At 39.2% G+C, this 72,089-nt stretch overlaps 3 protein-coding genes across 5 annotated transcripts in view; 2 read left to right on the forward strand and 1 right to left on the reverse strand.

Annotated features, from left to right (window-relative positions):
• The first annotated feature begins 638 nt into the window (after positions 1–638).
• Positions 639–24,819, forward strand: thrap3a (thyroid hormone receptor associated protein 3a). 3 transcript variants are annotated; one of them, XM_084727069.1, is made up of 11 exons: positions 639–866; positions 10,658–10,802; positions 15,856–16,749; positions 17,827–18,501; positions 19,637–19,809; positions 20,067–20,178; positions 20,487–20,571; positions 21,917–22,092; positions 22,224–22,404; positions 23,504–23,650; positions 23,771–24,819. In XM_084727069.1, exons 2-11 carry the CDS (start codon positions 10,681–10,683, stop codon positions 24,008–24,010), a joined length of 2,805 nt encoding a protein of 934 aa, XP_084583195.1. In that variant the 5' UTR covers positions 639–866; positions 10,658–10,680; the 3' UTR covers positions 24,011–24,819. The 3 variants fall into 3 exon arrangements, with proteins under 3 accessions (XP_084583195.1, XP_084583196.1, XP_084583197.1); XM_084727070.1 differs by lacking the exon at positions 639–866 and adding an exon at positions 10,377–10,558; XM_084727071.1 differs by lacking the exons at positions 639–866; positions 10,658–10,802 and adding an exon at positions 13,270–13,382.
• Positions 24,820–28,455: 3,636 nt separating this feature from the next.
• On the forward strand, positions 28,456–46,358 carry mnmip1 (manchette microtubule inner protein 1). The gene is made up of 17 exons (XM_084727072.1): positions 28,456–28,648; positions 29,988–30,145; positions 30,251–30,308; positions 31,701–31,810; positions 32,305–32,395; positions 32,511–32,572; positions 33,137–33,176; positions 34,894–34,988; positions 35,397–35,498; positions 35,852–35,903; positions 39,473–39,523; positions 40,298–40,415; positions 42,107–42,266; positions 43,107–43,187; positions 43,327–43,523; positions 45,525–45,588; positions 45,725–46,358. The coding sequence occupies exons 1-17, from the start codon at positions 28,645–28,647 to the stop codon at positions 45,755–45,757; spliced, it is 1,476 nt and encodes a 491-aa protein (XP_084583198.1). The 5' UTR covers positions 28,456–28,644; the 3' UTR covers positions 45,758–46,358.
• Positions 46,359–53,939: 7,581 nt separating this feature from the next.
• eva1ba (eva-1 homolog Ba (C. elegans)) overlaps positions 53,940–72,089 on the reverse strand; it is a 19,649-nt gene continuing 1,499 nt past the window's right edge. The window contains exons 2-4 of the mRNA XM_084727073.1: positions 57,670–57,799; positions 55,656–55,758; positions 53,940–54,810 (exon numbers count right to left, since the gene is read on the reverse strand). Of these exons, the coding sequence (XP_084583199.1) occupies positions 54,386–54,810; positions 55,656–55,722 (492 nt within the window). The 5' untranslated portion in view covers positions 55,723–55,758; positions 57,670–57,799 and the 3' untranslated portion in view covers positions 53,940–54,385. The remainder of the gene's footprint in view (positions 54,811–55,655; positions 55,759–57,669; positions 57,800–72,089) is intronic.

The raw sequence follows: 72,089 nt of genomic DNA on the forward strand, positions 1-72,089 counted from the left end.
CAATCTGTTGATCATGTTCTCCACCAATCGATTAGTTGTTTGGTCCATAAAATATGAGAAAATGTTGCTCGGCGTCTCCAAAAGCCCAAGACGACATCCTCAAATGTCTTGTTTCGTCCACAACCCAGAGACATTCAGTTACTTGACAGAGGTTATTACTCAATTAGGTATTACTCAAAAATCATCTTTGCAGCTCTACTCAATTTAGAGTCAATTCTTTCCCTTAAGTATCAAAATAGTATTGACTATCCACATTTTTAAGGTATTATATTGAGGTTTTCAAGTATTTTATAATATTTAAGTTAATAATTCCAGTATAATATTCCAGTATATATATATACAGTAAATATAGTAGTTACTAAGTTGGTACTGAGCCAAAAGAAACAAGGAAATTCGTTCCTGTCCCAATAATTTCACAATAACTGTCTAACCGATGCTACCTAACACCACTGTGCAGACAGACACAGTAGCTGCTCCCTGTAGGATCCCGGTTACTACAGAGAGTTTAACTCTGGGATTATTATGACACAATGATGTCATGATGGGGCGGAGGATTTATCAACCTTTTGTGCTCTTAATACTGAGCTTAACGAGCTCTGCTCCCGTTCACTGCTCATGCAACCAAGAGGCGTTTGACTGACGGGCGGCGGTGAAGGCGGAAGGAAATCTGAACCTCTGAGCCGCACGGAGCGGTCACACCCCCTTTCTCTGAACACCGCAGACTCCAGCAAACACACACACACAGACACGCACTTGACAGACGGACATACAGGAGACCAGAGAGAAACTGTCTTTAACTGGTTTCTGCAAAATCACACCGCGCTGCCTGAATGTGACGCGACGACACTGAGAGACAACGCCGACCGGTGAGTGGTTCATTTGGTTATTTCTGTCGGTTCTTGGCGATAATTTGATCGAGTGGAAATAAATTTATAAAAAAAAATAATGTATTTTCAATGGCAGTAGCACGTAGACACAAGGTTCACGGTCGCTTAAAGGGACGCTGAGCAGCAAAATGATAATCCATGCAAAAAAAAAAAAAAAAAAGTCACCATGAAATATTGTTTGCTTCTAAGTCCAGCTTCTAAATTACATTTCTGGGCACAAATACCGACTGGAAAAAGTAAGAAAAAAGATGGCCAGTAAATTGCTTGACCATAAGGGGTATTTTATCCTCCAATGCTCTGAATGATCTCCTGATGGGATATCAAAAGTGTCTTGCAGATAGATTTATTATTATTTTCCGTGTGTGTCATTATGCGTAATGATGCGCATGTGGACGCACGGTCGTTCCCATCCAGGACGTGACCCACTGCCTCTGATATGCCTTCAAACTGTAGCCGTTCACTGATGTCATTATAACGAGTGTAGTGAAAATGATCATAGTAACGTGGGGTAAGAGTTACTTTGCTTTGCCGGAAGCACTTATGAGTTATGCTGTTAACTGACTACACACATTATTCAGTCTAGTTTAAGTACAGATACCTGTGTACAAAAGGCGGTGGTAAAAGTACAAGTACTGATTCAACTTATTTACACAAGTAAATAATTTACTCAGAGTATAAAAGTAAACAGTAACCATCTAAAGGACATTTCTTCTGCTTGTTTCTGTGCAAAGCAAACTGAGCCCTGGCTTTTCTCCACATTCAAGTCTCCCTCTCTTGTCTGTTTGGTCTTTTACGTCATCTCTGTCTTGTTTTGGACCGCGACTATCGATTATTTTCATTGTCAATTGATCTGTCGATTATTTTCTCGATCGGCTGATAAGTTGTTTGGTCAATAAGATGCCAGAAAATATGGATCAGTGTTTCTCAAATTCCAAGATGACGTCCTCAAATGTCTTGTTTTGTCCACCAGCCAATGAAATTCATTTTACTATAAGTAATCCAGAAAATATTCACATTTAAGAGGTTGTAATTGGAGAATTTTAACATTTTTGTCTAAAAAATGAGTCAAACATAATATGTACAGATGGATACACCAAGGAATCGTCTATGTGTTATTGTCCTACCCATTTAGGCTGACATCAGTGTTGATGTTGGGAAGGTGGCACAATGATTAAAAGAAAAAAACAAAAACAAACACGAATTCCACTCAAATGCATTAAAACTAAAGACTGTTTTGAAGATTTACGGAGTAGAAAGTACCTGTAGTGTGTTTTAAAATGTAGGTTAAAGTTTACAGAAAAATGAACACTCAAGTAAAGTACAGATGTCTAAAAAAACTCTACTTCAGCACATTAATGGTTCAGTTATTTCCACAGTGCATCCTCGGACCACCAGAGGACTTGAGGTGGACCTCAGTGCAGCGAGTTGTTTAATTTTACCAGTTATGTGACTGCTGTTTTTAGTGGTTAGCTCGATGACAAAATGACTGCTTTGATTGCAGGTTTTGTCCCTCCACCTCCCGTAAACAACTACAATCTTGAACCAAACTCTAACGAGTCACATACAGCAACAAGAATCAAGAATTGTCTCTTAGACACAAGTTTCCTGTAAATGCTTATCTAAATGAGGTTTTGTGGTCCAGCGTGAATCTATTTCTGGGGTATAGTGATGCAAAGAAAAAAAAAAGTTTGAGAACATTATCATGCAGTTTCCTGTTAAGCTACTACAGGATCCTTGTTGAGGTCAATCCTCTTTAACAAATACCAGCCACCCTTAAATACACAATAAAAAGGTGTGCCCACGTTTGAGTATGCTGGCACACAAGGTAATAGCACTACTACACAGTTAGTTTTATTTTCACTTTAGTGGCTGCTGTTTTCTTTGTGAGGATATACTAGTCATATAATCAATTTGCTCTGTGTGGCTTTAAGTTGTTGCCAGCAATGCCAGTGGTGGTGCTCACATTTGTGCCGTTTCTCTAGAAGAAAACATTTGTATGTCTGCAAGCAACTTGAACTCCCCAATAAATGAAGTGAACTTGCGTTTCAGCAGAAAGGAAAGTATTCTGGTTCTGCAACATACCACCCATAATCAACCAGATAAACAACTGGGTCTGCATCTTCATGCAGAGACTTTAAGGCGCAGGAAAGCACTAACAACTGCACGCATTTTGGAAACATACAGTAGAACTCATCATTCGCCAGACTGTTCCCAGCCGACCAAAATAGAGAGGACCTCCAGCTGATGAGTTCCCTCCTGTATGCAGCAGAGTTCCTCAGATGTGGTGATGACAGACAGCTGAGAAGCATGTCGTTGTGAGGATGCCTCAGTGGCACTCTGATGCATGCCAATTTTCCAGCCAAAAGTAGCCTCATATACACCTTAGAAATGGTACGCTGCCAGATGCTGCTTTTACAAGCTGTTGATTGTTGTTGGAAGAACTTTTTCAAATAGAATTCGATGATAAAAAGCAGCAGAAATCTTTCCCGAAACATGCAGAGATGTTAGAGTGATGCCTCTCTCTTGAAAGATTATGAATTAAAAGTCATGATGCATTTATAGTGAAACAGTTCCAATCCATGGTTTATATTAAAATTGATATAATATTTGACTTAAAGTAGAACAACTACTACACCTCTGTACTAAAAGCACACAGGGAACTATAACAGCCCAGTTAGCATGGATTTGTATCTCCATTACAACAAGGCTACCTGCTTGAGTCAAGCGGCTGTATGGTGGGTAAACACTTAATTTCTTATAAATTCTTCATAGTAAAAGTCTCCCATATTTTGTCATTTAAAACGCTTTTATTATGAAGGTGCTAAAATCAGGAAATGTTGTGTTTTCATCAGCAGTCACTTAACATAACTATTAGCAGCTGAAATCGATCATTAAACACTAAAATAAAGTGGATACCTGAAAGAACAAACAGCGTCGCAGGTGAGAAACTAAACTTGAAACCACAGAGATTCAGTTAGAAGCTACAAAAGTACTGACAGCTCAACACAGTGACTTTTAAAACGCATCTTTCCCTCTGCTCTTTTGCACAGAGATGAGTAGAGACTTGCAACAGCAAATCAGCACAACACAGTTTGATTCAGAGCAAAAGTGTCAATGGAAAAGCCCCACCACATTTCTCTACTAGAAAAGCACTATAGAGGGCACTTTATCATATTGTCTGGGACATTGGGCCACTCTAGAAGATATTTTATTGTGTTTTATCTACCATATGGGCACCCAAGAGGGCATTTTTTCAAACATGAGGGCACCAGGGGGGCCATATTTCAAACTAAAATAACATATTTGATAACGCAATTGCTACCGTAGCTAACAATACTATTTGATAGCGTTACAGGATACAATAGGAAGGATGTAAATTAATTCTGAAATATCAGCTTACATCTTGGATACATTAATGTAACGCTAAGCCTGGAAAGTAACACGCTGATGTAATCAAGCTTGCAATCTAGGCTAACGTTTGCGTTAACTTGCTGTCTCCTCACCCAACCTCAGGAATGTTCTGGTTCAGTTACTAACATTATGGAAAACATTTCCCTGTAATGGTTCATACAGATTACATCCAAGACAAAAGTTAGAAGCACTTAAGCAGTGTGTTCTATTTGGCACGATCTCAATTTGGATTTTGACTATGCATTGTCTTTTCAGTTGCTGATCGATCAGATAGTGATGAAATGATGACAATCTGTCAGATTCCCTATCGTTAAATGACTTACAGCCTGAGACACAGCAATACGAGATTTGAGCTTCCTGTGACATCAGAGGACAGGACCACACTGTGTGCAAGTTGTGTCTCACTAAACTAATTGTGGATCATTACAGAATCATAATGTTTAAAAAAGAAACAAGTAGTCACACAGTGAGAAAAAATAAATCATATATAGAAATGAAAACTTTTGGTGTATCATGATGCTGCGCTAATTTTTTTAATAAGTCATCTGAACTAAAATTGTACCGTGAGGTGATCCCCTACTTTAACTACTTAAGTTAGCAGAAAATTAGCTGCAACTGAGAACATGTTGTCATTAAACAAGTACAATGCCAAGCTGAATGCTGTTCTCATCCATCATGGAGGGTGATTACCAAAGGATAATGTTGCAGGAACCTTTGCATGAGGTTATGTTTGTCTTTCTCGCCGTTATAGTAGGTCCCTGAAGGCAAACAAAAAGTCAGCTAATACTCATTCAGACATAACACACATGAATTGAGCTATTCAGAAGTTTGTTTTTTTCTAAATTTAATAACCAACCAAGGAAGCTGGAAGGTTTATCTCGTCTTACACAGCACTGCCAGCGGCTTTGCTATCCGTCAACTACCTCAGCAGCATATGGAGTGTCTTGAGGGGACACTAAGAGGGACTGCAACATTTCAATAACAGAAGATTGTGCCAATGACAGTTGCTGTGGCTTTTCTGAAATAGTGAGCGGGGTGTCCCGGGGGCACATATAGATAGCAAATGTGATTCCAGCTGCCACTGTGGCATCCCAGTCTTAATGATAGGGCAGTTGATTGAGTGGAGTGTTTCTTCTCATATACGCTTTGAGCTGTGTATCAAGTTGCTGCGCCATTGTTGATCAGAGCTACTTTTGCCGTTACATGAAATAAACAGGTGACGAGGATTATACAGCTGTCGCTCTCAACTCCAAGGGGGACTCTTAATCATGTTTGCTCTGCGTGGTCATGAACTCCTCTCCATGTGAGAACCATTATCAGTTTCTGCTTCACTATGTAAATCGCGTCTGTGCATCATACTCTGTTTGGTCTGGTTTATTTCAGCTCGTTCCTGCAATTGTTTTCTACTGAGAATATATCAACAAGACCTGCTTTTCTAGTTCCACATGTTGTTCCTGTTAATGCTGTCACTATGATATAGTGTTGTTTCTTTAAAAGCAAAATAACATCAAGATCATTTATTAAGAAGCAGTCAACAAAGTTCAAGGTGATATTTTTGTTAAAGAAGTTTATCTTTGGTTAATTATGATTATATTTACCATTATTCTCTATTTTATGATTATTTTATTCATCCCAGAATAGTAAAAATAATTTCACAAGCACTAGACAATCAATAACAGAAGATAAAACTCTGATACTGAAACCAGGAGGACTGAAGTTTAAAATTTAAACCAGGAAACATGTTTTCTTGGCACTGTGCTGCCATTTGTGACGTCACGTGTAGGATTTGGCTCAGAGCTGACAAGTGAAATGTATTAATAGACACATAATTTCAATGGTTGATAAGCACATGGATTAGGCTGGCAGTTGTTGAAGTGTTCATTTCAGTGTTCAGTTGTGGATATGAAGAGAAAGCAGACATTTGGGAAAAGATGTAATCAACTAAAAGCCCTCAGAAGTGTAGTAAGACAAGTGTGTGTGCATTTTGTGTGTCAGTAACTGCATTTGGTGCGCAACTCTGGTAGTGAGTGATTAAAGACCAGGCTTACCAAAGCCTTTCAGAGAGGCTGAAATCTCAGTGATTAGGCTGCTGAGTCGACCACACAGTGTGGCGCAGGGACAGCTGCAGCTGGTTATCAATCGAGTGTTCAGAGAGAGACGATTGAAACCTCTAAATTCTACCAAGTAGTTTTAACATGCCATACAGGACGGAACAGGACTGTTTATCAGGTCATAAAATAGTCTCAGTTTATTACTGATGCCTGTATATCACCTACATCAGTTAACGGGACCATCTGTGAAATGATTGGCTGTTTCTACAGAGATGTTTTTCATGTCTGCCACTGCATCAGAGTCTGTTTACATTTCATCAGATAAAGTTACAGTGAGTAGAACATTAGCCAGTTAAAAAGAAGCAGGAAGAGATTTTTATTTAACTATATTTTGTGGTTGTCATGGTGGAGACGCTACTGTTTTGTCCACAAGAGCCTCCAAAATAAACAAAATATGAATGTTTCCTGTTTAATGTATTCAAGTTCAAGTTCATATCAGTTAAAATTTCTATTTATATCAAGAAAACCTAAGAACAAATAAACACAAGTACATGAATATACTGTACAGAGTTCAGTAAACTTAACAAATTGAATTAAAACTCTCCTGAGTCCCTTCTTTTTTATAGTTTGAATAAAACGTATATGATGAAAATTTGCTGTGTGTATCTTGAATGAAAATAAATACTGTGAACCATGATGAAGGTTCGTATTGAATTCAGTCCCCACACACTTATCTGCAGTGTCTTTGAGCCAGTGCTGGAACAAAGTAGCGCCAACAGAAGCAGCTGCAGCTTCAGTTCTTAGTGTGAAATGAAGAACTCACTGAGAAAATGCAAAAGAAAATCAAACTGTGATGTTTGTCAGTGTGACTGAAGAGTTGTTGGTTCAACTTTTAAGCTTACTGAACATGTTTTCTGAAGTGCAGCTAAATTAAAAGTTTATTTTACCTGAAATGTTTGCGTTTTGGATCATTACAGAATTATCAGTCAACTTATCAGTCAATTTATCTTTTACAGTGTACGTGGGATCCATGTTCTTATACATTTATAATATCAATACATGGTTACATTTTGCAAAAGTAAGGTTCTTTTGTGTTAATGAAGCAGTCATAATGTAATAGTCACTCTGTCTGGGAACCTTAACTCTCTATACTGTAGCTGTTTTGTATACAGTTTCTGCTGAAGGTTTCATGGAAACTATTTTCAGCCATATGAAAATGTCTGAAACACAGATGTGCCGGTTTTCAATGTTTTATAAGAAACTGAGAATAATAATGATCTATAAGAATTAAACTTTTCCTCAAGAATTTCCTGCAAGCCTCATTTATTAGGTATATAAAGCAAAATTAAGACGGGTGTTCCAATTTATTTATGTTACTGTTTAGCTACCACATGCTGGAAAAGGGGCACATCTGAATGCCATTCTGAAAATGTGCAGAGTAAGCTAAATTGACGGTCTGTTGAGGCTGGACCTGCAGGAAATTATTCTCTTAAAGCCAAAAACAACAAGCTGCCAGAAATGAGCGGAGTGGGAAGTTCAGAGAGCACAAGGAGGAGGCGGGGGAAGATGGATACATTTCAATACCCTCCGAAATAGTAGGGATGATACACGCTGGGACCACCATGTGATAGCGTGCACTGCTTTTGAAATCCCTGTCATGTGTAGTCTGCAATTTCCTCCTTCCAAAGTCCCTGAAGATGACTCTCATAATGAAAGATCAATTATTAGATCCCTGGCATTTACTGTACTCCCAGGATCATATGTCGCAGATAATGCCTTGCGGATCTTGGACAGAACAACATGCTTCTGCTGTAGACTTGCATTTATAATTTGGGGAGTGTACAAGTGAATCAGAGGACCAGTGGAAAAAAAACATCCTTTGAAGTTAAAAGTGTACTGAAGGCTGAGTGCACTGAGCATGCAGTCCCAAGTGAGCATCTCTCAGGTAGCACATTCATAGCAGATCATTAACCACAAGCAAATGTGATGCGGGGAAGCAGCTACAGAGAAAACAAACTATTTTCTCATCAATCTGGTGTGGTGATGGCGACTTTTAGCATTAAACCTTGGATTAGTCAGGTGTGAGTTTTAAGGGTAACCAGTGCTTTTAATCACTATCATTGAGCAAGGCATATAAAAACAACCGCACAAAGACTAAGTTGTTGTAAAAATACGTTTAGCAACTTTGGCTTGCTTCAGCAGCTGAGACCTGCTATATTTGACTGGCACATAGTATATAATGGTTACTCGTTACTTCCTCAAAATGATCATTTCTGCAATATGTTGAAGCCACATCTGTTCACATCTCTAACTTTCTTGTAACTTTTTCAGTAGTTGTAGGTGGAGATCACACATTTTACACACTATATGCAACATATGCATAGTCTGCGTACAATCAGTGTTTCCCCAAAACAGCCTGGTGTTATGTGCCACAAAAACCTCTAAACAGACAAGGCGCAGGGAACGACCTAGTGACGCGTTTGGCTTTGGTCTGCAGATGGGCTGCAATTTGCATTTGCAATCAACTTTTTCTTTGCTCGGTATATTCAAGAAATAAGCTGAGTTTAATCATTAAAAATATGCTGCATAACCTATGACCTTTGCAAAACATTAGCATATCGTAAACACAGTGTGCACTGGTCACTGCAACAGCACTGCAGATGCAAATCATTTATTTCCAAATTAATGGGAAGTTCAACGTTCATATCTTTTTTCCACTTGCCTGATCAGGCATGTAGAAAACTGCTTGCCTGATGTCACGTTTTCATGCCATTGTACAAACAGTTTTATTAATCAGTGGTCATCGAATAACAACAGGTGAGGTCTTAAAAGCTCTTGTTTTGTCATCCAAAACCCAAACATATTGAGTTTAATATGATAATAAACAAAGAAAAGCAGGACATCTCTATATTTGGGAGGCTGGAAGCAACAATTTCTGCCATTTTTCACATGAAGGATTACTTAATTTATTTAATAATATTATTATTAATAATTAATTAATTAATAATTCTTTGTGGCAAGGAGTTGGTAGATTTACTAGCCTGACATGGTATTTTACTTGCCCCAGGTATGTTGGCCATTCTTATTGTTGAGCCCTGGAACAGATGGACTTTGATTTGATTTAAGACATTAATGGAAGGTGTATGTCATCTGACATTAACGCACATCTTGTTTGGATTGCCAACTTGCACAGAGAGTGTAGTCTCATAATGCATACTGTGAACCTTTGCACTTTCTCTGCAGAATACTTTGCATATTCCTGTGCACAAGAACACCATGGTAAATACCTGGTGTGTCAGGTCAACTTTATTGTCACATACACAGTACAATTTACAGTGAGATTCAGTGATGGGAGCAGCACTATATGGTCTTGGGGTTCAGGGATACTGACAGGAGAATTGACCTAATATAGGCCTACATGTTTATGATTGTAGGGAACCTGGAACCACACAAGCACAGGGAGAACATGCAAACTTTACACACAAAAGGTCCTGCCAGAAATCAAACCCTTCTTGTTTTGAAGCTTTTGACAGCCTTGGAGCATGTGTAAATCTTACTTGGCAGCGAACCGGAATCTGATTTGTTATTATGCGTGGATAAGTAGTGAGACTTATCTTACATGTATGGGTTAATCATTTAATGAAATGCAATGGTAGACTGAAACTGACTCAGAGGAAATATAGTACTGAGCATGCTGGCTTTCATTTTTGCACCTCATTTGAAAACTGAAAACTCATGAAGACAGTGACGAGGGAACAAACATTTGTGTCACCAGTTTTTATATTACTTTAGCTGCTTTGCTCTTTATCTTCTTCAGTGGAGGAAATAGTGGCAATATGCTTTATCTTACTGTTGACTGTATTTATGTGCTTGTATTTTACAGTGGGCTCAACAGTTAGGTAGTCAGATGACTGATGTAAGACTGCCCTCTATGCAAATGATGAGTGACTAAATAAAACTGGTTCTGTTTGGATGCACTACACTTCCACAGATTGCCGTCTTCCTTTTTCACAGCTGTTCTGTTTCTTCACTCAGCTTCTGTATTAAGGCGGCTTTTGTAGCGCATCTCAGATGGCTTATCTCTGTTGGATATTGTATTTCGTGGATTTTTTTTACTCTTGGCTCTCTCTGAATTTATTTTCTTCGCATGATAATTACTAATTCAGCTGTCAAATAATATCCATTTTATGTAGCCAATGCCCCGACCAGGTGACTGAATACCCAGTTTATCTTTCTACATGTGTTTTGTGTGCCTTCTTATATTTTCCTTATAAGTCCTAACCTGGCTGTATGACTCTTGTGTGACAGTTTGAAGTGGGCTGGCTGCAGTGATGTCCAGATCCACAAAATCCGTCTCGAGGTCTCGGAGCCGCTCCAGGTCCCGGTCAAGATCCCGCTCCTCCTCTCGCTCCAGAAGTAGCTCAAGATCCCGGTCAAGGAAACGCCGCTACGGGTAGAGTCCATTTTTTATAAACAATTGCCCTTTCTGAACAATCTGTTGGCTGTATTGTGTGTTTGTGGTCAAGATCAGCTGCATTTTACTTGATCAGACCTAATAAAAACAAGGTTTTAACTCTGATTCTTGAAAGGCATTATGCAGTACGTATGAATGAAGAATGCCTTGACCCAGCCTAATGCTATGAGTGACTGCAACCAAACAAAGTCAGCTGTCATGAAGAAAAGCAAAACTAGCAGCGAGTGCAGCAGGTGAAGTGCTGCCTCATTGCACAGACCTCAGTATTGATCATTCTATTTTTCCTGCTTGTGTTCCATTCAAATTCTACCTACTGAAACTGGTAAGATTTGACCTTCGGAGGTCATTTGTGTGTGACAGTGGGGTGTCAACAAGCAGTTCCCTTCTAATCTGCATTTCCTTTTAGCTACATATCTGTTAATTTTCATCTGTGAGACCTCGTCTTGTCTTCGACTTTATGACTTTGGTTCTCATAAGAACTGTCAGAGCTGGTGAAGCGTTTTAATGGATTTGGGTCTGACCCAAAACTCTGGACTCAGCTTCTGTATCCAGAGGAAATTGATGTTTGAGAAAGAGTTCAGCTGGCGGTTAGTGAACTTACTTAAGTTAGAGTGAATATTATTGCAGTTTACATTGCATGGAAAAGCATTTCCATAGTGTCCGACCTCAGCGGCACATTAAAATATTTTATCAAGGGCAGCTTTTATTTTTGTTTGCTTTGCTTACATAAAAAATGCCATGGTTGTGGGGTTATCTGCTGGCTACGGTGAGCATTTGGAAGAAAAACAACTCTTCACTCTGATGCCTCTGCTGTTTCTGGCAGAATGACTGTGGCACGGCAATAAAATGGCAGGGCGGCTGTTTCCTGGCAGTGTCGCAGCACGTATTAAAATTAGCATAAAGAAGAGACATGGAAGGAATCTAATGGTTCGCTCCTCCTGAACCCACCTTGCACATGTGCAGATAGGTTTGCGGTCACACTGGAACTGGACAAGCATGAATGCACACATTTGCATAAGTTGCATATAAACACAGACTTACCAAAGTTTTTATAGCTAACTAAAACTAAACTAAAAGGTATAACTTGGTGTGAAAAAACATTAGTTAACTGAAATAAAAATAAAATTAGACAATGTTGTGTACTTCCCAAACCACAATAAAAAAATATATCAATATATATGTCTATGGATTTAGTTTTTGTCAATTTTGTCAGATTTCTCAACAAAACAAGCATGAGGAGACACTGGTGCACAAGTTTACTGAGCCTTGGATGTCTGTCACCTGCACAAAATGTTGTGTTTCTATTGTACTACAGAGTTCAACATTACTGATTTTTCCCAGTTGCCTGGTTGGGTAAGTAAGTCAGTAAACTATTTGACCAAAATCAATTTTTACTTGTCCCTGTGCAAATTGTTTTATTTATTAGCAATTATCAAATATTAAAGACTGAAGTTAGTTGTCATCAAGGGCAATCTAGTCCAAGGTGATGGTCTTAAATGTTTTATTTTGTAAGTCCATAACCAAAGATATTCAGTTTAATATGATAATAAATGGAGAAATGGAGAAATTTCTGTATCTGAGAGGCTGAAAACAGTATTTTCTGACATTTCTGCACAGAAGATTACTTGAACGATTAATCAGTAATCAAAGTTAATTTCTTACTGCTTGCCTGGTTGGTCAAGTTAGTTGCTTTGCGTACTACTGAGCCCTGTTATACACATTCTGAACTTCTTAAATCTTGCCCTGCATGAATACTGCCCACACTGTAATAAAACAAAATTAAAACAAATACAGAGACTAATGAAAACTAGCTTAAAACTAAGCATATTTAAACAATTAAGGCTAAACTAAAACAGGCAATCCTCTTCTTGAAACTAACTGAAACTAAACTGAGCTAGAAATAGAAATTAAAAAGGAAATAAAAATAAAAACTAATGAAAAATACAAAACTATAATAACAGACTCTCAGACAAACTCCCAAGTAAGTGGTACACACACACACACACACACACACACACACAGAAATAATTTATTTACCTACATCTCCTGGGTAAAACAACATCCCCAAAGTGCCGACAGATCTGACAACTTTAAACAGAAACTGTTTTGAAGTGTGTTACTGTCACCATCTCTTGCTTTTAACACTGCTGAAAACGGGCCACACATGTAGACGTGTCTCAGCAAAACTCTCACTCAGGACATTTTTCAGTGACTTATCAGAGGTTTAAGAGGACGAGCTGTAGTATATTTTGCTGAATCTATCATTTAGAGGTCGATATCAGCAGTATTTTGCAGTCAGAACAGTAAATAGCTTCTAATTGATCCTTTTATAAAGCCTCAGTAAACTGGCTGAGCAGCTCATGTAGTTGGCAAGCACAGAGTCAAAAGATTCCAGTAGTTTTTTTTTCTCCCCCCCCCTATACGCTCCATGTGACTCTCTGCTCCACCAGAGCTGGCCAGAAGAGATGTAGTATTTGTAGCTCTCACTGTGAGTGTGCAGTGCTGCTCAGTGCGCTGCCTTCTTTAATCACGCTGAATTCCAATGAAAAAACAGGATAGGTGAGTCCTGTGCTTCTGCTTTTGCTGAGTTATATGGCTTTGGAATGTGTTTGCATGTAATGTGGTACTGCTTTGTTCATTCAGAATTTTGTTCTGCAGTATATGAGTATGTAGGCTATATATGCATTTGTAAATTTGTTAATATACCCTTAATTTTCTGCAGGGATTTATATTATATTAATGAATCAATTATTCCAATAGGAAAACATGCTAAGAAATTATTTTTCATTTATATACAGTTGTTGAAAAGTTGCTAAAGATCTAGCTGCAGAAAAATACTTGTAGAGCAGAACTAGTTTGATGTCTACGCTAGATTTGCTGCGTTCATAATGTCAAACATGTCAGTGGAAAGTGGTGGATGTTGTGTTGACATGCGGTTCGGCTTAAGAAGAACATGTTGGGCTCATTAAATCACCGACGTGAAGAGGAGAACATTATGTATTGTGGCTATAAGCTTCAGACTGTGTTTAAGGTTCAGGCTGGAGAACAGCGAAAAGCTTTGCATCAGAAGTGTAGCAGAGCCCCCGTGTGGATGGGCCTGACCCTGCAGCGTGGCTCGGCACCACACTGTGAAAAGTCTGCCTGTCTCCATGCAGTGCTTCTCTGTGGCTTCCTGTATATATACCAGCATATGTTTTGGCAATTTCACATGGATGCTGGATGTAACAGCACATTTATCATGTCCTTTGTGGTATTGTGACATGTATGTCTTTTCCATATGTTAGGCCAGTGCTTAGCCTGACTTGGCGCTTATGTTCTGAAATGGAGCAGACTGATTTAAGTGGAAGGATCTGCTATGTATTATTTTTGATGTGCGTTAACTTAAAGCATCTGGTTTGAAGACGTCCTCACTGTGGTGTCGCTGTCCCAAAGATTTATCAGTGAAACAGTTTGTGTTCCTAACTGTAGTCCTGGTGTTGTCATTGTCTGTTTCATTCACAGTAGCATGCTCTTTTGTCCTTCATTCTACGAACAGCAACACCAAAGCTTTTAAATCCTGACCAGGTTGTAATTGCATCTGTGTTATTTCAATGGGCTTGATGACAGCACATACAGCAAGTGTGTATGTGTGTGTATTAGAGCCTGACCGATACATATCGGTTGGCCAATATTATTGGCCTATCACAGCTATATCTGTCTATATCAGTATCAGCATATATGTTGTCGAGTCTAATACAAATTTATTTGTTAGCTTTAGAGACAGCATTTTGTCTATTTCTTTTACTTTTTAGAATTTCAGGGTTGATACTTTATATTTTTTTTGCTCTATTTGTGTTTTTTATTTATTTATTTAGTTAAAGTTTACTGTTTCAGTGCCCCGATATCATTTTGGACAATAAAGTTTATTGTTAAACTGTAAAATATCCTGCCCCCATTAAATATTTTTGTCACTAGTGTTAACTACTTTTGAGGGATCTTTGCATTTGTGATTATGTATATATTCTGCATTCTTTATTTAAAAAAATATTGGCCGATAAATCAATATCAGAATGTTTTCACTCCTTAATGTCGATATTGGCCCAAAAATCTAGTATCGGTCAGGTCTGAGTGTGTATGTGTGTATTAGGGCCTGACCAATATTGGAATTTGGAATTGATACCAATACCAATACACTTGGGAGGAAAAAAAATTCCAATATCGACATAGCCAACAATATTTTTTATACGGAGTACAATATATACATAATCACACATTTTTTGAATTGATACTTCAGAAGTGTTTAACATTTATGACAAAGAGTTGTAATGTAATGTAATGAGTATTTTACAGTTTGACAATAAATGTTACTGTGCAAAATGACATCATAGCACTGCTAAACGTTTACTGGTGCTTTTAATAATTATAAATAATTGCAAATAAAAAAACAAATAGAGCAAAATGTATGTGTATATTAAATTAATAAAAGTGATCAATTATGCACAAACTGCTGCCTATAAAGATAACAAATAAAAACAATCTGCAGTGTGTTTTGTTAAAAAAAAAAAAGGTTTCCTGTAGGTGCATATCTGATATAGCAATATATAGGAGACTGGCCCATATCAATCCGATGATATCACTCACCTGACACACAGGTCAGACTCTTGTCTCTTGTACTGTTGCATGAATTATTAAATTGTAAAAAAAAAAATCCTGTCTCCAGTCACAAGTCTTTACCATTTTTGGAGGAAAGACTTTTGTCACTATCTGGATTTCTTTTACTTTCCAATATCAGTACTGGGCCCAAAAACCTAGTACTGGTCAGGCCCCAATATATATGTATGCATGCGTCTGTCTGTTCAGAAAATGTTACATTTTGTTGAGCTTCATACTCTCTCTGTTTTAAGTTTAGAAGCTGTGGTTTGGAGTTGGATTGGATTACTTTTTCTTGGGTCAGAAACCCAAACAACTAAATTTTTGGCATGAATATCTATTAATCTTTGGAAATTAGATAATAACCATGTGCTGTTTTTTTCCCTCTTGCCTTCCCTCACAGCTCTAGGTCTCGGTCACGGTCAAGATCTCATTCTCCACCTCATAACCGGGAGAAGAAATATCAGAGGGGATACCAGAACAATCGTGAGTTCCGGGGTTACCACCGCGGCTTCCGGAGGCCATACAACTTCAGGGGCCGAGGGCGAGGGTTCTTCCCACGTGGGCGCTACCAGCGAGGTGGTGGCGGGGGTGGCGGCTATAACAACAACAACTTCCGCCCCAACTGGAAGAACTACAAGCAGCACCCTCAAAAACAGCAACAGCAGCAGCAACACCAGCAGCAGAACTATTCAAGAGGACGATCGCACAACCTCCAGAAATACTCAGGAAGCCCACCTCGCGGTCACTCCCACCACTCTGACCGATCCTCCTCGCCAGTATCCAGACACTCGCACCATTCTTCCTCTTCCTCACACTCCTCCTCTCCCAAATGCAGGCAACCCTTGTTGCCGACTAACCAGAACTCTAAAGATGTGAAAGAAGGGCTGTCGACCTCCAAGGAGGTCCAAAAGGAAGGAGGGGGAGATGGGGAGCCAGTGGAGCTTGGCAGGGTATTGGCAGGAGGTGCCAAAGAAGGAGCAGGCACTGGGAAAACCGAGGGGAACTGGCAGAGCCTGACTGACTGCAACAGCAGTCCAAAGAGAACAAGTCCTCTGGCGAGCTCTGCTGTCGCTGTTGGTCAGAACAGCCAAACTACTAACCAGTCTAGTCCCTCCTCTAAAACTACCAATGACATCAGCAATGGCACCCCCTCCTGGCAGAAAGTGTGTAGTTCATCCTCATCAAAAAAGTCCTCACATGAAGGTCTAAATCCAATGCTTTCCAGCTTTGACTTCTTCTCCAACGAGGAATACCTGGATGGAGATAAAACAGCAATCTCCATCGCCTTTGGAAAGTAAGACTGATTCTACTTTTTTTTCTCAAATCAAGTCTGACATTGTTTTTCTCAAACTATGCAAGCTTTATAGACACACAGGTAAATGTTATGATTTACTGCTTAAATTCTTTCACATGCCTTTTTTAAACCACATGGTCACTTTATGTTGGCATATGACTGACTTTAAGGCATTCAAGTGTGGTTTTAATAACAGACTAAAATAAAATACAGGTATTTAGGGGGATTCAGAATATTTGCATTATTTTTCATTTCATTTTAAGCTAGATAACACACTCAACAATAATATAAACACAGCACTGTTGAATTTGCTCCTATTTTTTGTGAGTGGAAAGAAAAAATATCACACTTCTCAAAAAACTTGCCCAGATAATCCATTCCTGACAGGTGTGGCATATAGTGAGGCTGATCAAACAACACGATTATTGCACAGATCTGCCACCCTAAAATGTGCAGCTTTGGAACATAAAATGGCAAACTTAAACTCCCAGCAATGCATCATCCCACAGTGTTGAAGGATGTCTATACGTGAGTTACACTACTCAAACTAAACAAGCTTTCCAGATGGTGAAAGCTCTGATGTGCATCAACATCAACTGAAAAAAGAACAAACTTTTGCCACTAAACTGAAGTTTCAGACGCATGTAACCTTACACATAATAACAGCAACGATCATCATCATCATAATCATCATCATGAAAAAAGAGTGCTGGTATCAGTATAGTATTGGTGTCAACAGTTTCAAATAAATTTAAATATCAGAACCAGACTGGAACTGAAACAGAGAGGCTTGGTGTGTGTACTTGATATCCCACACATGTCAGGTGGGTGGATTATCTTGGCAAAGGAGAAGTTATCCCTGACATGGATTTTAACAATTCTGGGTACAAAATTCAAGAGAAATAAACCTTTTAAGTACACAGAGGAAGTCTTAGATGTTTTACTTAAACTAGGCTAATGAAATTGGCAGCAAAAACAAAAGCATTGCAATTGGATCGCTATAAGTTTTTAAGATCTGTAAGTATCTGTAAGCATGCCCAGTTAGATGCAGCTCTTTGTCTCTTTGTCATTGTTTAGGTTTTTGGAGGAGCAAAATAAAAAAGCAAAATCTTGGGAAAATGGCAAGAACACAGAAGCCAATGATGTGGATATGGAACAAGGGAAAGTAAATGGCAAAACATCCGTGACCATCTCTGATTCAGTGTCAAGAAAGTACAAAGAAGACACTGATGGTGAAATGTCTCTGAACTGCCTTTTGAAAGCTTCTCCATTTCTGCCTGCTGACGGGGAGGAAGACGAGGAGATGATAACCAGGCCTCATTCAAAGTCACTCCACAAAGACTGGCACAATGGGGACGAGTCCTCTAAACCAAAGAGCAAGGTCACTCACTCAGCCAGGGAACTGTTTGAAGAATGCTTTGAGAAATGGCAGAATGTGGCCAACAGTGACCTTGACACCATGGCAGAGGACATATATCTCAGTCGAAAGCAGGATAATGTGGCGGCCTTTGCTGCTGCCCTCGCCAAGAGGGAGTTAGCAGGGAAATTTGAGGAAAGGCCCCTAGACATAGGTGGTAAAGCCAGGAAGATGACAAAATCTCCCTCCACACCATCTCCTTCACTACCATCAAAGAGGAACTCTGACAGAGAGATGTTTATGATCAGGTGTGAGGACTCACCTTTCATGTCCTCAAGAAAACAGGAACCAAAATTAAATGTCACAATGGATTTCCTTGGAGATAGCCTCATATGGTGAGCATCACTTAATAGTTTCTGGTCCCATTCCGGGTCTTTTCTCAGTGATCCAGATAGGGCTGTCCCGAATGCCACATTTTGGGCTTTGAAGCTTACACGTAGATACATCAGTGAACATTTGAAGTTGTGGCCACACATTTGTCTGTTCAACTGAGGTCTGAACTGAAGAGTGATGTTCACTTGTTCACTGGGGGATGTCAGACGCCCAAATATTTCCACGTTTTAACAGCGAAATTTAAAAGTGTTTGCTTTTATCACTGGAAAATATGATGGCCAGGTTCAGCCAGGCGGGTCAAGTGACAAAGCACCATTCTGAGTAAGTTATGAATAACTTACAGAAACACTGCGTGCAATACTCCACCTTGCACCTTCTTTTCTCCTGTCTCTGCCTGCTCTCATACAACATACACACATGCTGACTACAGCGTCAGTGCTGCAGGTGTTTTGCCGGTCTGTGTCCAGCTCGCGCTGCAGGTCCCGTCTCTCTGTCAGAGAGGCTCTGGTCTGGGAGACGACGGAGGCGGCAGGGTAGAAACTCAGGCTGCTGAGCCTGATCTGCCTTTCTCTATCAGAGATGCAGAGAGGGAGCACAAAGTATGGAGACCTGCGTGAGCTTGACACAGGCCAACAAACAAATGACCGCATGAGCAACAGCAAGGCGACCAGCTGTGAAAATATATGGATGAATAATCAAATACTAGTTTTGCGGTTCAGAAACTCTTGCAACGAACAAAGCTTTGAAGCATTCGGTACAGCCCAAGAGTTTTATCTCTGCATCCAGCTGTAGACTTTGCAACAGAAGCAGCACTTTTGTTGATTATCCATTGATTTCTTTACAAAATTTGATACAACCTCAATTCCAAAAAAGCAACTGAGCTTTTCAAGGATGCCCCTTTAATACCTACAAATTAACCTGTTTACCTGAGGAATTCAAGTGAATACAAATCAAAAAGCATTTGCAAATCATTGCATTCTGTTTTTATTTACGTTTTACACGACGCCCCAACTTTTTTGGAACTGTGGTTTGTAGTTTTATCTGATCAATGAGCAGCATATTTTTTTGTTTTTAGCCTATTTTGTATAAACAAGACAAACAACAGACTAAGGAACATGTTTTTTTTATCACTTTCAGCCCTTCTAATATTTTAGCTGAGGAGCGGCAGTTGTCTCAGGATCTTGTTCAATCCTCAAAAAAGGATCAGAAGTTTCGCTCCATCTTCCAACATGTTCAAAATGCTCAGTTACAAAGGAGTCCCTCTGAGCTGTTTGCTCAACACATTGTCACCATCGTTCACCACATTAAAGGTAAGTCCTCTTCTCTTGCTGACCTAGGAGTAGTCTAAGAGTAGCTTTGTTTTTTTTTTTAAATGGACAAATCATTTTTTGTTTCTGTGCAAAAGCAGTGTTCTGTTCTTGAGGTGACGGTAAAACAAAACCTTCCTCATGTTTCACTTAATAATATGGTACATGGGAATGGTTGGATGGAACGGTTGGACGGAAAAGTGACAGACACTAGAGGCACTAACAACTTGAACAGCTGTTTTTACTGTCTCCCTGTACAGCTCAGCACTTTCCGTCCTCTGGTATGACTCTAAACGAGCGATTCACCATGTACCAAAGACGAGCTGCAGAGAAGGAAATGATGAAGCCACGAAAAAGCCCAGAGATACACAGGTAGAGTCGCCTATTGAGTGACCCTCTCACCTTCAGTGTGCTGTGGCTTCACCTCCTCTTTTAACAGCTTTCAGGTATTTCTCTCACCTTTCCTACCTGAAAATCAACAGACTATCTTGGCTTATTTGTTCTCATGCTCGGTGGAGGTCAGTTTTATTTTCCCACCAGTTTTTCTTTTCTTTTTTCTGTTTTGTGTCGTCTTTGCCGTTCAATGTCGCGCGCAGTTCGTTTGTTTTGGCACCTGTACTGTGGTTCCTGTACCATGTGCATTTTAATTATTTTGTCTTAACTGTGTTTCTTTCTCACAGGAGAATTGATGTTTCACCCAGAGCTTTTAAGAAACACTCTATACTTTTTGAGGCGATGAAAAACTCAGAGGATGGCACTTACAAGGTGACTGAACATTTTGCAGTATGAAGTATGTTGGAAAAACAAACAACAGCAGACGAGTGAGCAAGCCAGATGCCTTTAGACTGCACTCTCTTAAAGCCTGTGGCTTTCCTTGAAGGGAGATGCAAAGTCTGAGAAATGCAAATGCAAAATAAGGCACTTTGACTTTGTTGTTTGTTATGTATCGCCTTCACACATGGTTAGACTGTGGGCACAAGCCTGACCAAGGCTAATGAATCATATAAGTTCAGAAATGGGAGCCACTGTGCCAAAGGACTCTAAGCAATCGTCTTCGTAAGTATTCTTTAAAAAATAAGGAACGGAAATAACGAACAGCAAGCACGTTATGCACCTGTGCTTATATTTACATGCTTTTTGAGTAAACTCTCACAGTATTTATTTATTTATGCGCATGGACACATATGGTCAAGGATTTGTAAACATTAGGCGCAAATACTACATTAGACTGAGTAAACTTGAATTAGCATGAAGCGTCTTACATTATTCCATTGTTAAAGAACCATACTAGTGGTTTTGCGCAGTCATGCTATGACCCAACAACTACGAAGTGTCTATACTTTACAATAGGTACCAGCAACCATTTCCCAAAGCATACCCTAAAGTTTTTAGAATTGTTTCGGACCTTCCTGGCATCTATAGATTTTAGGTTGTGTCAGTACTGTATGGTGATCAACTTGCTGTGACTTGAAGCTTGTTTGAAATTGGGAATACATCACTGTGTGTATTCAGGAGGTAAAAACCAGTGGTGACCAATACTTGAAAACACCATGTTACTGAGGCTCTGATGTTCAAAATGTGGGAATCGGATGCAAGGATGATGTGAAGTACTGGTGGTGTTGTTTATTCCTGAAGCACTGGATGCTGGATTTTCCCACAAGTATTTGAATGCACCACTGTGGAGGTTTTCAGAACACACTCATCTGATGGCCAACCTTGCAGTAATTCAACTTTGACAAAATAAAAACTGACTACATGTTGATGTGATGGATTGCCAATCTGAAGCAAAGTTTCTTCAAGTTGATTTTCTTACTATATTTAAATGGCTTCCTTGAAGACACAAAAACTTAGCTAAAAACATATGCTTTGGAGAATGATTCAGATTTTTAAGTAATCCTAACATGCAAAACTACTGGTTTGGCTCTTTAAGTGCACTGGAAAATTCACTTGGATTTACTCATGCCAGCTGGCTGCTGCCCAGGGTTTCCCCTTTTATCCATGGACCTCACTACATAGTTTACAAACCAGCTTGGCTGAGAGCAGACTGATAGGATCTACATGCTAATCCAAAGTCTGTCCACGACGTTGTGTTCTGTTTTGATTTGCTCAGGACGGCGGGGAAAAAATGAAAGGTGAACCAATGGACCTTCGTTTGGATATTGAGCGCCGTAAAAAATATTCCACCCATGAAAGAGATTATGATCGGGGAAGAGATATGGAAGATTCCCCAGATTCTAGCAGAGCAAGATCTCTGGAAAAGTTCTCCAAATGCCACGAGAAATCAAAGTATGTGCAACTGCCCGGTACATTGTATTGTTTCAGACCATTTACAAATATGCTGAATCCTGTCGTTCATATACCTTGCATGAAAATCAGTTGGGCATGAAGGATTTTGCATGTACCATTTTTACTTTTAGAAAAAGTAAGAAGAAGCGCTCTCGTTCGAGTTCATCCTCGTCCTCCTCGTCCTCTAAGTCCCAAAAAGAGGATGCGCCCCATGACAAGTCTGATTCCAAAGATAAAGGCTTTAACAGGGCCCGACTGGGTCAAAGGGAGTCACCAGGATCAGTTGAAAGAGGACGGCCACGTGGAGGATTTGTAAGTTTGACATGTGATGTTGAGCTGACGAAGGAGCATAAAACACTGATTTCAAAAAAAGTTGGGATGTTGCATAAAACATAAGTAAAAACTAAATGGAATGATTTACAAATCCTTTTCAATCTATATTGAATTTAAAGATGAGATATTTAATGTTCAAACTGATTGTTTCAGAATTAATTATTAAAGTTTTGAAAGCGAAATCTTTCCCATTCTTGTTTGATATGCAATTTCAACTACTCAGCAATCTGGAGTCTCTATTGTCATATTTTGGCTTCATAATGCACCACATATTTTCAGTGAGAGACCGATGGACTGCAGACAGGCCAGTCTGAGCTCTTGAAGTCACGCTGCACGTGCAGAATGTGACTTGACAGTGTCTTGCTGAAATAAGTAGGGACATCCTAGAAAAAGATGCTCTCAGTTGGTTCCAGAACCTGTGTATACCTTTCAGCATCATTGGGGCCTTCACAGATATGACAGTTAGTCATGGCGTGGGCACTAACACACCTCCATACCATCACAGATGCTGGCATTTTAACTTTGTTATGGTAACAGTCTGGGCCCTGTTTCCCAGAGCTTTCATAGCGCTACGTGCGTTGTAAATGGGGTCCAGGATGTTCCTTCCCTTTAGACCATAATTTTCTAAAAGAATTTGAAATATGGACTCTTGTGTGGAATCTTTTAATAATGTTATGGATTGTAGATGATGGTGAAATTATGGTGAAACCCCTAAACTCCTTGAAATTGTCAAACACTATTTGACTCTTTGCCCATGCAGTTTTTCACAAAGTGTCACGTCACTCCTCCCTTGCTTGTGAACGACTGAGGTTCTGCCCCTTTCACACCCAATCATGATACCATCACCTGTTACTTTCACCTCTGCATCCAATTCAGAATTAGTGTATATTTACAAAAACAATATAGTTCAAAAAGGATTTGCAAATCATCGCATTCTAATTTATTTACGCCCCAACTTTTTTGGAATCAGGGTTTGTAGTCTGGAGCGCAAGTTAAACTGTAGACCAGTATTTGAGTTTTATAGTTTACTGTGTGTCAATGATGCTGCTTTTCAGTTCATCTTTTTCTTTAACTACAGCAGGTCCGAATTCGGGGAAGGGGCTGGAACAGAGGCAATTATCAGGGAAACTGTTCACATAGTAACAACATGCCAAACATGGCAGTGCATCCAAAAAATGAAGACTGGGACCCAGAGTACACTCCCAAGAGCAGAAAGTACTACTTGGTAGGGTTTTTCTCCATTTACATTAATCACATGATGTCATTTAGTCTGATTTAGTTCAAGCTTGTGCTGTTTAAATTGTCGTCTTAACACACCATCTCTATTTTTCCATCTTTCTCTCAGCACGATGACAGAGACGGAGAGACAGAGTTCAAGTGGGGAGACAACCGAGGTCGAGGACGGGGAAATTTTACACGTGGGAGGGCACGATTCATCATCCGCAAAGCCACCGGGGGCCCCAATACCAACAGCCACAAATGGTCCCATGACAAGTTCCAGGTCAACGGGGAGCAAGGTGGCGATCAGGAAGAGGAGACAGAACAGGACCATAAAGAAGGAGAACTCGATGGCGAGCATACTTGAGCAGTGAAACAATGCGCTGAAAATCTTAATTTTCTTCTGTGTTCTTGTGGGATCTGACTCAGCGATTTTATCAACCAGAACAGATTCATAAATGCAGATTACTCAGCTATCGCTAGGAAAAGTTTTTATGCTTTAATTTCAGTGTAGGATGCTCACTCCGACTTGACCATTTTCCACTTGAGGATACAACTCATAACTAGTAGAAGCACTGTTTCAGGGTGAACTGCTGTTTCTCATAAGAATTCAGATTTATATTACATGTGTTTTGCTTCATACGGTACAGTGAAATTTTCAATGCAGCATTTTGGTAGAATTTACACTTTTCTCATAGAAATAAAAAAAAATACTCCTAAATTTGTTTGTATTTTTAAGCAACAAGAGAAAATGGCATCATAGATCAAATCAGCTTGTGCCTTATACTTGTGCAAATGAAGAAATGTTTTGTGAATGGGCTACGTGATAAATAGTTGTCCTAGTAAATGCATTAAAATCTACTTCAATTACCCAACTATGAGTTTTTTTTAAATAGCAGGCTTTTGTTTTGAGCAGCATCTTTTCTGGATTAAAACGACAGCGATAACTACGCTGTTGTTTATGTTGAAAACATAACTGTTCGCACTCTGCAAGTGACCCTGAGCTGAAAATGGGACCAAACTGTATGGGGGTCAAAGGTTACACACTTCAGCCTTTCATTATACGACATTCAACAGATCTATAATATTAGCTAGCAGCACAGGTGACTGTTATAAGGACAACTCCTTGTACATTTAATATGTTGTTCATGAAACATTTTGCTGCCAAACAAATTTCTATACTTTACAGTAGCTATTTGATTGATCTTGGATACCACTTATCAATGTATAATATTGATAGTGATTATATGTTTTCTGTCAAAGACATTTGTTGTAGTTTTTGTACTTGGCTAGGAAGGATTTTGACTTTGTCTGTAATGAAGAATTTGTTCTTGCCATAGATTATGATGTGTTTTTCATTTGCAAACTTGCTGCAGCCAATGATGTTTTTAATCAGTTATGTAAATGTGTGTGCAACTGTTTTAACGTTGTGATCAAAGAGGCTCTAATTACCATTTGTTTGGTCTGTAGTTTGTAATTAATACAGGGTAGTTTGTAAGACAAGGATTAGAGTTTGTCTAATCCTAGAATAAGAATGTTTTTCAGTGCATATCTCCAATGATTTATGTCCTTAAATCAAGGATTAGGTTCATGTCTTTTTGGCAAACTGCCTATACAGTTTATTACACAATTTATGTGCCTTTCTGTGGGTGCGCTGATCATGTCATTGTTTAAAAGGTTGCCTGCTTAGGGATTACTGCTTTTTTAAGTAGGTGTTGTTACTGTTTTTTTTTTCTTAGCGACTGTAAATTAAAGAGACACTGATCACTTTAATGTTTGTCTTGATGTGTCTTTTATTGCACTCTCTCTTCAGTATAAGAGTAATTCAGGTTTATTATTTGAAAAGCCCCTTTAATTAATTTATGTATGTATTTAATTATGTCTTTATGAAAGTCCATACACTTAAATGGCATCAGAATGTTGAAATCCTGATCATCTTGAGTGTCTCCCCAGTAAGTCTGATTATTCCATGATCTTACGGTGCTTCTGCAGAAATAATTCAGGAAGACAGTAGCCAACTTGTGAAAACAAAAGGCTCAGCATTGTAGCTGCTGTGTCCCATACAGACTGTTGAAAAATAAAGTGACGCAACCCCAGTAGTGCTGAAAAAGGAGGAAGCAAGAGGATTCTAGAGCTGTTTGGCAGGATATAGAGAAGTATCTACCGCCATACCGCCAAACTTCAGAACACCTTTCAGTCTGTTAGACTGTTCAATTCATCCTCTGCACACCACCATAAATAAAACGTTATTTTTATTACTTTTTGTGTTTGTGGTTTGCTTTAGGCTCCAAAAATGACTAAATCCACCCCTGGACACTTTACAGCAGTCATGGCCTTTTTCATGGGAAGCAAGCTGCAGCTTGATGCAGGTCCACCAGTTGGCACAGTGACACCAGAGGGACACTGAACAATACAATATTAAACAGTATAGTTCATCAAGTTAATAATGCTCTTGAGAACCAAAGCCAATGCCTAAATGCTGGTTGTAATTGTAAGTTAACAACCTTGTTTTCTCCCAGAAACACAGCAGCAAATTCACCACTGGAACAACTCATTTACCACTAACTGTACTCATGTCACAAAGTGAAACAACAGTAGCCTGTATGAACCCACGGCCACAAAGACTGGTCACAGACAGTTTCACATTGTTTCATAAATGAGTGCACTAGCTGCATGATATAAATAATAAGGACAAATAATTTAGATATTAGCATATGCATCCACGTTTCTGTTGGGACTAATCAGTATTTCCTCAACACTGCAGGACCACTCATTATGGCCATGTTAAACATATAGCAAGTTACATTTCTTCATGTACACAGAACAAATGTGTGCATATGACAAAAGTAACAAGTGGCTCAGTACACAGTCCACGGTATGTGCAATAGTTTTATCTGAGATATTGTGGTGGAGCAGGTCTCTGCAAGATGTGGGCACATCAGTCACCGATTTCCTCCTGCTTGGCCAGTCTGAGTCCCATTTCGTCCATTTCATTTTAGCCAAGAGCAGCATTAGGTTCCAGCTAGGTTAACACGGCTCTTATCCTGGCTCTCTTCCCTCTTCTCCTGGGTCATTTAGTCAGCTGATCTGTCAGACTAAAACAAAAACGTTGCAAAATTTAAAGGAACTAGTGTCAACAATATCACACTGTAGTTCATCTTGCGGTGCGACAGCTCGTTCTGATTTGGTCACCACTCTGAGGGAAGCAGGTGATCTTGGCCTTTTTGTCGAACAGAGCTTTGAACGTCAGTTTATCCTCCAGGTAGTCTTTGATGAAACATTCATCGGACAGATTTCAGGACCAGTGCATTTCCTCCACCCTGACCCGCAGCTTCTGCCCTCTGATATTGCCAGGATTTGTTCTCGTCTCACACACCTTTTTATTCATACGATTCATTTACTGACATTCAACGGGGAGGATGAGGAAGTTTTTACGTGGAACAGGTCATCATATTCTGATGACTTCACCTAATGAGTCATGAATGACTGACTAGCATGATTTACTGTTATATGGTCAACATTGCATAACTTTACACAGAATGAAAGTATGTATTTGTAAGGCTGGGCGTCGAACTTTGATGGCTTTATGGTGCCGACTGAATGGCTTCAATACTACTGAGTATCGAAAAACGCCTTGTCATTTGGTACTAAATTTCAATACCTAAAGACTGAATCTCATCAGTGAGCCACTGAACACACAGCAAAGATTTTCTTTCTAACATTACACATCATAAAGACATGCAGGAAAAACACTTACACCCAGAAATGGGGATCACTGTTTTGCTTTTTTACCACCGGGTCTTAGAGCGGCTTCTTCCTTTAAAGTGAGTAATGTTTAATGTAATTTTCTTTCTTTTTAAAAAAAAAATGGATTTGGTATTGAAAAAAGTATCACTCAGGCACTAGATACCTGCAAGGTATCAGTACTTTTTGAACTATATCCAGCCCTATGTCTATGTTTCCAGAGATTGTTTTAATTAGTGCTGGAAAAACTACAAATACAACTGACTTTTGTTGTTGTTGTTGTTCTTTTAACTTTTCTTAATGCTGCAGGTAAATACTGACACGGGAAATGTGTTTTTCTACTTGTAGGGAACGATCAGTGACACAAGGAAACTGTACAGTTCATCTGCAATAATGTACATTTGCTCATTTGCAAACCTTGAACAGGGAGGATGAGATCTGATGACTGCCTCTAATGAGTCATTAATGACCTATTGACCTGGTCAAAGGAAAGAGAGGGAGCCAGAGTTACTACAGCTGCAGCCAATATATAACAAAGTACATTTTTATTGTCCTGTTCTTCGTCATGTGTTGTTATTTTTTGTGAAATCCAGTCTTGCGTAGTCTGGTTCTGCTTTCTATAAATTGCCATCAACTTAGGACTTACAAAAACAACATTACAGACACATGCACTCACTTTGACAAACTTCTCACTTGAAACAAAATAAGGTATATTATAATAAACTAGTAATAATAAGTTATTGAGTTTGAATTTCTTTAAAATCTGTAGCTGTTTGACCTCATGTAGTGTGGAGAAATATGAATGAGTGCATCAGACCTGGATTAAAAGTGTAACTGTGCTGTATGTGGATGCTGACTTTTCTCCTCAAATATTTCCGTGGCTGCAGATGAACCATGCTGTCTTGCTCCTTTAACCTTCACTTATTATGAGCTTTGTTCTTTCTCTATAAACCTGTCTTACCTGTTCCTCTTCAGTTCCTCCCTCTCTCCTCCTCCTCCTCTCTCTCTCTCCGTCTCTCTCTCTGTACTGTATGACCCATCCTACTCCTTGCTGTCGACTTGCCATGACTAGCCTCAGGAAAAGTTGCTCAATGTTAATGTTTGACAAGTAGGAAGAAGGGCCTCGGCTGCCATATCTCTCAGAGTCTTAGACTACACAACCGCAGTCTTTCAGTTCTCCTTCTGCTCTTGAGTTTGTTTGTTGCTTTGTGAGGGAATTAGATATTCAAATACGAAGGAGAAAGACAGAAAGACACCATGGGTGAGTCAGCACCATTGTTTTATCTTATGCACTGCTGGAATTTCATGAACTTTTAATGCTCTCAGCTGCCTGTTTGCTAGCACTTTTGAAGGTTTGATGGTAAAACACAAAGAGTTAAGTGCAAAGTGATAAAGACTGAATTGTTGTTACTTGACGCTCAAAGTAAAGCAGTGGTTTATATTGACACCATTGCATAACTTTGCACCGACTGAATGTATGCATGTATGAAAAAAGAAAAGTTAAGAAATTTCTATTTCAAGGCAGCTGTCTTCACAATTTTTTTGAGTTTTGCATCAAACTCAGATTCTTAAGTTTGGAAACCAAAAACAGGTATCCCAGCCTAAAATCTTTTGTCGAGATGTTTTAATTCTCTTCTTTAAAACAAATCTTTCTTTAAAAAAAAACAAAAAAACTTGTATTCAACTCAAACTCATTAAAGCTACTGCAATTATTAACTGGTTATAAAACAGTTTCAGTTTTATAGTGACACCTCCATATGACCTACATAACTTAACAATGACACACTTGAGATCAGCTATTTCTCTGTGGTTATTCTAAATGTCTGCAACCAGGTCAAATAATCACATGAGATGAAATGAGACTGTTGACATTTTCCCTGGCAAAGTTACAGTGAGTAGTATTTTAGCCAGTTTAAAAGAAGCACAAGGAGATTTTTAGTTAGATAATTTCATGTGTGACACTATATTTTGAGGTTATTACAGTAGAAATACTGCTGCTTTTGTCCACAGAGGGCTCCAAAATCAACAAAACAGGGAAGTTCATTGTAGTAGCTTTTAAGTCAAAGTGAATAATGATTAATAATTTAATATTTTCAGTTGCGACAGTTTAATTTTTAAGCACCCAGATAATGGCAAATCAGATTTACAGCTCACTGAACTATTGTTGAAATACAGATTTGGGGGAGTTTCTAAAACTCAAAGGTTCAAGTTAATCTAAAGAAGAAAAGTAAATTATCTCAACAAAATATTACAGGTTGGTAAAACTTGTTCTAGTTTATTTCACAACTTAAGAGTTTAATTTAAAACTCAAACATGAACTAAAGTCAGTTGCTGTGACATTGTGTTTTTTTCTCAACTTTTCAACTGTGTAATGATGCAGGAAAATACAGACAAGAAAATGTTTTTCTACTTATAAGCAATGATTGGTAATAGAAGAAAACTGTACAGTTTATCAGTAATAACTTACACTTTCTCAGAGCCCATATCCTCCACTGCTTTGTCTTGGTTTTGAAATGTCAGTTCACATCACTTGAAAAGCAACTACGCCAGCGTTTGAGCAAAGAATCTAATTTTCTGCCCCATTTACGGCTGCACTGCAGAGGTGCTGGTGCTGATCGACTTCGAGGGCACCATGGCAGACGAGATCACAGTGAGGATGGGGGATGTGGTCAAAAACGTCACCAAGGCCAGCGAGGAGGGATGGCTGGAGGGCGAGCTGAGAGGAAAGAGAGGCATCTTCCCTTCCAACTTTGTCAAGGTCTGCTAACGCTGTGAAGCCTGCAGCATTGTACCGTCACTGTGCTGTGTGTTCATGTTTATCCACATGTGTTAAAACATGCCCCATTTTGGTTTGTCATTACAGGAGGTGCCAGTCTATTTGATAGGTGACAGCAAGAGGGAACCACGAAGCCTTAGAAAAAGTACAATGCTAAGTTTAAACTCTCAGCACTCTTTGTTTACTTCACTGTTATCAGCTTAGGCAAAACCAGTAATTTTACCGTGCAGTACATGGTAGCTGCTGGTCTACAGCTGCTTCAGTTGGTTGGTTTCTGTTATTGCTGACTTCAGTGTTTTAAGAGGTTCGTTTGGATTCACTAGTCACAAAATACAACAAACAAACTAACAGATCAAGGCAGCGAAAGACCAGCAACTCCAGTGCTCTGAGATAAAATTGCTGATTTTGCCAATGGAGTCTGGTTGAGCAGATCAGAGCAACATTTAGTGTCTATAACTGCTATTTCCCATTGGAAAAGTCTGGCTGATGGGGAGGTAGAGTGGATGAAAATATTCTAAATATAGACACTTAAACTGGTATTGATTTTGGGGGATGGATCTTTTTTTAAGTGGCTAAAATATACTTCCTACAACAGTACTCCTTCTACTTCTTCAAACTGGGGGGCATCTACTGTAGGTGATTCACTGACCGTGGAAAACAACATCATGCAACACCACCTCAAATAATCTGAACTGTCCCTTTAATGTGATCAGACTCCTGCAAATGTTCAGTAATGCCACCAAAGTGGTAACCCAAACCTTTATCGGGCAAATACTTTTTGTTATAGTACAATACGAGCCAATACTTCAAAATGAAACAATTTTATCTTTAAAAAACAGCCTGCAAACATCTGTTCCTAAATTTAATATTTACCAACAATAGCTCATTTGGTATCAATTACTTCAAATGGTCCATATCTCCATTTGGAATGAAACTCTTCCTTTGCAAATAATTAAATGTGTTGTAAAGTTGTTTGTGTGCAACATCCAGAGTTAACCACTTTCTGGCATTGCAGCATCGGGCACATTATGTCTTTGTCAGTCAATTATTATTTTCCATTTAATGTACTCAGAATAGTTACCCTGTTAAAAATCAGACCACACTGAAATATGAAACCCTTATCTCAGCTCAAAATAGCTCATGAAAATATTTGTGCATGCTATTAAAAATAGATTGGTTTGTCTATTGTTACTTTTACAGTGTTTAAGTGTTTAAAACTGTGGTCAATGTGGTGCATGCACTCAGCAAGAAAGTGCAGCAAGCAGGCTGACTGTAAATATATGTTTACCACATCCTTTCCACACAAATCCTGATTATAACGTTTGAAAATGGAACAGATAAAAACAAACCGTGCCTTTAGAGGGATTAGACGTGTTAGAGACATGAATGAGTGCCAAGTGCATTGCAGTGTTAGCGTCTCGTGTTGAGAACTGACTCCTCTGCCTCCTATCATTATTATTGAGCTGTAGTTTCTTCATCAGGCTTACACTCTATACATCGGTCTGTTCATGCGGCTGGTAATTGTTTATCTTTCCAGCAAAGAGGATGAAACACACGAGGAAGTGCGAGGTGGCATATGCCTACAACCCCATGAATGAAGACGAGCTGGAGCTGGAAGTTGGGGAGACTATAGAGATCATCAGAGAGGTAAAGTCCTATCTCTTATTGCTGTTCAAACACATTTGAACTCAAATAACGAAACAGTGATGCTCTGCAGACGAGCTGTGGCAGCCTCTGGTCTAGCTCCCCAGGAGCAAGGAATTTATCTCCTGCTCAGGAGCCAAAACCTTTGCTTTATATGCAAATCAGGGCGTTGGTGAAATGTTTGTTCAGCTAATCTTCCCTGGGTAAATAAAGGGCGGTTCCAAAGGTATTCATTTATTCTTTGAGTATTATTTTCTATTTGTATTTGTCTGGAATGGTGGCAAAGCATGTTTCCTGGTTGCAGCTTTCTGGAAATGCATGTGCACTGATCTAACCAGTTACAATTATCAAGCAATCGGAGATCTTAAACAGATCAGAATCTCTGGAATGTATTCTGGTTGGTCTTAATTGTTTTAGCAAAGTGTTTGTCTTTAAAATGTTCTCTCACATACTTTCTTGCTGTGCTTTGTCTCTCCTTCATGTAATCTACACAACAGATTGAAGATGGATGGTGGATGGGGGTGAAAAACGGCAGAGTGGGAGCATTTCCTTCAAATTTTGTCAAAGAAATTTTTGTTGCTCCTAAAGGTTGGTACAGCCAAAAAACTTTGGTTTATTTTTTTTATTTTATTTTCTGTACATGTAATCTGAACTAACATAAAAAAAACAGCTGAACTCACTATTAGTAATGCTCTTTTTACAGATGGCAAGCACAATGAGGGCAAGGTGAGACCCAAGCTCACTGATGCAGTGTTCAGTAAGGAGGTATGTAATGCAGAAATGAAGTTTCTGAAATGTATGGATTGTTTACTTTCAGTTTTGAGACCCGCTCCCGCGAAAATCACGTTTTTAAACATGTTAAAATGTCCATGTGGTGTTTTTAATTTGTTACAAGAGATATCAAGAGCAAAACAAACAGCACCATGTCTGAGCATTTGTTGCTTTGAAACTGCTGTGAGCAACGGCAGTCTCCAAAAAAAACCCAGATTCAGTCAGGCTGGGTATGTGATGTCATAAACCTAAGGGACCAATCTCATTAATGGAGGGGGTGGTGCTATACATATCATTAGCAGTGATGTCCATCTCACAGGAGAAGCTGAACGTAGCTTGTTACCATCATTAACTAGTAAAACAAAGGAGAAGCCAGGTGCAGCTACTTAGCTGTAAGGGTGGGGTGGGGGTGTGAAGAGAGCGTAGAGCGATATCTAAGCCATTTTAACAACATATTTGAACTTATCAGACAATGAATTACTTCTCGTAGAGCATTTCATATTGTTTAAAACATGACTGGAGGTGGACTATAATGTACTTTTTTTTATCCTCATAAAGATATCTCAAAGGACAAGTGTGAGGAACAAAGTGAAAAATGGTAAGTTCAAATATTTTTAAAAGTCATATAATTAGCTACCCTAAAGTATTTGCTAGTTCTCAAACCACCAGCACCAGCACGGAAGTTGAGCAATATACTGCTGCAGACAGGTTCAGTAGTGAAATATACCTTAGCTACTTAGCAAATTGTATATAGACTGTTTTAACCTCTTAACCCAAGACAACCTTTTCCAATGGGAACCTGTTGGTTTACAAGCCAAATACTGCTCTGTCCAAACTAACCAAACTCCATAGGTGAAATCAGTAATTTTATCTTGCAAGGGAGCACGGGAGTTGCTGGTCTGCCACTGCCTCGATCTCTTAGTGTGTATTATTAAGCAACCTTTTGAAATAGCAAAAACTTGACAAAAAACCCTTGCAATTCAACTTAGACTTTAATACCAATGATTTCTAGGGCATTACATCTGGTGAAGAGCACACAGTGACTTGATTAGGACCTTAAGTTTAGGACTTGGGACTTACTTGTGACTTGCCTCACCTCTTCTTCAGATTCAGTTTCTGTTTTTGAACAGCATGTCAAAAGCAATTATACCAGTCTATTTATAACCAGACACACTGTCAATATGTGACAAGTGGTAATTCCTGTACTTTGGTTTGGGTTGGGTCAACAGTTACGCGGCTTGATTAATGACTGCACAGAGGGTGACATCCAAGTGAAATGTCCCAAGTTTTACAACTTTTATCTCCAGTTTGTCACAACCTCTTTCCATTTATTCTTTGAATCAGTAATGTGACGGTTGTATACGAGGCTGATAAGATTAGTCACCGCTGACTCAATTTCCACGCACACTAATTTTCCACACTGTCATTCAGAATATGACAATATTCTGAATCTGATATAGGTCATGTAAACAGCATATTCCATTTGGATATTCTGAGTTAGGCCTTATTAGGAATGTGGCATTTTCTGATTTGGACATGTGGGATATGCCAATAATATTCAGCTCATAGGACCATTCTTTGAACATGCATACAGCGCATTGGACATGTGTCCTTATTAGGGTTTTTACCACAGTTTGCAACAATGCGTCAGCTCTGTGCACAAAAAAAGCCTGCATCACTGGTGGGAAGAAGAATTCAAGTTTCTCAAGCTTTTATTGCTTTGGTAACTCCAAAAAACATTCTGTTCGACAGACAGAAACAAAATAAAACTCACCCAAACTGTTTTGGTCAGTTTTTCCTTTGTATCACCGACTCTTTTGGTTGAAATTTACAGAAGTAAATGCGAAAATATTCTGGCTCTATGTGCTGTTTTCCGCTCACTCGTCGTCCAGCTCAGTAGGTGTGTCCTGTGCCGCTGAATGGAGCAGTGGCTGGCACTCTGCAGACCATTATATTGGCAAAATAAAATGACAAAAAAATAGCCCCTCCAAAAAAGAAAAAAAAAGAAAGAGGCTGTTTGCACAGTTAAACAAGTCTGCCACCAGTGGGAAAAATAGGCCACTATTTTGACGTAAAGAAGCGAAGTATTCATGACTGCTGGTAAACAGGAATATTAGTGGAATATTGATTTTCTTCAGCCATATAAACTAGGTAACTTGGTAGGAATGGTGTCTTTTTTGGAATAAGGGCAAAAACTGAGTATGTTGGGCATTTAAATGTAGTCATTGTTGAAACCTCTTGTTCCTGACAGACGTACTATAATGCTCAGGTTTCATGTACCAAATTAACCTCTTTCTTTTACTACATTTCCTCAGTGGCGGAGTGTTGCCAAGTCATGTTTGACTACAAGGCCAAAGCGGAAGACGAGTTGGATCTGAAAAAAGGAGACGTTGTTGTGATACTGAGAAAGGTCTGAGCACACTGGACTGTTGTTGTTTTCTGGCGTGCTTTCGAACATGTTTTCCCATGATGTCATGCTTCTAATAGCGTCACAAACTCCTCCGGGTGCAATTTCTTTTCTTACAAAGTAGTTGCAGGTGTATCATATTGTCCATCGAGCCAAACCAGTTGTGTCACTTACAAGGAAATCATGTGACAGTGCACATGATGTTATAATAACACTCATGCGGCAGTTGCCAGTATGGTATCATAGAAAAACATTTCTGAAATACCGTCTAAAATACATTGATTTAAAAATCAAGAAAAGGCAGCAATGTTTTGCTTGACCGTTTGGTTACCTCTTGTACAATAATTTCACGTCCCACAGGACAGTGCCGTGTTTGAGCTTCTAATGTGACTCTTTAATCTTCATGTGAAGGAAACAGAAGATGAAGGCTGGTGGGAGGGAGAGCTAAACGGACGCTGTGGCTTCTTTCCTGATAACTTTGTCATGGTGATCCCACCGATGGACAGTCTGCAAGTGAGTCGACCAAAACACAATCTCAAGTTGGACTTGGACCTTCCCTGTATTCAAGATTTGACAACTGCATTTTTCTACCATGAATCCATGGACATGCTTTTTAGTAATTCATATCTACTATACTTTTCTGTTATTTTATGCTCAAAATTTAAAGTAGTTTTTCTGCAGCTGGCTGGCATGTTGTCTTACTTTAGCAAGTCTGCAGTGAGTCAGGGTTGTCTTTACATCCTCTGTTTTGGAATTACTCACTGAAAATTCCCTTAGTGGAAAGAGTGTGTGAAATAGAGATGCCTTCAATTCACAAGGGGACGTACTTGCCAACCTGTTTGAGTTTTCCGTTTCTCCTCCTCTAGTCTGGGACCACAAACCAACCGCCGGCACGCAACATGGACAAGAAACTCTCAGGTAAGAGAACAGCGTGGCGTTGAGCTCGTGAACAAACACTGTTTGACGGAGCCGGGAGCAACAAGGCTTCATGTTTTAGAGGTTTTCTTCTGACTCACAGCGTCTGGCTGCAGTGGTGTTTAGCCTGGCAGTGAGCTGACAGTCTGGACTGTGATGGACTGCTGTTTTAGCAGATGGAGAAATTGGCAGCAGCATCGGTTGAGTTCAGCATTTGGTGTAATAGCAGCCAAAATGGTCCCCTGATCAATGCTATTATATAAATGTGCTGCTGAAGCAATTTAAAGCCCTCTCAGTAATTCATTACATTAGTTAATCATACTTGTTTCCTCCACTGTCATTTATATCCACCCGCTAATTGCGGTACAGCTTTTACTCAAGTATTGCACAAGTACAATACTGATGTCCTTGTACTTGAGTAATTCCATTTTATGGTACTTTACACTTGAACGTCACTATAATTTGTAGGCAAATATTTTCACTCCACAACATTTATCCAACAGCTTTAGTTACTAGTTATTTTGCAGATCCAAAGTGTAAATTCAAAATATAATCAGCTAATGAATTATGATTTAATATTATATATTACCAAGCACTATATAAGGTAGTTACAGTCTGCCCCACATCTACCAGCAATGACATTAAAGTACATGTCAATGCATAGTTGTAATCAAATAATATGATTCTGAAATGGGTCATGTTACATGATGAGTACTTTGGTATTTTGGGGCATATGTTGATGCTAGTACTTTTACTCAAGTCAAATTTTGAATGCAGGACGTTTATTTGTAACAGAGTATTACTGCACAGTGGTATTGTTATGACTACCGTATGGCGTAATGTGTCGATATTCTGCATGGCAATATTCTATCAATATGCAGGTGGCAAAATATTGATCTATTATTATATAAGTTATCAATATTGCAAATGCAAATTACACTTTGTAGTGCTAGTATAATAAAATTAGTATGTTTTCAGCCCAACAAATGTAGTGTTTTCTGGTCAGAAAAGGCCATTTTGCTGCAACATAAATGATTGAAGTTATACAAACAGACTGAAAACTGTTTTCCTTTGGGATCAGAATTGGCAGTTAAAAGCTAATAAATCCTTATATATCAGATTTCACATTTACAATACTTACTTAGATCGCAATAATATCATATCATGTCTGAAGTATCATGATAATATTGTACTACCCTGATGATTCCCATCCCTACTAAATAACTGAGTTTTTTTCACTGTGTCTAATCATCAATGCATGAGAGAAAAGATTTTCACTTAACATGCAGATTATCTAGAGTCGAGAAAAATGCTATTATGTTCCTGACGCAGTGATTGTGTGTTTTTAGATTATATTAACTTAAGTAATGGTTCATCACAAGCTATCAGTAACATAGTCTACAAAGTCAAAGTCAACAAAAGAAGGTTTGACAGGCAGACTTGTTTGTTTTAAATTGCTTAGCTGGATCCAAAAATATACATCATACTGATGTCATCTCTCATTCAGGAAAACAAACACTTTTATTAACAATTTGCTTTTGTGCTGTTATAGATTTGGTAGGTTTGTAACCAACCAACAAATCAATGTGATGATATTTCTGTGTGGTAGACTTTACTCTTAATTTGTTAAATTGCTGTTGTCATTGTTAATGTATTTAGCAACCAAAATGTTTAGTTTGTCAATTTAAAAAGAGCAAACCAACCCTTGAAACAAGAAGATGTAGAAACCAAATCTGCAAAGAGCAGGATGTGGTTTCTTGTCACATTTCAGCTGAGGAGTGCTGTCTGTGATGCAGGTTGCAAATTTTGCATTTTTTCCACAAACAAAACAACAAGTGTCAGCTTTAGACTTCCAGCTCTGTCTTTGGTTGGAAATTAAAAATGCATATCAAACATTTATAGGTAAACATACAGGTGAGACAGTTCCATACAAAGTGCTCGGCTATTCAAAGAACTTAAACTAGGCCTGAAGTTTAACTGAGTATCAGCACAGCCTCATCATTTGTATCACCGATACTTAACACTCATTACAGCATTTTTTTTCCACACTGTATCACTCACAAGAATTTCACAGGAAGTCTCAGACTCAGATGGGGGATGGTTACACTGGTCATGTGACACGGTTCAGGAGTCTTGGAGGAAACAAGGGGGTGGGGGGACGGAGGAGAGCTCTGTCACAGAGATTTTCACAACCAGCACAAGAGGCAACACTTGAGCTTCTACTGCTGTGTGGATGGTTTGCTTGAGAGGGACTGTTGCAAAATGCTTTGAACACTCAAGGTAGGCTTCCTGTGTTCTCATTCGGTCTGTTCTGCATATCTGAGCCCTGCGTTATGCAAAGTGTTATGTTCTTTTCTTTAAGGATGTGCTTCTTTACTTGTTAGACTTGTGCTTATATTTTTGTAACAGAGCTGTAACCAGGTTCCTCAGCCTCTTCTGTTTGAAATGAGCACTTGACTTGCATGGCAAATAGGAACCTCTCACATTACCTTCAGTTCACTGAGGCTCCTTAGTTCAAGCATCTATTCTCTCAGACTCCAAGGCAAAGTCCTCTAAGGGGCTGGTTGTATTTTTCTACAAGCTGAGCCGGAGGGACTGTCCCTCAGAAACTTGTTGAGGCACTTGGGAACTGTTACTGCACTGCTATTGGATACAGCTGTGACCTGGTCTGCTCCAATGATGTGCACAACTTCGCCTTCCCATGCAACTGCTCATAAATGAGAATACAATTTAATTAAAAGCCCAGTAGCATTTTTTTGCCACCACATTAAACCATAGAAGGCTTTCTGGGGTGAACAAAAACAAATTCTTCTCTTTGACTAATAAAAGAAACCAGTGGCTTTTTACTGGCAGTGTAATAGTTCTCCTAACTGATCTTAATGAGAAGAATAATACATTAACAAGAGTGGTGATGTCAAAATAAGCAGAGTGGATACAGATGAATCACAGGGCTGCAGAATTAATCAAACTATTATCAAAACTGCAATAAGTGCAATATCCAAATTGCAGCAGCTGCAATTTTTTGATAAAGGAAAAACATGTGACCAAACAGCATTGTAATTAAGTACTGTGGTGCTGCAGAGATGCACTGACCTACAAATCTTGTTCTCCAGAGGTAAGAAAACATGTTTGTTTGGTACAGAGGCCAGCAAATATCTCAGTGAAATTGAAAATGATTATCCCAGCTAATTGTAAATAATCAAAATATGATTTTTTTTTTTTACTGTATCTTGCAGCCCAAACGCATCAGTACATTTATTACAGGAGAAGCCACACCTGCATGGCTTTTATTTGTTGTTTGCAGATTTGCTGAGCATGCATGCTCATTTTAGCAACAACCCGCTCTATATCCATACAACTACACCCAGGAAATGCCCCCCAGATTTAGAGTACCTTAGTGAAACATTTTTAAGCTGGTCAATGGAATCAATGTGGCAATGTTTGTCTGATGAAATCCCAACATAGGATCCTTCATCATGTGCAGCAATTCCATAACTTTACACTTCAAATATTTAATCTCAAGTCAACAATGCAACAATGTGGTAATGGTTCATTCACTGCTACTTTTTCAGTAAAGAAAGAGGCCTCAGCGATGGAGAAAGGTGTTCCAGCAAAGACAAAAGGTATGACTGCACTATAAATGTTTCTGCAGGTTTCAACAAGTTAAATATAAGACCATTTCTAGACCATTATAAATAGAGGTGTCACAATTTCAATATTAAATCCAAACTTGAGCAAAATAAGCTTTTAATTTCAAAATCAAAGAGCAGAATCTGTGATTCTCCCAGTATTTATTTTTCTCTCCACCTGCACCTACTTGCAGCATTCAGTGTGTGTCTGAAGAACATTTCAAAGATGACACAGCGTAGATTACTGGATGTTTTATCACTCACCATATAGACTTCTATAACTTTTTTAAAAAGAATTTTAAAATGACAGGTGTCAGGGCATAAAAGCAATGACCCGTTGATCTTTATAAATCAAGACTTGATAGCTAACAATGACATGGCCATCAGTGCAAAATTTAAGAAAGCGTTTAGGTCGATAAATTGAATTGAATTGTGACCTTAAAATTTAAAGTCATATCAAACCGTAGATTTGGATAATCGCAAGTCCCCTAATTCTGAATGAAATTTAGAACCTTGGCCAATTTCACATCCATACTAGCAAAAAAAGATATGAAGGGAAATCAGGCCCAGGAATATTTGTACAGTAATTTCCACGCAACTCTGTCTCAAGTTTCTAATTTGAGCGTTTTCCTGCTGACTTTTTAAGGATCTGTGGAAACCCTGCAAATGGTGGTGACTTTCATTATACTTGCAGCATGACATTATTGTAATACATTCCTTTCACAGATCAATAATGTTGTGTATTAATGTGATTAATTTGCTTTACAGATGATAAACCAGAAGTTAAGGACCTGAGAAGCAATCCTCCTACCAAAGTCAAGCTGCCATCCATCAACAAGCCCTGTCCGCCTCCAGTCAAAGACAAACCCAACAAGGTTTTACCCAAGTGAGTTCATGCCAGAGCATCTCTGATGTCTCACAGCTGATCTCCATGCAAAACCCACTACAACTCACCAGAGAATATGTCTTCCAGCTCAGAGACATGAATGGTGATTCATTTGCAACCTTTCTGAAGCAAAAGGCCTTTAGGAAATGTCAGGAACACTTTCTCCTCTTTGGTCTGGCACCGGGAGCGGCGCCTTTAGATGTTAAAGGTTTTGGTTGCTGCCACCGGTTGCTATGGTGTCCTTAAAGAAGAATGCCAGGATGCCCGACCTTTAGCGGCTCAGTGGAAACTCTGGGATGAGTCAGATCGGGCCTAAACAGACGATTTCCTGTTTCCTGAGCAAAACACACACAAGCAGGCACACACACACAACTGAGAAAACAAAAACGGCCCTGTCTTCAGGGGGCTGCTAATGGAGAACAATCTGAAAATTTCCAAGCAAGCATGTTTGGAAGGGATACTTTTCCAGCTTCCTTAATAATCCTTTAAATTATAAAAAGCTCAATCTTCCTGGCCTTTACCTCAAGACTGATTATTTCTAGGTCTCATATCAGATGTAACCAAGACATAACAGTAACTGAACTTGAGTTGTGGGTCTGAAGATTTGCCATTATTGTATATGAACTGTGAAAAGGAAACATATGCCAAAACAAAACAAGACATAGTGAGAGACTTCACAACTGCAGCTGTCATGCTCTGCACCTACACCCATGAGAGTTTAGGAAATCAGAAACCACATTCAGCGTGAATTTTTCCTTTTGAGAATGTGAACTACAGCCTGTGCGCTACACTCTTCTTTAAACAAAGATGTTATAAGAGACTTTTTGAGAGAATCTGGTTAGTTTTCACCTTTTATACCTTTTAATATTCATTCATTTCAAAGGTACATTTAATTTAGAGCTACATGAACTCTTCTTTTCTTTGTCATTTAAGAAAGTAAATGAAGAGTCTTTGGGATTTTGGACTGCTGGTTGGACAAAAGAACTAATTCAAAAACATGACTTTCGGCTCTGGGAATTTTTTGACATTTTATAGATTAAACGATTATTCAATTAAACGTGAAAATAATCTGCACCTTAACTCCAGAACTACCAGAATTCTATAACTAATAGAATAGCCATAGCAGCCATTCTGACCACTCATAGGCTGTACTAAATGTCATTTTTGTCACACCATAATTACATTGAAAACTTCTGCTGAGGTTTTCAAATGAAGCTTTGAATGTCCTCACATTTTGTGATGTCATCACCCCAAAAAATAAAAAAACAAACAAATAAAATCCTTGACTTTTGAATAAGTCATCAGTGTAAATGGACTGCTACGTGCCAAGAGACTGCAGTTAGCCTTCATAATATAATCTCTTTTGTAAGCAGAGTGTTTTGTCAGATATTGGAAATGTTTTGATCACAGGAGTTGGAAATATTTTGCTCAGATATTCTTCAAACCTTTCATTTCTCCTTTGTTTTAGTTCAAAGCTAAAGCTAGGTTTTAATTTTGCAAGAGTTTAAAAATAACAACTAAGATAAAAGTTAGGTATGGGTTTTATTTCAACAAAGTTATTACACTGCAAAATTTAAAAACAGTCAAGTTGACTTTCTTAGTAGTTCTTGCGTTAGTCAATAATAAAACAATTGTTAAATAATATGATAATATTTACATAAAAATCTTAAAATTGTACTTTTTTTTGTTAGAATCAATGGCGATGTGGCTCCTGTTTCAACAAAACCATCGGAGGAGAAAGTGGCCGACCAGTTTGATGGAGTGGACTTGCAGACTGAAAAGCTGAGTCATCCTACAGCAAACAGAGCCAAACCGCCACAGAGGAGACCACCGTCAGGCCTGGTCCTCCACGTCAGTGACACATTCATATTGATTTATCACTTCTTTATAACAACCTCCGCTTCGCTTGAATTATGAACAATGTAGAAGTGACTAGAGACCACGTAAGTGAGGCAGGAACCACTGGAAAACAGCCAAACCACATGAGTAGTGCTAACCACCATTACAGGTGATGACCTTTGCAACCCGAGATAATCACTGCAACAACGAGGCAACTCCCAGTCCTTACTTTATCTTGCACGTACTTTCTAAGTAAAAGTACATTTTGGTCACACAGAGGAGCAAGATAAGTGGAATTTAACACATTTAGAGGTACGTTGCAATTTGAAGGCGAACTTGGTGCTTTGGTGAACCCTAACCCTTTTCTGCAGTCGAATTATAGAGATATATTTCTGTGTCAACTTATTTTTTGCACAACTTGTAATTCAAACAGAAAATGTTTTCAATGTCATGTAAAAGAAATGGCTTTTTCTAGGCACTTCTTCTACTTCAGGCTCAGCAGTGACAAGAGATTAATCACTGTAAGAGAGGAAGAGATCATTTCTGCACTTGCACTCAACAGATCAGAATGCAAGATGTGTTTGAGCAAGAGAAAGTCCCAAATGAAATAAGTTTTCATGAGTCCACAAGCCCACTTAAAACCAACAGCAACAAGTTGCAGCCTGATCTTTAGGGATTATCAGAAGTCATTCTGGGAGAAGGAATTAATTTTTTAAAGTATTCTTTTATGGTGCGTGCATGTCTGCCCAAAGGACTGACATAGGTGTGGCGTTCGCACAATTATGGATTGAAAGTTTTTATGGCAGGTCGTAAGGGATGATTGTAGCAATGATTTCTTATGTTCCTTTGCAGGCCCACAGTGCCACAGACCAGACAGAACCAGAATCATCGCCAAAAAAATTCCAGACAGACAAATTATCTGGCTTGCAAAAGGTTTGTGACATTGACTGCTTCAGTAAAGTACTAATATATGAGAATGTGCACTGTGCATTTTATATTTCACTTGGATGAGTAAATATTTTAGCATGAAGCCAATGAAGCTCTGCAGCCTGTACAATGATATCCATTGCAGGGTACAGAAAATCTCCTGCCATCACCTGCAAAGCCTGATCATCGACCCAGGACGCCACCTCCGGTTCGACCAGCACCACCGAAAGTAGTTGTGGACGGCAAAACTGTGACGCATAAAGAAGAACCAACTTTAGAAAGCCTCCAGGCTGAGATTAAAGAGCTGAGGATGGCTCTGGAGCTGCTACAGACACGACATGAGTGAGTACTACACATTTGTAATGCTGGTGACTTTAAAACCTAAAAGGTGTGTTGTTTAAAAATCTGATAATTTTGAATTACATCAGGGGCTGTCGTAACATTCAAGTTCGCTATCTTCCCCTACTGAGAAGACATAGATGGACTCTCCTATCTCAGATGAATTCTGTTGTTGTTTGTGGTCACTGGCACACACAGGAAGTGACTAATCAAAACCTAAGTGCTCCATCCAGAGGGGAAAAGACTAGACTGAACAATGTTAGATCTTTTGCATCTCGTCTCTTTAATTTGCTTTGGTAAACATGTTGAGGCTTGCTGTGTGTAGTTGTAGACACATGATTCCCTGGCCACTGAACCTGTGATTTCAACCAGAGTAGTTTAGGGACAGTTCACCCTAAAATCAAAAATACACATTTTTTAAATTATTTTATTTATCCATTTATAAGTTGCCTTCTCTCCAATATAATGGGAGTAAATGGCACTCAGTTACAGGTGCTCAAACAGCAAATGAACACAAAGGTTTCTTTCCAGAAATTTTGACCATTTACTCAAGAAAATCTGTTGTGAGCAGTTTCATGTAAGAAATGTTTTCTTTCTGCTGTCTACCAGAACTGTTCCTACGTGAAACTCCTAATAACAAGGTCTGTGGATTATCTTGAGTAACTGGGTCATGATTTCTGGAAAGAGACACTGGTGTTGAATTTTTCTGTGTATTTTTTTGGTGCTTTGAGCACCATGAGAGAGCCTGAGGGAGGCCAGACATTTCTGCAGCTGATATCTCCAAAACAACACCAAACAATCTCAATGGATAAATAGCGCTACACGTAAGAGGAAAAGTATGTATTTTTGATTTTGGAGTGAACTGTCCTCATAAATGTGAATCCCCAAGCTTGTGTATTTTGAATAGCTTGCCAGATTTTAGATACTTTAGGGTCAACCACAAAAAATTCAAAATATGTTTTGGAAAGTTATCTGTAAGATTATCTTTCGTTCTTCACAATAATACCAGCATGCATTGTATTTGTCGTGATCTCACATTTGCTCCCATGATGACCGTGTCTTACACTGTGCCACCTAAGACTTACATTCCTGAAAAGAAAGAAAATGAAAATGGTCCAAGGCTCTCTTCAGGCAAAATGTTAAAAGCCTTTATTCAGATGGCTATTTCATAGTGAAATTCTAAAAACACTGATAATGCTTGTGCACGTAAAACATTTCCTGGACCTTTCTTCTTTTTAGAACTTAAATTTTTGTATTTAAACCCGCAATAGCTTTTAGTGGCCATAAGGGGGCAGCAGGAACAAATTGTCAACACAACATTAACTTATAATCACATTTTTAAGTTGATATGGCAAACAGATTCTTGTGAAAACATCCAGCATTTGCAAAACACTGTCATTCATTTGGTGTCATGTTTTATAAAGTCCAATATTAATTTTCATTCAACACCCATTTTTGGCCTCCATCAGTTCCCAAGGGCTCTTTAACTCCTACATGCTCCAATATGTTTATTGTCTATTGGTTGGTGCACAGCAGCTGGTGTACAGTGTGTGAGTTGAAACTCTACAGCTCTCTAAAGCCGAGGAGAGCTGCAGATTCAGGTGATAATTGTTTGTAGGTTCAGTGACCCCTTGAGTGACCCCCTTCCCCAGTAACACACTGTCATTTGATAAATTGTTATTAAAAAAGTAACAATTATAGTCACTTCAAAGGCATGTTTATTGGCAAACTTCCAATCCCAACAGGGCAATTACACTATTAATTTTTCACTATTGGTACTTATTAATGGTATTATGAAAAAAACAGATCCGAGTCACATCGGAGCAAATAAATTTGGATTTTGTCCACTTGTGCCTGCAGTCTGAGCATATTCTAATTCATCCCCACTACAAATTCATACATTCTCTCTTAGTCATGTGATTTGACTTGTAGTGAACGTCGTGACCTACTTAGACCTACTCACAGCTGCAAACTGCTCTTTTTGATTCTGTCTCTTGTGATCAGACAAGACATGCAGGAAGTGAAAGAAGAACTGCAGGACGAGAGAAACAAACGACTGGCACTGCAGGTCAGTGAGGCATGCCTCGGGTTTTGCATTTATTCTGCCTACTGCATACTGGCACAATAAAGAAAACAGAAGTTGTGGTTCCTTAGAACATACTCTGGTATGATTGATTGTCAAAAAATATGTCTTTCCCACACAGGAGGAAGTGCAAAGTTTGAAGACGAAGCATTAATCCCAACGCAGACTGGGCGGGCTGTCTGACACTGTGCCACGCAGGCTCTCATACTGCAAATTTAAACAAGATGAACATTTTTCTGACATGGACTGGGAATAAGTTAAAGTGAAAGTGAAGTAAAATATGTATATTTGGACATAGGATCAAACTCCTGCACCGGACTGGAGAAACTTGATCCTTCAAAATACTTTAAACTTGTGTACTGTTAAAATTTTTATGCTGGAAATCACAAATATTGGTCTTAAGTGGGTTACACTTGGTTGAAAATTAATGTTTTACACTGTTTTGTTTCTACTGTCACATTTATTACTTTTATCATAGGTGTTACTGTACATTTAACATAATGCCTCAGCAGAACATGTAATATATGCAGCTGTACATAGGAGGAAATATTGTGATGTCTTTTGCAAAGACCTAAAATATAGTTTTAAGTCATCCAAAGTGGCACTCTTATCTGAATGTTAATACCTGATGTACTACTGTCAAAAACATGGGCTGACGTGCAGGAGATTTTTTTTTTTCACCAGAATGTAATGCTGTATTCATCCACTGGGGGGCACTGTATGACAAGTCTACATAAAGAGAAGTATTAAACTTTTCAGTGAGTGCTGGATTGGTGGGAGTGACTGAGCAGCACTAGTGACCCCACATTAGAAAACAGAAATCATATTTCATTTAGAAAAAAAAAAGGTGTTAAGATTTAAGCATGAATAGTGCCTTTTTGAATTTTTTTTTTTTTTAAAAAAAAGAAAGAAATGCTGTTGAAAAATAGTCAAAACAGAGTTTGTGGTCAGCTGCATTTTTGCAGTTAAGTGAAAAAGCCATCCTGTGCCACTCAGAGAAAAAGTGACTCACTCTGAAAACTCTGAACACAGTGACTCATCGCGATGGATGTAGAGAACGTGGGAGAGAATTAATGAGAAATTCTTTGCACCCACCATGGGAGAGCTGTTTATCCATATTTGGAACACGCCATCTTCAGAGTAAGAGGCGAATAGATTTGGTTTTGGCTCCAAATGGTGGCGGCAGTGGTGGTAGTAGTGGTGGTGTGCTCCTGTCTTAAGCCTACTAGTGTTGCCCAGCACATCTGGACAACATCTGGAGCTCATCAGAGACCGGGTGCTTCTGAAACTGCCATGGGAACATACTATTTTTAAATACTGTGTTGAATAATGGTCATTAAGGGCACATTCCCTTGTGGACAAGGGGTGAAATAAATGAAACTAAACAAACAAAGGGTCAGCTGATATTGAGAAAATTCTGAATTCTTCAGTGACATGGAAAATGAATGCTCCTTTCTGTAAAGTCCTGCAAACACAAGTGAAGACATTACTTTTTTCACAGGGAACACTAAAGTTGAGTTGCAACAACAAGGATTAATGTTTAAAGCTGATTTAATGATGGTTTAACTTTAAATGATGTTGCACCAGACTTTGATCCAGTATTAACTTTAAACTTACACTTGAGTAGGCTAACTACAGGGCTACCTGACTTTTTAGCTAGGCAACAAAAATTGAATGTTTAGTCAGGAACATAGCCCATAACTTCTTTTGAAACTATTTAGTTAGCTGGCAAACAATGAAACTATGCAAACTTTTTTTTATGTAGCTAGCTGGCAAACAATATAAGATTTTGGTTGTTTTGTTTTGTTTTTTCTTTTTGGCTAGCTAGAAAACCATGCAACATTTTGATTATTTCTTAGGTAGCAAGCAAAATACACAATGTTTTAAGGAATACAGAGCAGCTGAAAGTTAATGGCCTATACTAGGTCAGCAGCACTCAAATTTATTTTTTACTTTTATTTTTCTTAATTTGGATGAGAAAGCATCTCCATACTGATTAAACTATATATAAGTTCGGTTTACATCAATAAACTTGAATCCACTAAACTGAGATTAGTTTTTTAATTGTGCAACAGAGCTCACATTTGACTCACTAAGAAGAAATTTAGTACTGTAGGTCCCAGACAACAACAACGCAGCAGAGTGCATCGTAACATGGGAGGAATTTAGGCAAGTAACATGGAACTATTGGGAGTACTGAAAACTGAGTGTTGAAAACTGATGCAGTTTGGAGCTCAGAGGTCAAAACAAAAAAAAACCCTTCTGAGTTAAAATTAGAAAAAGAAAGAGGATATCAACTGACAAAGAACAGTTCAGTACTGTTGAAGAAAGGAGCTGGACGGATGCTGGAAAAAAGTCATATGTATGACCTCATGGGAAATGGCAATAAATCTGCTGCGTATTGAAAATGCTGCTTTAATATGGAGCCTTTTACTGAAGAGAATCATAAGGCAGTCCTAAAATACTGCAAATACCCTTAGAATTATATTGTTTGTTCAGTTTTAGACTCAAAAGCAAGCTTCAAATTTAGCCATTATAATGAATGTGATTAATTTAAGTATTTAAGGCAGTGGTTCGATAGCATGAAAGTAGAGATGTTATTATCTGTAAAGGCTGGTTTCTAAAGAGACCACAAAAGACAGTCTGCACTATGTTTGTCTTTGTAGAGATCGTTCCCACGCCGTGTTATGGTTCGGATTTATGGCTTTCCCCAACTGGATTTCCCTCATGTTAATTTTATCGATGTATTGTTTCATAACTGCATAATTACCACGAGGCTAAAATACGTTGCATCTAATTACATGTGCATCTTGGTTACATCCTGTAAAATGAAAAAGATGCCACTCAAATATCCAAACATTGAATCGTGGTTATAGTAAAACATATTTTGGGTCCTATGATTTTGAGATATAGATGCCATTCACAAGAGGTTTATACAAATGTAATTACACAGCTACATCAAAGTAGTCTGCACCATCAACGCCACTGATTTCTGAAAGCCCATGACCACATGAGACGCTTTTCCAAGACCTCAACAGAGAGGACTTCAGTGTGGGCTCCATCTAAAAACAGAGCGGGCCCCATCGCAAACCTGAAGCCTGTCTGCTCCCCCCACAACAGTTTGTACCATGAGGACGACTCCAGCGGAAGTCCTTGGCTTGTCTCCATCTCCAACCAAGACCTTCCTCCAAGTAACAAAGTAAGACCGGAGTTTCTTGTTCCAAGTTGGCCAATAGAAAGAATGTGGACACATGCCATACACAAATGATTGCTTAGTATATTTTCCCTGTTGTATGGCTTTATTGCCATGCCAAGAACTCACACTTCATACATAACATTTAAATCACCAGACCAAGATTGACTTGTGCTAATGTCCAGTACAAACATTCACCCAGTGTGGGCAATTCATCAATGTCCTGTAAGTCTTTATTTGCAGCCAAGCAATATTTCCTTCAGTCAACTCATGTGGAGCAGATTTATTATGTGAATACAGCGTTGATATTGGCCATTTAAGCTCAACTGTCACTCCCTGAGAGCATGCATTCGAGTCCTAGCAGCAGAGTCTTGGGAGTGACATTAATGCACTCCCCAAAACCACATTAGATACAGAGCCTGACACCAGCTATTATGTGGAATCTACTCTGTGTGGGCCAATCCCCTGCAGGGCACCACTGACAACAAAGGAAATAAAGGCCTGCTATCTAGAGCTGGTTCCTGTGTGGCCATTCTCAGCAAAGCACCTCCAAACAGGGAATATACAATTTAGCTAAATGAGATGGCTCTTCTTCAGGGCACAAAATTATCACCAGCCACCAGCCAAACACTGGTAAAATATGCAAGTTACTGGTAGATTTGCTTCAGTCATCAGCCAAAAAAAAGAAGCTAATTCTAATGAGTGACTGGTATAAAAAAAAAGGTTCAATTTGCTCAATGCTCCCCTCTCCAGTGGCTCCCTGTGGCTTCGAAAAAAAAAAAAAATAGAAATGAATAACAGTTATTTTTCTAATCTTCATTTTTCATTGTTGTAGGCCTAAAGTGATTTTCCAACTGTAAAAATTAGTTGCTTACACATCCAATTAAAAAAAAGATTTGTTAACTAAAAATTAGGGGTGTAAGAAAATAGCGAAAATGTTGCATATCACAATAACCTATCCAATTTTATATTGTGATGCATGCAAAGATTTGTGGCAGTGCTTAATTTTATTCATTCGTTCATTCATTCATTGCCCATAACCGCTTATCCTTAAGGGTCGCGGGGGGCTGGAGCCTATCCCAGCTGACGCTGGGTGAGAAGCGGGGGACACCCTGGAAAGTCGCCAGTTCATCGCAGGGCTGACACACAGAGACAGACAACCACTCACGCTCACATTCACACGTAAGGGCAATTTAGAGTCACCAATTAACCTATTATGCTGCACGTCTTTGGACTGTGGGAGGAAGCCAGAGTACCCGGAGAGAACCCACTCAGACACGAGGAGAACATGCAAACTCTGCACAGAAAGGCCCTGCTCCAGCCACAAACTCCCCAGCGCCCCAGCTGGCTAATTTTGTGTTGTGTTTAAATCCCTGACTGCTAGATAGCAGTGCTGTTATACCTGTTGTGATTGCATAAAAAAGTAACCTTTTTTAAATGTATTTAAATGTTAGACATATAGCAGTTTATTCTGTATACAATGACCGTTCTCCTAAAACTAGATTTAAAAGTTAGCAAGATATCATCATGCTTATATTGAATCATAACCCCTGTATCCTGATATGTCATGATATGCATCGCATCAAAAATTCTTGCCAATACACATCCCTCCTAAAAATGTTAGTCATATCTAATATCTACAGCTAGTTTTAAGTCTCCTGAGGCGAGGCATGGATACCAATCCCAAAAATTTAAAGTGTTTATGCTTTACAAGGACAGGATACTCTATTGTTACAGTAAAAACCCAAACCCAACAACTTCTAATGAAATGTTTTGTAGGGGTGACTAGCAGCAGATTACCATTACCCAAGTGAAACATTTTTCTTACTTACTCAGCAAAATATGAGGTTTCTGAAGAAAATGTTAAAATAACATTTGTGACTACGGCCCTGTGTTTCTCATGAAGCCAATATTACAGTGAAATGATTATGTAAATAGGTTTTGTGCAGGATAACATTCATGTTTACGTGCCAGAAGCCAGCGTACAAGCCAGAAGCCCTCCACAAACAATGTCAACAACAAAGAAGGAAATACGCCACAAAAGCAATTAAAGCATCAAAGCATCACAATCCATATGTGAAAACAACTAAGAGAAAAAAAATGGACTAAACTATATCAACACCAATTCAGAACCACTGCAAATACAGCACAGTTATCAACAGCATAAGAGCGAATAATGTCAGCAGTCAGCACATATGGAAGCATGAGAGCAGAAATTAACAAGCAACACATTTGAACAGTGAAAGAGAAGAAATCAGCAGCCAGCATACACTGTATGAACAGCATAAGAGCAAATTCAGCCAGGAGACAAATATCAACAGCATAACAGCAGAAATAAGCAGCCAACAGACTCAAAGACATGCCAAAAACACAGCAGGGTCAAGAGACAACTTCACAAGGCTTGAAATTTATAGCCATGCTAGCTGCTCTACACTTTGAGCTAAATGCTAACGTGAGGAAGATAACATCCTCACAATGTCAATGTCACTCCTGATGTTTTGCAATATTTCTAGCAATCTTTAGTATGTATTCTAACATTTGTGCTAAACTCAAAACAAAGTGGAGGCTGATGGGACTCAGTTTTACAGGTATTTGGTTGTAAACCAAAGTTGGAAAAATCTCAATCAGATGAAAAGTCAGGGGGTCACTAAAGTTCCTGCAGTTCATCCTGAGGTGAACATCAGTGTCTGAAATTTATTTTAAGTATTCATCCAATAACTGTCAGTATATTTCACCTAGTGCCAAAAATGCCAACCTGCTGCTAAATAAAAAAGTCCGGAGGATGCTGCAGTGATTAGGCTGCACCCTATGAATGTTTGTGTCTATCCCTCTAGTACAGTCATTCCCTGGTCCAGTCATTGACTGGAAGACTATGGAAGAAATTTTGCAAATTTAATACTTTTATCTGCAAGAAAAAAAAAAAACAGGCTGTTATTCTGCCTAAATGCGCCGATTTATGAAGAAGCTAAAATATCTTGTTTACCTGATGAAAGGAAATAAAAACAATGCGATGGCCTTTTAACTCAGCTTATATATTTATTTCTCATTAATAAAATATTTAACATATGTATGTTTTCAATAACACACAAATGATACAGGCTGATGCCTGGTCAGGAATGTTTATTTATGCACAAATAAATTCATTATTGGGAATAAGGTCACGATTGTTTGCCATTTTTTTTTCAAAAGTGGCTGTTATTGGCATAGTGATTGACAGATTGATCCCTTTTCTTGTCAGGTTGTTTTATTTGTGTGTTTTTATTTATAGTTATTTATGATTATTAAAAGTACCAGTGAAATTTTATTTTTTAAGAGCCCCAACGTCATTTTGGACTTCTAAATAAAGAATAACGGGTAATAAATCAAGATAACAATTTCTTTTACTCCCTGATATCGGTATTATTTCCAAAAATCCTTATCGATCAGGCCCTGATAGGAACATCTCTGGCACTAGGTGAAAAGTCTGGGAGTCACAAAAGTCGATCAAACTTATTCTCGGGGAACCTTGAATATCTGTGTTTCTTGGCAGTTCATCAGATCGAGATGTTTCACTTTGTGGTTAATTGACAAACACGGCTAAAACACTGCCAAGCACATCAACAGCAAAACACACACAAACAGAGTAAAAACATGTTTAAAAATAATTAACAGCTGGGACTTAGCTTTGCGGGGAGAAACAGGAAGACGCTGCGGTCCAAAGTTGTCAACAGCAGGTGAAGGAAAACTCCTCTGTCTTCAGATGGTGTGTGTTTGTAGAGAGATGATGTGACCAACGTTGGATTAACGACGAAAATAATCATGTTTAATCCATAAACCCGTCTTTAAATAACATATTTGGACTTGAAGGCGTCGGGTTTGTTACTACAGGAGCAGCAGAGGAGGCAGCAAACGAGTGAACAGGTGTTGATTTTAATTGGACCGCCTTTACACGGAGGGTGCGCTTGATATGAAGTGCAGCGTACACCGTTACACTTTGCTCCATTTTCAAGTTTTTTTCCCCTTTAAAGAGGGCAGGAATTTAACGTAATTCTAAGTTATTACATTCTCCTTGTTATCGGAGTATCTTCCTTAAAGTCTGACTTTTGTTTTTCCAGAGATTTTTATTAAAAACGTTTTTTTTGTTTATGGCACATGCAGTAGACATTGCTTAGAAATAACATGACAGATAATGACCATAGCAAATGTGGTTTTCTTTATCTTGATTATGAATCCATGACCCAAAGGTACACAGAAAAATGAGCTCTGTTGTATATTTGTTTGACATCTGAGTGAGCATTATGAAGAGGAACCTCAGTAAATTATTTTAGCTTATTACTTTAATTCTGTCATTTCCTTTGATGGAATTATCCCTAAAACAACACAGACACGGATTTCGTGTACCCATAAATAAAAGAGTCAAATTTTATTCGTCATGCTGTAATCTGAACCCTCAAACTGACTGATTTGTGTTTGTTCAATTTTATTTAAAGGGATTGTTTGGGGTTTTGTTTGTTTTTTCAAATGGGATTGTATGAGGTACATATTGTTATTACCTACAGTAGATGTCGGTCAGCATGCTCCCAGTTTGGATCAATTTTATTAGATTATATTAAGACTATTTTCACTGCTTTACCTTGCCATCAGACAGCCTTTTCTGATGGAAAACCGCCATTATATAAGCCAAATATCGCTCTCTCCAAAGCCACCAGACTCCTTCAGCAAAAATTGTCATTTTAGCTTACAGAACGTGGGAGTTGCAGATCTGCTGCTGCCTTTGTGAGTTTGTTTGTTTGTGTTATTGTGTGACATCTGTTTTCAAAGGTTAGTTTGGTTCACCAAAGTCACAAAAGAACACAAACAAACTAACAAATGGAGGAGGCAGCAGATGAGAAACTCCAATGTCCTAAAAGGTAAAATTACTGATTTTGCCTATGGAGTTTGGTTGGTTTAGAAAGAGCAATATTTGGCTTTGTTATTTGGGGGTGTGCCAGCCATCTACTGTACACTGCAGGTAATACACTGACGATGAATGGTACCTCACACGACCTGACATCAATTAATATGAACTATCCCTTTAACAACACTCATGAGGGTGACTTATATGATAAATTTCAAGAGCTGTTTTGAGTTTTTTACCCCACAAACTCACCACAATAGAAGAGAATTGTCATCACTGCAAAATCTTCATTGCAACATACAATACATACATTGTTCTTACATATGCATTCATTTTTCACTTATTATATACAGTAACCTAGTTGTTGTGTGCATTTTTGTCATTAAGCGCAATACATTTTAACAGACTGATTACTTCAAGTGTCCATCAGCTCCCACATTCATACTGCATCTTTCCACATCAGTCTTTAAGACACCTTTTTGTTTAATTTCAAATAGTCAGTTGAAAATAACATTTCTACATAGGAAGTGCAATATCACATCGTTCAGCTCAGTCAGATCAATGTGTCACATCACTGCTGTCCTGCTGCCATGATGCTGCATCGTATCTAACAAGCCTTAAGTCTCACAGGCTCCAAGGACATCAGTCCCACCCAAAGGTCTCTGTCAGTCCTCCACTGAGCACACAGTGTTTCCCTTGAAGCCTTGTGTGTCTTAGTAGTAATGCACCCTTCCAATAGTCCCCGTCCCCGTCCCCAGGATGTCAGGCTGGCCGTTCCTCCAGATCTCACGTATGATCCGTTCCCTCTCCTCCAGCCGCTGGGCCCTCTCCAGCTCCTCAGCTGATGTGAACACGTTCACGTTCAGTGTCCCGTCTGATTGGGTGGTATGATTACCAACGGGGATTTCTGTGCTGGGCAGAGGGACAGGCACCTCCACATCTTCCCCATCTTCGTCTTCATCATCCTCACTCTCCTCATCTTCCTCGCTGATGTCCTTTAAGTGTTTTTTCTCAGGCGTGGAGGGGGCGATGTTGGTCCGCGGCTTGCAGGAGATGCGGATGACCAGGAGGCAGAGAGTCAGCACCAAGCCGAAACACACTCCAAGCACAAAGTAAAGGCCAAAGCTCTCTGGGTTTGCTATAGAAAACACAAAAATGAAACATCAGAGAGAAGAAAATGCTAGTTGTTGCATTAATTAATGTATTGCTTTTGCGTTAAATCATGCATAAGATAGAGTTCATTCTTACATTTCTGATATTTAATGAAGTAAAGCATAAATGTTTTCCTTTGTCAGTTAGTGTGCATCACAATTATAGAATAAAACAGATAGAAGCTTACAAAAATGCAGAGGGATAACATTTTGGAAAGGGAATATCAGCTGGCGCACTTATTAAAAAAAATCCCTGTGACAACATGCGCTGGTGGTTAACGAATGAGAGGGTTAGGCAAACAAGTTTCAGCTCTTGTTTTGTAGCCGCGTCATCATACACAGAGCAATGTAACAGCATGACAGCCTGTAAAACTCACAAACCAAGTCTCAAAATCACCACAAAACTGACTGTGCCAGCCAGCCACTTCACCACAGCGCACTGTGGAGCGTGCAGGGCAGGTGACACACTGCAGTGGCTGACATGCTGTCGGCAGCTTGGCGGGTGATGCTCTGCAGTGCACTGTGATTTTATACCTCAACTATAAGTTGGAGGAGGCACACATTTACCTTCTGCCTGTATGAAAATCTGATGTTTTCACATCACAGAGAGACATTAAAACATGAGTATTACTGGTAAAACATACACCTGTAAGCTGATATAGAAATCGGTGTGGTGCACTGAACTGAAAAAAACTGACAAAATTCTGAGTCAGGTTCAGCTCTAAATGAGTCATGTATTGATTCATGATAATTCATGTATCTTTGCCATAAAGTATTACTAAGATCACTGACACAGGTCGAGGCATTGCGCTGAACTTAATGTGTGACTCACCTTTAATGTGTGCATATGCAGCTATGCTGTTGCTCAGGAGGTCCATTTCTTTTTTCTTCGCATCCATGGTGATCTTGACTTTCTTTCTTGGCCTTCTTCACACCTGAAAAACAACAAACATATGACACACCATATTAAGTCAGTCTTTGGAGCGTAATTCAGCTAGACACCACACAAGCACTCTTCCAGGTGCTAAAAGCCTTTGAAATATTTCCCAGGCACCCTTCCTCCAGTGTCAAGTTCTGTGCAGCGCCTGAATGTCAAACCCACTGACCACGGTACTTTTTCATGCCTTCTGGTGGGTGGGATGAGGCCTCCAAGTGTCAAACAAAAGCTCCTCTGTGTCCCCTAAACTACCGGCTTCAACTGGGATCATCATAACGCATTTGGCACATGGCACTCGGCCTGTTCTGTTCTCTCTGAACCATGACAGCCCTCCATAAAAGAGGTCAAGAGTCAATTTTCCAAGTAGCCACAAAGGACTCCTTCCTGCCTGATGGGACTCCCAGATCAATTTGTGGAGCGCAGACTAAAAGGCCAGAGTGTTGTTGACTCATTTTGTATTGTTTGGATATTGTGTCCCTGACATTTAAACTGTCTGTCCCCCTTGTTTCCTGTGGGTCTGACGAGCTCTATTGTGTTTTTAACAGCTCCTGCGTGCAGTCGTGACTCCTGACACTCCCAAGGAAGTCTTTCTTAAAATGAAACCTGCAGAACCACAGACCAGATGAGATACAAGAACAATTCATGATCACTCTTCTTTGCAGTCTGTTTTTTATTTTCAGCTATTGTCTGTGCACTCTTGGAAATAAAGGTGCTAACTAGAACCATAAAGTGTTCTTTGGATTGTCTGCAGAGGAGAATCTTTTTTGGTTCCTGGTAAAACATTTTATAAAGCATCCACTTGGAACCTTTCAGGCATTTCTAGATCCCAACATAAAGGGTTGTACCAAGAACCATCTGTGAAAGGTCTCACCCAGAACCCCCTTCTACAAAGAACACTTCTGTGGTGTAATTGTTCCACCCAGAACCCAGTCTGAGGGTTCTATCCAGAACCTGTTCATATTCCAACGGTTTCATCTAGAACCCATCCATACGGTTCTACCAAGACCCCTTTTATATTATGTTACAAAAACTTCTGGCTATGCCTTGACAAAGTTACATTGAAAAAGGTTTCTTCAGATGAAAATGGTTCTGGATAGAACCTCAGCCATTCAGGGAGAACCCTTTTGGAACCCTTATATAAGAGTGTATCCATCCCTCTGTGTTACCTTCGTGTTACCTCCTCACTCAGTAGCTTTTGTCTTCAGGAGAAACAAGCCTGTTTCTCATATATTTATTGGTTTTTCGTGCACTGAATACCAAACCAGGGTCACGTTGTGCTACTTGGTCTTTCTGCACTTCCTCCATTAAGCTCCCCTCCTCCTCCTCCTCCTCCTCCTCCACCCCTGCCACCCTTTCCTGCTGACTCTGGCTTTTCTCCTCCACTTTGTGAACAATTTCCACCTCCCTGGCTTGGTGACATCATGGTGTTGATGGTAACAGAGGGGAGACCAGTTCAAAATAAAAGGAGGAGCCTTTAATCCTTCCAGCTAATGTGAGCGCCGTTCCCCCCTAACATGTGCTTTGTGTTGTGGCTGGCTGTTCACGTGAAATGATGACGAACTCTGCAGTCGCCCCGCTCTAACCTGTGTGCACTGCTCGCTAAGTCGAACCACATGTCGTGCCGATGCCCAGATCATATGGATGTCCTCAAACTGCACAAACCACATGTTTGTGTTTGCATTTACCTCTGAATTGCAGCCACTGATAACCTCGGAGGCTGATTTTTGTCATGATATGAATACCTCAGTGATTTATGCAGCATTTGTGCTTATTTGTTGATGCAGCTTTCAATAAAATTCAAGCATAAAACCACACATGTGTAAACCATATGTAATGTGGCCCACTAATAAACTTTAAAACACAGCAAACATAAACAGAGAAGGGAGTGCAGATTAAGTATAAAACTTACCACAAAATGAAACTTTGCAGCACGTCCTCAGTGCCAGCTCATAGTTGGAGAATGGATACAAAATGATCACGCTCGTCTCTCTGTCTCTCCCTTGCTGTTGGATCAGGGCCTGTGATCTTTGGTCCTCCGGCTAAACAGACAAGAGCAAACACACACACACACGCACACACACACAGATGTCAGGCTACATTAGATCCAAACTCACTGAGGCGTCTGCAATGCAAACAACGACAGTCCTATTGCAGGAGACACGGTCCAGCAGGAGACTAGAGACAGGCTTTTCAGTTTTCAGTGCCTTTAACTGTGCTCTCTTGTGCTCACACAGGATAAAATGCACTGAGACTGGTCCAGGTTAGACTGTATACTCCAGTATGAATTACATTAGACACATAATTATATTGTATAATCAATACACTTGGTAAAAACTGTATTACCAGAAAGAAGACAGTTTTACTTTGTGCTCCAGGAGTCACCAATTTTTAGTTCTGGCTGAAGATGCCTTTAATGTAATCATATTGGTAAAATGTCTGCATGGGCTCGAACTATAGTTTGTCTCAAGTCTTTACCTTCAAATCTCAAGCAAGTCTGAAGTTGCTGCGGTGAGAATCAATTGTGTCTCGTCCCTGCTACAAGTCAAGCAAGTCAAGAAAATTTAAATGAGCTAAAAGACAGCGGTCGTAAAAAAACACTCAACTGGGAAGTATTAAAGTACAGATACTTCATAGAGTTTTCAGGTATCTATGCATGAGTATTTATTTTTATTTTATTTTTAATTTACTTTTTTAAACTTTTCTCCCTGTATTTTAGCATGAAAATTTGCACTTTCTGCTCCTTACATTTTCAAAACAGGTGTGTTTAGTTTTAATGTATTTGAGGAGAATTATTGATTATTTTTATATTGCAACATTGTGTGCTATCCAACATCAAGATTCATGTAAAACTAAATGGATGGAACAATAATATGTAGAAAAGATGTTTTCTTGGTGTCTTCATCTGTGCAGAACAGATGTAAGAAGACAAAAACTACGTAACATGATATAACGAGACAAAACAGACAAGAGACAGAGACTAGACTGTGGAGAAAAGCTGAGGTTTGCTTAACTTTGCACAGAAACAGCTGTTAGAAATGTTCCTCAGAGGGCTACTTTTTGCTTTTATTCTTTGAGTACATTTCACAGCTTGTATTTTTTTGCTTTAGTAAAGTAGTTGAGTCAGTATTTTTTTTTTACTGAGTAAAGAATCTGTGTACTTTTGCTACGTCTGACAAGTGGAAAACATCACAATGAATGCCAAAAGCTGAATATTGTAAAGGGACTGACAAAGACACATGACATAGACACAACTTTCATAGGCTATACAGGGCCATGACGTGCTACAGTCACCACAAAATTTCACAGCACAAATCCTCACAAAGCTGGTTTAGAAGCTATTTCGACGTGTCCCAAAATAAGTTTGTCCTCTTTTGAAAAGTATGTGCAATGTAGTAGCTTTATGTATCATTATATATAATATATATAATTCTATGTTATTATATACTGAGTCTAAAACAGGAGGCAGACACAATAAGTGGAAGAATACATACATAAACATATATATGTATTTATAGTTTAATGTGTGTCAAAATATGCAGTTTTCCCTTCATGTCTCTAGCAACTCAAACCACGACCATCTTTCTCAAATCTGACAACAAGAGCCCCAGAATCACTTTCCTTTACTCAATTCAAGCCCTATAACTTGCTGGGGGTCAGTGCTTTACATGCCAGGTGGGAGATTGAGGGCTGTGAAAAATGCTGCGCTGTGAACTTTTCTAACTCGTAGGCCTGTTTAGGAAAAAGCTCCTCTGCCAGCTGCAGTTGGTTTAGCAGAGCCTCTGTGCTTTCCAGGGCAGATTTTGATCTTGCTGACTCTTGGCAGATCCTATGTACACCACAGAGCGCCTGACTGAGACAGCGCTCGGGGGCTAAGTGACAGAGCAGTCACTATGGCAACATGCTTTCCAGGCCACCCCCTCAGTCAGTCCCCATGGGAGCGAGACGATGGGCCTTTTGTTTCTGCGGTGCACCGTAGGGATGGACCTATGTGCTGTCTTCCTGTTGAGCTTCCTTCCTTTATTTTCAATTAGGAACAAGTTCATCTCCTCCCCCCTGCAGAGCCTAATCCCTCCCTGCTAATGGAATCTATTCATCATTATCCAAGCAGAGCTGAGGAACATGGGCTCTCAATGAGATATTTTGTTTTTGTCTCAAGGGTAATAAAGCGAACGGCTCGAATGACTACAGCCGCTCCTCAAGCCAAGGTCAAAGTTAATGATTGGACACCTACAGTACAGTAACTGGCCTCTTCTCACACTGGAATGCAGCAAACCTGAGCTTCATCAGGACTCGGGCGTCTCTTAAACTGATGGTTAATAACCACTGGAGACCTGTTTAAAGCCTATCTAAACACTAATTATCCTGCCCTGTTGTTTTGTTGTGTTTTTGTTTTACCCCGAGAAGGAAATTATTAACAGACCTTCTCCTCCCCAGCTATGTACTACCCCATGACTCAACCTTCAGTCATTTTCTCCAAGTGACCCAATTTGCTTTTTCTACTGCAGATGTTGCCCTACCCTACAGCCTTGAAGAGGACACCTTAATTATAACAAAGCAGTCATACATTAGTGATTTAATGTTTCATTTTGTCCTATCATGTTTTAATCAAACTTACAGTAAGCTGCATCATAAACTGCCTGGTAAACATTATAAATGAAAATAGCAGTTCTCAAATTATGGCCCTTCCTGACATAATCAAATATTGACAATAACCATAGCAGCTTAACTCAAAAATGCAATTATAATAGAGCAGATTGTAATGATATTTCAACACTTTGGGCCAGGATAGCTATAAACAAACAAACAAACAAAGTTTTGCACTTCTCACACTCTAAACTGCAACTTTTGGTGACAGCAGACTGGTGGGAGCATTCGCACCAACTGCTCTGCCATAGAAGTGAGAATATCTCAAGAATCAAGACACCGTATGGTGTTATTGTGTGGCAAGACTGCATAAAATTTCAGTTACAGAAAATAATTTCAGTGCATTTGTGTTTGGACTGGTCGTTTATGGCTTGCAATACAAGCTTTCCTCTGCCTTTCATTATCTAGATACAAATAATAATTATATCTGCAGTTGAATCTATTAAAGGTGCAGGAAGTGATTCTGGAGAAAGACATTTGATTGTTAAGTCTCATTCCCAGGTCATGAAATACTGACATGACAATCAACAATCAACTATCTTACCAACCTGTGACTGGCCAAAGTCTCCGATCAAGGGCTAGGTTTTCTATCAGCTTCATTTGACTGGGCATGGCTGTGTATCCCAGATGTTGCTCTCTGCTTTGCTCTTCTTCTATTTTTGGGTTAGGGTTATGATTAGGGTTTGGGTTAGGAGGAAATTTTCTGTCTTCTGTTGCAGTCACAGAAAAAAGAGGAAGCCATTTAACTGTGTAACCACAGTAGTAGCAGAAAAATCAAGGAAAGAGGTCATCAATCAACAAAACCTGAGTAAGTAAACAGAATCAGGCAGCCAAAACACTCCACTATAGGACAGATGAAAACCATGGCGCAGACTCGACATGTTCAATGGAATCAAGGAGTAACAGCCAGATGACTTGAATTACATTATGCTTAAAGGTTATTATTGGGTTTGGGTATCTATGTTTTTATATCCTCATAACTGAAATTCTACATAAGGTCAGTAAAACTTCCGTAAAACGACTCAATTTGACTCTACTCCAATGCAGATAGCGCTACCTAAATGTAGGCGGAGCTGTCGTTATTATAAGACCTTTCCAGCAGTTGGGAAACAAAATACACTCAGGAGCTTTGCTTTTTCTTGTCTTGAGAAGCTGCAGGCTTTATTCACTGACAAACTCAAAACTATAAAAAACGTACATTGCCCAATTTTAGTTATTATAGAACTTTTGCCTGATGTTGCCAAAAATAAACCGCCTTTAAACAAAAGAAACAGGAAAGTTAAAATGTAATTTTCCAATGATCTAGCCACACCTGTGGCCGCACGCGTCTTCGTGCCACATCTCAGCTCCTGTGACGTTAATGTTTGGTCCTATTTTTTGTCCCTGCTTAGCTTATCGTTTGCTCTTTTCCTGGCTTCATATCCTGAGGTCGAACACTCAGGCATCCCTTTCCTGAATCCTGCACGCTGCTGACTATTAAATAATCATTAACCCATCCTGACACGGCTTTAACTGCGTGAGATAAATATGTCTACATGTCTTTATCTCTTATTAAATCCAAACAAAATATAATTCCAGAAAAAAATTATAAAGGTAGCTCAGCTAATTCTTCCCAAAAATCTGTCCATCAGCGTTGAGTTATTTATGTAAGGTCACAGCAGAAACTGTGGTCAGACTGAAGCCAGCATAAACACTGTCTGGTGTGGTGTTGTGGCCCGAGAAGAGGTCAAACACTATTTCTGACTGAGTATTGTTTACTTTGGTTTGGATGGAGGAGGAGCTGGAGTGGAAGAAAAACTCCAAACCATCATGTAGTGTGATATTTTTGTTGTCATCCACTTGGAGATAACCACAATGGCCCTTCCTTCCCACAAGGTTTGTCCCTTTTCCGCACGGACAACATCCAGGTTGAAGCCTTTCTTCGACATCATTGCTATTGTCTAAGATAAGTATGTTAAGACAGAATGACTGAGCTGTCTTCTGTACACAGACGTCGACCTGATGATTTATCAGCTGGATCCTGACAGGGGCAGACCTCCAAAGCAAAAGTTTGTCACAGAATAGAAGCACTTTCCCCTCGACTCTTAACCAGTAATACTTGTTTCATAAGCCATCCAACCACAATACTCCTCTTCCACAATGAAGAAATCATGTCAAAGTCATAACCCTTCGGTGGAATTTATGCAGGGAGTCAAGCCACATTTGATTTATATACAGAAGATGAAAAGGTCAGATTACACAAGGGAGCAAGTCGGTGTTATTTACTCATTGTAATGACACACGCCGAACCACAGAAGGAAAGAAATATTTTCAATACCTCGAATTTCTGTGCAGCCGCAACAATTCCTGGCACAACGGATGGTTTTTCTGTGGTTCCCCTGGGATAAAGCTTCACAGGCTGAAAATCGCTTGAATTTAATCACATTTCATTGTTTTCTGTACGCACACAGGCTCTTTCTAGATCACAGAAGCTGCCATTAGAATTTATAGCATCTCACATAGTATTTTTTTGCTCTTGATTATGTTCATTAAAACGTTCTTGCTTTGATTCTGTGGCTGCTACTGAAAAAAATCCAGTCTGGTCTTAATGATGCACAGCATCAAACAAACCAGTCTGGGTTCTGGGACATTCTTCAAAAGCGGAACAAAACCGAATATTGTCTATTTTGATTTTTACTCTTCATTTATGCTGAGAAAATATATTTTAAAAGATCAAACTCTTAGATATTAAACCTTATAAGCGATCATATTTTTATTAACTCAGCTCCTTCAGATATAAAATCTGATGGAGAGCATCTGATAATGCAGCTGTCAAAAAATAGAAAGCTTAAAAGTTCTTAAACTGTATTCCCACCTTGTTTAAACCAGGAAGTGAGACTTCGGGTATAGATAACCCTTTCTATGTCTGATTAAATCATATTTTTGTAAAACGAATCTGGTGTCGTTGGCGGAAATCTTGGACACAATTTTAAAGGACCAACATTTTCATAAACAATCAATTTTAAAACAAAGATTATTATAATAGCTCCTTTTTATAGCTATGTTAGCCAGCAAGTATAGATAATTTTTTAAAAAGGTTTTAAAACATTTTTAAATTGTGTAAAGTTGTGCATTCTTGTCTAGGACACTGTCTGTTATATTTGTTATATATATATATATATATATATACACACACACATATATATATGTATATATATATATAAAACATATATATCATATATATAAATCCTTAAATAATACATATTAATCAGACTGGAATTAAAGTGTTGGTATCAATAATTTTTTAAAGTTTCTTTGATGAGACATGATTTGTCCCAGTTCTCAAGAGAGCGTGTATAATTTATTTACCATTTCCAGCTTTGCAGAGCATATTCTGAAACTCTATGTGTTCCCCTTATATAAATACACTGAATCAAAGCTTGGACTTGGCTCAGTCATTCTCTCACACATGAAGAAATTCTTTCAGTAGCTGATGAAAGGTTAACAGCAACCTTCAAACTGCCAGAGAATCTGAAACTGTATCACAATAGTGTCTGCTGGATGTCCCTACAAGCCATTCATCACACACCTGTAATCAAGCCAGGGAACTGTCTCCAAACACTAAAACATAATGGAACTTCAAACTCTCCCCCAAAACAGCAGAGGTGCAGGCGATCACTTTCCACGCAGTAAACAGAAACATTGTCCAAACCCACATCTCAGCTCTCAGTGTCTGTGAAAACACTCATGAGGGTCCACAGAGGTAAGGTAATTTCATGTGGAAGCCACAGCGAGGTTTTCTTCACATCCAAGAGGGTTGCAGAAGGACATTTTAGGAGAAACTAAGAGTGCATTTCTTCTCAGTTCCTCCTGACATGAAGATCTTTGGTTTCACGCTGTGTGAACTGTTAGTGCCGCTTCCCTCTTGTCAAAGCCTGCCAGAGTATCTGACTGAGAGGAAAACTGTTGCATTTGGAAAAAGGACAGGCATGTGGTTGCCATCAGGACAGAGACATGAAGCACCAGGTGACGGCCTGGGTCAAAGAGTATTTGCAAATACTTAGAAAGTTGGTTTTATTGTCTGTTCATGTGCTGGAGCAGTGAGCTATGTCAATGGGAATATAATTATGAACTAAAACACTTTGAAACAACCACATATGGATTTTTGAAAGTAAAGAAACATCAGATGGCTCCCTGGACACCGTGTAAAATGAGTTAAACAGGTCACAGAACATAAAATATTATACCTTCAATTAGCACACATTGGCAGAATACAGAAAAAATGGGATATAATGTCCATGAGTAAGTTTTCATTTGTGTATAATCACATGAAAATAAGTTTTGCTGTGTTTTCATAACCTTAAAATGCTTTATATCTACAGAAGGCATGGATCCGTTTCTGTGTAGGCCGCTGAGATGCACCGGCATGTGTTTACAGTAGCCCAGAATGGACATACCAAACACTGGCTTTAGTGAATTTCAAATGCCAAATAGCCTATTCTCCAGATCTTGATTTCAGCTGCATTTTTCCACTCTCTTGAGCAAAAGGTTACAAGAATTGCGTGAGGCAGACCCGGCCTGCACAAATGCCTGAAGACATTGAGGACAGTCCAGTTTCGACCTTGAAAACAGCAGTTGAACCAGGAAAAACGATCTGATATCTAAAACAAACTCTTGGTAGAGGTCCAATTTAGGTTAGAAGATGCTATTTTTTTGAGGTAGAGAAACACACAATGTTCTGATTGAGTTGCATTTTTATTGTGTTTGGGCTTTTAAACTGATTAAAATCTGAATTTTAGGCTTCATGTAATCCTAGCTATCTTCATCAGGAGATAGAGTTCGCTCACTTATCATGGAACTCTTTGACTTCAGAGAACAAGCAAGTGAGGTGTCTTTGAGTGCAGACTATTTCATCAACTGTTTCATCAAAACCTGGAAGAAGTTTTTCATCACAGCATTCAGAGACAACCTTTAGTAAAGGAGGCTGTAACACTAAATTGATGTGAAAACTCCCCACCCATCGAACACAGTCTATAGGTAAAACAGCACGTTTTAAATCATATTTGACCCTGATCTGAACTACAATGTGCTGCCAGCTGCAGAGACAAACAGCTCCAGTGAATGCAAGGTTAGAACTTGCCCAAGTTTTATTAAGTTTCCTCTTGAGTGGGTTTTAACTGGGAATAAATTTAGATCTAAACCTGTGTTGTTTGTGCAGCATTCAAGCTTTCGCATTCTTGTTCCATTAGACGATTCAATCTTATCCAAACTTCTTGAATATGGTTTGGTGTCTGATATACAGTTGAAAGAAGGCTTTGTTTTGCTGCATGTGTTGATGTATTTGGCTTTGGGCATGTACTTTATTTGACATACACTCAATGAACAACAGCTTCTCTTTCAAGGACAATTTTTTTTTCCAGCAGTAAACACAGAATCAAACCAGTCAGGCATTGTCAGATAGTTATTTTTACTTAAGACGCTGCACTTTTCCACAAGAGCAGGGTTGTAAATCCAACATGACTCAGTGTGCCAACGTGACGCCAGCCTGGCTCAGAGTAACTGCAACCCTTGCCCCGATGAATCCCTGCGTATCCTCGTGTCATAAAAAGTGAGCCACAGTGCACTGCTTGTCCTGTGAAGGGCATATTTTGTGGGCTATGGCAGGTAATGGTAGGGTAATGGAGATATGGGACTGAGCTAGGGGTTAGGGCAAGTGGTTAATAGCACCCAGATGTGTTCCTGATGTGAGGCAATGCCAGAATGCTTTACTATGTAAATCAAGAGGAGATATCCTATGTACCATCTTCATACTGACGTTATCGTGGTCCCAATCAAGCAAATCAAGCAGTGCTCATGGCAGTAGGAAGCCACGCTGGAACCACAGCTGTGTGTGTGTTTGGGGTTTATTTGTGTGTTTAGTGTGTGTTGACAGTTCCTGCTTGTCTGTGTATGTTCCTGTATGTTGAAACTGATTCGTACGAACATTCCTCTGTGATTCTCTAAAGTGCAGCGGGATTTACATCAACCCAAACTCAAGACCTCCAAAAATAGAGCCGTGATCTCACTCTTTTCATCGATCTGGGCCACCATCCAGCAGCTCGCCAACACCACATACTGTATCAATTACATGGACTCTGCGGATTATTCTGTGACACAAAACACGTGTTTGCCCTTTATGTGATTGGGTCCGTAGCATTAACTCTCGCATGCCGCTCATGAACATGGTGCAGCTCCATGAGATTTAGGAGGTTCATAAATGTTGTTGTGACAGGAACTGTTTGTGTAGTAAAAGTGAAGGCTGGTGCCTGTTTTCATCTTTTTAAAAGGACTTTTTGAAATGGCCTATATGACTTTTATGATCTCTGTCAGCCACCAGCATTAAACACAGAGACGTCAACAGTATTATCATCGGTGTTGGTACTGAACTGAATAAGATAGTATAATATTTTTTTTACTATAGAAATAAGGAAATAAATACATCCCTCTGAGCAGATCCAACAAATGTCTACTGAAAAGGCCTACGTGTTGTTTTGTCATTGGTTCAGGGGCCACACACATCCCAGTTTAATCTCAATTTAATCTCCTCCATTTTTCCCCCTTTCATTCGGTGTAAAGAAGTACAAGTGCATTCTGAAAACAGTCGCAATTAATGAAGCATCCATTTATCAGGGCATATGATTTCTGCAGCCTTCAGCATGTGTTTCTTTACAAAGATGATCGCCCTCAGAGGAGGCTATGGCTTTGATGTTGACGCTAATTAGTTAGCAATAAGGTCTAACTTTCACAGCTGCATCGCTGATCTCTTGGCTATGACTAAAACCAGACTACTGTTTCCTCAAACCTGCCAACAATCCATTTATCTTCTCTGTTTTCAGCTGTCCTTGCAGGTTCTTGTATTTTTCCTCATGATTAGTCTGATGGTGGCGCAGAATATTATATGCCTTAGCCCCTGAACCAATGACAAAACAGCACAGAGACCCTTTTTAGTGGACTTTACTCCAAAATGTGCTGTGAACACATCAGGCACAGTGGCTTCCCAAATACTTCTTTGAAGAAATAGGAACTAGTCCATTTTTCTTGGAAAAATGGACTAGTTCCTATTTCTGTGTCTGCTTTTCTATTTCTGTGTCTGCTTTTCTCCTTTTTGACAAACAAATTCATACTGGCAGCTACCACATGTACAGTAGTCCACACTTGACAATGTTGTGTCACATACCCTGTGTGGAAGCATGTGGGAAAAAAGAACCTTTTTTGCAGAAAGCATTGTTCAAGGGTTGTTGAAATCCTGGAAAAGTCCTTTCATCAACAGTTCATCAAGAGTTTTTTTGTACCAAAATATAAAGGATTCTCGGTAGAACCCTGTTAATGGGTTCTACATAAAAACCCTTGTAATATAAATAAGTTCCACTGGGTGGGTTCTAGATAAAACTGAAAAATTAAAAGGTTCTGGGTAAAATCCTCTTGTTAGGGTCTAGATAAAACTCCTGGAATATGAAAGAGTTCTCTCTAGAACCACCAGATTAAACACTTGAAATCTACAAAGGTTCTTGCTAGAACCCCCTGGATGGGACCTTGTTGGCACCATTAGAAGGTAGAAAGGTTCCCAATAGAAGCACCAGAGAGGGATCTGGGGGGAACCTTCCACAGATGGTTCTATGTATAGCCTTTTGTGTTTGGTTCTAGGTAGAACTCTCTAAAAGGGTTCTGGGTGAAACTTAACAGGAACCAAAAAGTGTTCTCCCTTTCTTGTTCTAGTTAGCACCTGTATTTCTAACAGTGTGGGTCAGCACAACCTCCAGTGGACAAATCAGGAAGTGCAGTGCATTTTATTGGAAAATTTAAATTAATGAATTCTCTGCAATTTTTACACTTTGCAAAGTCAACCAATGGGCCGCGTTGAACCGATTGGTGGGTTGGTTGTGGTCCACGAGCCTATGTTTGAAACACCTGTTCTAGGACATTACATATATATTTTTTCAGACTGTGTGTTTAATACTGCCTCCAGACTGTGACTAACTAATGTTGGCTCAACTCTCTTCTGCTAATATTGTTTTAAACAACAAACATACTGAATACATGATGTTTTAGTCTGCTGCATCCTGTTTAACCAAATATTCACACACTTTAAACCAAATAAAAGGCCACAATTTCTATGCATGTTCAAACACATGTTCTTTTCACGTGTCTTTTGGTTTCTGTTTGCTCCCCTTCGTGTGTGTCCAAGATAGGAGTGTAAGCTTCGGCTAACCCTCTGGACTTAGCATGTCAAAAATCTGCCCGAGCCTGAACAGGGGAGTGTCTTGACCAGTGAAGCTCCTAATAGACAGCAATAAGCCCTGAGCCCTGTAAGACATCAGCGGTTTGACGGGAGCTTTGCTAAACACAGATTCTGAGAATCATCATTCATCAAACTCCCCTTTCACTGGTACTCTAAAATAGCATATTGGTTACTTAATGTTAGTGAGATTAGAGTTGCGGTAAGTAGAACACAAGTTCTTGTCATTAATTTTTTCATTTAGATCTACTCATAATGTCACTGTTCATATTTAAATGAATAATGAGTTTATGAACAGAATAACTTCATCAAAGAGAATCATTGTTAAAATGCACTGAACAAACTTTTTGCTGTTTATAAACTCTCCCATCTGATGACCATACTGTTGTATATTTATGAGTGTTTGAAAAAGGCATTAATCAAACCCAACTGCTGCATGGAAGCAATAAGCAAAGACACACTGATCTAAACAAAGACTGAATAAGAAGAATGGGACGTGGCACCTGAAAAGTGAAAAAGTGAAGTCAATGTGGAAGTACTTTAAAACTGCATTCTTTCTAATGGCCATCAGGGGGCGACTCCCTACTTCTCACTTGATCTATGACCTCAGTAAACATTTTCTTAACAAGTTTATGATCTCAATTGCTAGTTTCAGGTCTTCTTCAATACAGCATGATGTTTATTTTGTTAATTCTTGTCTCATTTAGAGTAAAATAGATGATATAAAGCAGGGTTTGCTTTAGGGGGAGGCTACATGGTTACTGTCAAATCGCTACCCTCTTGTTCAAACATGATCACTTTTTGCACCAAAAACCAAGACAGCCACAGCCATATTACCAAACTAGAGGCTAAAAGCCTTCAAAAGTCCACAAAACAATGCTTGACATCATGGTGGCTATGTACACTTTTATGCTTTTAAAGCAAAAACAGGATAAAAAAGTCCAACCAAGAGTCCAATCAGAATCATAGGTCAGTTGAGGTCAGTGTGATTTATGTCATAATTGAACTATTATTCTCTGCTAAGATACAGATTGCTATGGTGTTTAAGTGAGCCACTGTTGAGCTATGGTTTTACAAATGGTCGGGCTAGACTTTAAGTAACACTATCTTTAGCTAGCCTTGAGTTTCGGAAAAGGAATAAACAAGATGGGAGACCTGCATCATGAGATCATAACTCTGTTTAATTTATGCATAATGAAACTTTTCTATTCACATTTCCATAGGTGTAGTGCTGCCAGAGCGCACTGGAACATTGCTCCACCCCTGATTTTGAGGAAACAGAATATTAGCAGTTTATATGATCTGTTTTTGGTAAATGGCACCGATTAGACAGAGGGCAGTTTTTGCGGTACTCATGTAGACTGACTACTATGTAATATTCTCAACACGATAAAACTATTCATGAAGTCAGGCTCACATTTGACCATGTGGTCAGTTATAGTTAACTAATGTATGTAAATGTAAGAACAGTGGCTAAATGACCTAAAACAAGCCACTGTTTAAGTGTGTGCGTGTATTATAGGTGGTCTCTAACACTTAAACAAATAGCATTACACCTCTGTCTGGTGCACTAGTTTTCTGCACAATGTTACAAAACAGAACCTGAGCAAACAGCAGTGAACTGTTGATGCAGAATTTTCTGTATGTCCAAGTAATACCAGGACATTAGAGACACATTAGACTGTATGTATATACATTAAGAACCAAATTGCTGAACTCACAAATTACCTTGTTATTACTTTGGCTTTAATGGTCGAAGTTAATTAATTTTTTAATATAATAGAGTTCTCCTCGAGCCATACACTTAATGAGAAACTGAACATTAAAGGAGCTGCTCAATGCAAGTGACTGGGAGTACATCCACTGGGATTATTTTGTGACAACTATGCAAGACAACAGTGTTATAGAATACATCTCATTTGTATGCCTGCTGTATCAGCCAAATTCATATACTTTGTAGTTGCTCCAGGCTTTCTACAACATGGCACCACCACATGCTCTGGTCTCTGACTTTTATTTCTTGCTCATGAACATTATGATGAACACGAAAAACAGTCACGTTACCCCTATTCTTGCAGGGAGTTGTGTTTGTTTCTTGTCACTGTGTAAATCTGTCTGCGTGGGGCTCATTGCTCTAGACTTATCTTGGCTTTGTGCAGGCTGAAACTTTCTGTATCTCCTCCTCAAACAGATTGGTACCCTGGGAGTTTGGACAAGCAGCTCAAATCAGAGTGTGGCCTCTGACCTCTGGGTAAATAGAGTGAGTTAACAACCATCCTCGGGACAGATAAGACAGGCCGACTGATAAGTGAGGCAGAGGGGTTTTTGGGAAAAGGAAAGTCTGCTGGTATGATTAGCTCAGAGAGGTCATACAGAAGTCAACTCTTCCTGGCCAGCCTTGAAGGGGTTACTTAACTAAGCATTCACACTCATCCTATGGAGGGTTATCTGATTGACTGGAGGAGGTGCAGCTGAAGTGCGGCCGGCCCACTCAGATAGTGTAAATTAAAGGGGACCCCTGAGAGCAGCCCAGCCCTATTCAGCCTCCACCCATCACCTCCTTTCTGTCTGATAAGAGGTGCTAACCACCAACGTCCAGCGGAGAGCTTTGGGAGCTGAAGCATATGGTTAACTGCTGTCCTCATGAATGTTTCTATGAGCTCAAGTAAAAAAAGAGCAACAGCTGAAAAAGAAACAGAGCCATATGTCCCATGTGGACACTTTTCATGCTTCATTTTTGAGATCTCTGACCTCTGATGACATATGCCTTTTCTGGCCTCACAAAAAAACTCAACAAAAATATGAAGGCCACACTTCTGTTGTTGCTCCCATTTTCCATGGTTTAATGTAAAACATCTTCAGAAAAAAAGGTTTATTTCGCTCAAATTTTGTTCACAAATGCATTGAAATACGTATCAGTGAGACCTTCTCCTTTGCCAAGATAATCCATCCAGCTGAGGAGTGGCATAAGGAGATGCTGACAGGATTATGATGCAGATGTGTCTCTGACTGGTCACAATGAAAGGCTACTCTAAAATGTGAAGTTTTATTTTGAAAAAAAGACATTTATTACGCACTCAGCTGTATTACCAGTGGAGCGTACACAGGCTGACCAGATCTTAACATGAGTCATGTGATGTAACTTATGCAACATTACACATGTTGTTTAGGTTGTAAACTAGTAGCAGTTTTGTTAGGTTTAGGAAAAGAGTGAGAGGTGATTGCAATAGACATCATGTCCATAACAAAATTGAAATTACTCAAAAACTTTAAATAACTACATTGACATTTCTCTTCACACAGGACTTGAAACTTGGTTTTCTGGGTGAAATCCCTGTGCTTGGTTCAGCTTTCCATCCAACTTCTGAATGCAGACTTTCTCGATCTTATTACTTCTGCTACTTACTATGTCCACTAGGGGGCACTGCCTA

The sequence above is a fragment of the Lutjanus erythropterus genome, chromosome 9, assembly GCF_056507025.1.
Source record: "Lutjanus erythropterus isolate fLutEry1 chromosome 9, fLutEry1.hap2, whole genome shotgun sequence".
Lineage (NCBI taxonomy): Eukaryota > Metazoa > Chordata > Actinopteri > Lutjaniformes > Lutjanidae > Lutjanus > Lutjanus erythropterus.

Excerpts from the sequence above, each read along its gene's own strand:
- thrap3a (XM_084727069.1), top strand. The coding sequence starts at position 10,681 with ATGTCCAGATCCACAAAATCCGTCTCGAGGTCTCGGAGCCGCTCCAGG. Across the intron at positions 19,810-20,066 it reads CATCGTTCACCACATTAAAG|CTCAGCACTTTCCGTCCTCT; the intron begins GTAAGTCCTCTT and ends CTCCCTGTACAG. Across the intron at positions 22,093-22,223 it reads AAATGCCACGAGAAATCAAA|AAAAAGTAAGAAGAAGCGCT; the intron begins GTATGTGCAACT and ends TTTTACTTTTAG.
- mnmip1 (XM_084727072.1), top strand. Across the intron at positions 30,309-31,700 it reads ACCACGAAGCCTTAGAAAAA|CAAAGAGGATGAAACACACG; the intron begins GTACAATGCTAA and ends TTATCTTTCCAG. Across the intron at positions 35,904-39,472 it reads CATGGACAAGAAACTCTCAG|TAAAGAAAGAGGCCTCAGCG; the intron begins GTAAGAGAACAG and ends CTACTTTTTCAG.